At 41.7% G+C, this 72,089-nt stretch overlaps 1 protein-coding gene across 1 annotated transcript; it reads left to right on the top strand.

The window, feature by feature from the left end:
• The first annotated feature begins 15,347 nt into the window (after positions 1 to 15,347).
• Positions 15,348 to 68,121, top strand: ALG14 (ALG14 UDP-N-acetylglucosaminyltransferase subunit). The gene is given in 7 exon segments (XM_032218921.1): positions 15,348 to 15,480; positions 15,482 to 15,530; positions 18,839 to 18,890; positions 18,892 to 18,939; positions 18,941 to 18,986; positions 32,921 to 33,052; positions 67,712 to 68,121. Coding segments are annotated over 7 exon segments (648 nt in total). The 5' UTR covers positions 15,348 to 15,390; the 3' UTR covers positions 67,943 to 68,121.
• The last annotated feature ends 3,968 nt before the right edge of the window (positions 68,122 to 72,089 follow it).

The following is a 72,089-nucleotide window of genomic DNA, read 5'->3' as shown; positions in this document are numbered from 1 at the left end:
TTGTTTTAGCAGACAGCCCATCAAAGGTGCTGATAAATAAAAAAGACATTTACACAAAACCGCTCTCTCAACTTCTAAAAAAAAAAAAAAGGACACAAATTTGGAGTGTCTGCTGAAGAACAACGCATTTTTCAGAACTTGAAAACCCTTCTCCCCTCCTAGCCAATGCTCAGGTGTGCAAACCCCTCTTGTTTTGCAAATGGGTAACTTGTCCTTGGGAGGTTAAAAAGAGTGAAAGGCTTGCCTTGTGCATTTCATTTCAGACTTTCTCTCCCAGCTGAAAGGAGCTAGAACCATTTTATGCAGCACAGTTGTGTAATAAAAGTTCTAGAAGCATCTCCAAACACTCATTATATTCTAATTTTTTTCCTAACCTCTCTTGCTCACCATTTAGTACCTCAACAGACATATGTAGGTTTACACCCAGCATGAAGCTTCATCTTCATTAAAAATGGTAGTATATATACAGCTGGAATTCCATATTAATTTTACATGTTTATGTTCTCCGTTTCCCCTATTATTTATATTCTACAAACACTGTAATTGTATCCCAATTCTTCAGTCATTTAATGTAACTTCAACATACCAAATATAAACAACAATTAATGAAAAAATCTAAAATACCTTGTTTTTTTTTAAAAAAAGTGTCCTTCTGATTCTGTAGTAGCATGAGTACATTACAATTAAAAACTACCCACAACTTTGTAAAACAAATGAAAAAGCTCCCTATCTTGTGACATCAGAATAGCTGAAATTATTATCTATTATGTGAGTTTAAGAAAACGTTAAATGAAGCAAACAATGGAAAAATCAGCATGGTTTGCATAGTTAAAGGAATATATTGCCTACCAGAGATAAAACTACTATAAAATCTATTTACAACCTATAGAAAGATGATGTTTGTTAAGTCTGGCTGGAGAAATGAGAACTTCAAATTTCAATTTTAAAAAAGCCAAGTACGGTAGGTAGAAAATTTTACAACAATGATAATAATGATGATAATGTCATATCATTTTTCAATAATTCATGAATAATTTTTCAAGACATGCTAAACTAAAATAACTTAATACGCTGAAGTGGTTGAGCAGTATTTCAACAGTCATGTTCAGAATGTGTTATAGAAAAATTCATCTAAGAAACACCATCAACTGGAAAGGATCTAATTGATTTTATTTTCCAAAGCTATTTTCCAAACCCATTACACAGTGACTAACTGCATTCTTGAAGGAAGACAACTCAAGAACAATAGGATTATGTTACCTAAGACACATATAAAATGTTGATTGTGGACAGACTGAGCATGTCTATTTGGGAATAGAAAACTCCATTAGGAAAAAAAAATGCTTTACAACTGCTAAGGAAAGAAGATAACTACGAAAGCAGACATGGGTATCTGTTCTGTTCCCCCCCCTCCTCCGCTCGTTAAACAGATGACAGGCAAACAACTTAAAAGGAACTCTCTTTATCAGTTCTCGGCTCAGACTGGCTGGGAGCCAATAATAACATAAATAAAGTCTCTAACGAGATAACGGAATGAAAAACAAATCTTTCTTACGGCAACACAAGTTGAACAAAACGAAAGCAAAGCACTTCTTCCAAAGTCTCTAAGAATCAGGGTTATAGAAATCAAAGCACTTCTCCAAGTGTATCTTACATAAAGCACGATTGAGGATCCATCAATGTTGAACGAACCAAGGAACGTTGACTCCTGCAACTAGGGCGTGGCACCATCCGTCCTTTTATCACCCAAAGACCCACTAACGAGCCCCAGCTGCATTGTGAAACTTGCATCCTGAAAAGACTCACAGAAGACTGCTGCTGAGTCACAAAAGGTATCCTTCACATTATACAGGTAGTCCTCAACTTAAAACCTATTTGGTTAGTGGCCATTCAAAGTTACAATGGACTCCTCCAAAGGTAAATTACAACTCAATGTCAAAGTTATGATGGCCATACATACCTTGTAGCCCCACAATTGTATTTTGGATGCTTGGCACCTGGCTCACCTTTACAGCATCCTGCAGTGGCATGACTGTGATTTTTGATGTTTCTTTGAACTTTCTGGCATTTATTTCTAGCTTCTAGCAAAAAAGGCCCATTGGCTGAGGTGATATTCAGCCAGTTCTCTCCAGTTCGGGCGAACTGGTAGCAGTGGCTGCGGGAGGCTCCGCCCACATGCCCCAACGTAATGTGTGAACACTGCACATTTGCAGAAGGCAGTGAGCATGCGCAGACAAGGTGTGTGGAGCGAAGTGCACTCACATTTGCTAACCGGTAGGGAACATAACTGAATCCCACCTCTGCCCATTGGATAAAATTGATTTGATAATGTGTGATATTCATTGAATGACTGCTGTGAAAAATTAGGCGTGATCATGTGGTGACCCACAGAACAACTGCAAGGATTTATGACCATAATTCTGGGCTCAGTTACGGCCAAATGTCAAGAATTATCCACAAAAAGCATTATATTTCCATTCCTTGAAAGGCAACATACTGTAGTAGATAAGATAAGCAGAGATAAGATATAGAACTTATACCAAGGCTTTGTGTGTTACTCCCAAAAATAATCCCTGTATGGGAAGAGGCAGGGAAAATATTATTCCTATTGCCAAGACAGTCTTTCTTTCTGAATGTAAATAAAGATATGAAACAATTTATTATGATTATGGAAAAGCAGTGGAAAAAGAGTAAATTTCATCCTCCTCAGTCATAATACCTTCCATTCCTCAAAAGAAAAAAGTGACAAGTTACACTTTAAAAAAAAACAAACTACATCATGTGTGTCTCTAGAATACAGGTCCCCAAATTCTTCAGCTCATCAACCCTATCAAGAAGCTTCAGACTGTTCATTGACTCCCAGACATTCATTGTAGGAAAATATTTGATAAATACTACGTTAATTCATAGAATTATTATTAATCATCGCACAGTCAGCCAGATGTTCAGCCTGGGCTTGGCATTTTTGTCTTCTTATCGAGTCCTTAACAAGGACCTGGGATAGGCAAATTTGGATGTTTGACGGTGTTACAGATACCATCGCAGGATGGAAGCAGTAGTTCTAAGTATAGCTTGCCTTCTGCAATTGACTAATGGCAAATTTGTCAATGCCTATGGTGTTCAAGTGGTGCTCCAGTTGTTTTGAGACTGCACCCAAGGCACCTATTACTATTGATACTATCCTTGCTTGCCTTTGCCATAGTCATTCTATTTCTATTTGTAGGTCTTTGTATTTTGTTATCTTCTCCACTTCTTTTATCTTCCATTCTGTTGTCTGAAGGCACTGCCACATCCACTATCCAGACTTTTTTCTCTTTCTATCGACAACTGTTAAGTTTAAATGCCTGTCTGTCTGGATGATGATTATTACAACACAATTGTATCACAGCGGCCAGTTGTTTCGCCGGATTTGGCATTGATCACTAGTCGGGCCCCACCCAGGGGCCTAGGACGTCGTAATATGCGTGCAGATCCAAGCAGTGCGGCTTTTTGCATTTGACTGATGGTGATTTTGTCAATTTTTAACTGTTTTAAATGTAATCCCAGTGCTTTTGGAATAGCACCCAGTGTGCCAATTACCACTGGAATTACCACTGCTGGTTTGTGCCATAGTCGTTGAATTTCGATTTTTAAGTCCTGGTATTTTGCGATTTTTTCATGTTCCTTCTCGGCGACCCTGCTATCACCTGGTATTGCAATGTCTATGATTGTGAGCTTATTTTTCTCAACCAGTGTGATGTCTGGTGTATTATGGGCCAGTGTTTTGTCCGTTTGTATACAGAAATCCCACAAGATCTTGACCATCTGATTTTCGGTGACTTTTTCAGGCTGATGTTCCCACCAGTTTGTTGCTGTTTTAATATTATAATTTTTGCACAAATTCCAATGGATCATTTGCGCTACTGAATTGTGCCGCAATTTATAATCAGTCTGTGCGATTTTTTTACAGCAGCTGAGTATGTGATCAACAGTTTCATCAGCTTCTTTGCAAAGTCTGCATTTGGCATCATCAGAGGATTTTTTCGATTTTGGCCTTAATGGCATTTGTGCGGATAGCTTGTTCTTGCGCAGCCAGGATTAGTGACTCTGTTTCTTTCTTTAATGTACCTGTTGTTAACCATAACCAAGTTTGTTCACTGTCCACTTTATCTTTTATTTTTTCCAGAAATTGGCCATGCAGTGCTTTGTTCTGCCAACTCTCCATTCTTGATTTTATCACATCTTTTCTGTATTCTTGTTTCGTCTGTTGTTCGTCTGTTATTATTATTGTTGTTGTTGTGATGATGATGATGATGATGATGTTAAACATTGGTGAGATTCACAGCCTTTGGGGCTGGTTGGTAGCTCAACAGCTCGAGTCCTAACCAAAGACCTAGGAATTATTATTTATTATCATTATCATTATCATTAGATTGTCCAATCAATCAACTCTTGCTGGTCCAATCACTTTGGAGAACCCTGCTCAAGATAGAAGAGGAAAGGCCATTGGAAGTTGCGAGGACAGCTTAAAGTTGGAAACAGAAAAGAATGAAGAAAAAGAAACACTCCAGTCGCATGAAATTGAAACAGCCTGAGTGTGATTACTGTACTTGCCTTGTGATATCCACTGTGATAATACTGTATATTTTAGAAATCCCGTACATTTGCTTGCAAAAGGCTCGCCCTGAATATTTATAAGTTTGCTGGGAGGATTGGCTATATAGGCACAAACCTCCCAGTCAAGCAAAGAGACAAAGACAACTGATCTACAAACTTCAACTAGAGTCACGCCAGGTTGTCATGCCGTCTGACTACGTTATTCAATCAGCATCGCCAGCCTTGATGCAAAGGCATCCTTCCAGGGACTCTGTGCTTGAGAGTTGACAACAGTCTCAGGCAAGAGTTGTTGCAAGGCTGAGATCTGAAAAGGGGAAAGGAGATATTGATCCAGCAGCTCACAGCCAGGAATGGAAAATGTTTGAACCTAAGATCTTAAGAACCCAGCCCAGAGGTAAACCTGCAGGACATTTTGGGGGGCTTTTGAAAGATCATATACTACGTAAGGAAGGCAATAACACACAAGAAGACTTTTCTTACAGTTTGGGAATACTGATTTTGGCTTTTTATAAACAAAAAAATCTGAACGTAATCGAGCTTGTAGATGCTATGCTTTTAGGGCTGAACTCAGCTTCCTCCCTGGAATCAAAAGAGACCAAGGCTTATCTTGTCTTGAGAAGACAACTTTGCAGCTTTGGGATCTCAGCCCAGAAGGGGTTCCTAGGAGCAAAAAAAATAATAACAATTCCAGAGATCTCCAAATATTCCAGAAAGGACAGTGTGACCAGTAGTCAGGATTTTTTTTAAAAAAGTAAAAACTAAAGGACAGGTTATAGCAAGGTTATAGCAAGGTTGAGAGATCAGGAACTTACAGTATAAGAAAAATGGATGTGAGAATATGCCAGCACTCAGAAAAGTATTTTCTGATGTAGGAAGTTATCACCCAGCCCTCTCCCAGAAAAGTGAAATATCCTAGGAAATATTGAAAAGGCAGAATATTTCTCTGGATGTGAAAAGAAAGAAACATGTTTTGAAAGACAGAATAGCTGCCTGTAGCATCCTGCCCATCCCCACTTTGTCAATGGACCATTAAGAAGGCCAAGCTAGTCCACTTTACATAATAAAGACTTCTCCACTTAAGCTCCAGGGGGGTATGGGATTAAAACATGATAATATTGGCCTCAACTGACCACATGGCATCTGAGAACTCAACCAAACCTGGATTCAAAACACAGCCTAGAAAGTTGCCCCTGCATGGCCCTATGGGAGTTCGACAACCAATCAGAATACATTTCTTACACAGGAACAGGAAACAGAGAGGTGGGACTGAACGGGTTATAAAAAGCCTAGCAAGCCCCTCCCTCAGCCCTTCTCTTCTTCTCCACCAACATTGAAGCCTGTGATCACAGATGCCATGTAGTGAAAGAGGTAAAGGGCCAATATTACCATGTCTTAATCCCATCACTCTGGAGCTGAAGGGGAAAACTCTTTGTTATGTAGAATAGACTGGCTTGGTATTTTAATGGGCCATTGAGGAAAGGGGGGGACTATTAAGAGTGAGTCTGTTTCCAGCCTAAAAACATGTTTCTCCATTTCTGTTCCAGGGAAATATAATATTCTGCCTTTTCAATATTTCCCAGGATATTTCAGTTTTCTAGCAGAGGGGTGGGTTTTAACTTCCTACAGACAAAGCCGGAAGCCAGAATCATTTAACAACTATATTATTAACTTAACAGCTGCAATGATTCACTTAACAACTGTGGCCAGAAAAGTTGTAAAACAGGGACAAAAAAACCACACTCTTAACTATTGTCTTGCTTAGCAACATTATTTTGGGCTTAACTGTGGTCGTAAGTCAAGCACTGCTTATACTATTTTTCCTGAACATTATTTTGGATTAGACTAGATCAGTGTTTCTGAAACTTGACAACTTTAAGATAGGTGGATTTCAGTGCTCAGAATTCCCTAGCCAAGATGATCCTTATGGGGCCCTTTTGGTCCAAAATTCCATGCTCCTATGCATTTTGGTCCACAATTCCGTGCTCGTGGGGATGCGGTGGCTAAGATGCTGAGCTTGTCGATTAGAAAGGTTGGCAGTTTGACGGTTCAAATCCCTAGTGCCACGTAACGGAGTGAGCTCCCGTTACTTGTCCCAGCTTCTGCCAGCCTAGCAGTTCGAAAACACGTAAAAAATGTTAAGTAGAAAAATAGGAACCACCTTTGATGGGAAGGTAACTGCGTTCCATGCGTCTTCGGTGTTTAGTCATGCGGCCACATGACCACGGAGATGTCTTCGGACAGCGCTGGCTCTTGGGCTTTGAAAGCAAGATGAGCACCGCTCCCTAGAGTCAGGAACGACTAGCACATATGTGCGAGGGGATCCTTTACCTTATGCATCCTTTGATGGAAGCCATCAGTGGTCCCTTTTTGCATCGCCAAGCACATATATACAGCAGCTGGTTTTAAAGCAATACAAAAAATCTGAAGAAGATATACAAAATATAGGCTAATGCCCAAGGTGTTCTGTCCCCCCTTCTCCGCTCGTTAACAGACGACAGGCAGACAAATGTAAAAGGAACTCACTTTATCAGTTCTCGGCTCAGACTGGCTGCGAGCCCCAAAATAAACATAAATAAAGTCTCTAACGAGATAACATAATACCAAACAAAACTCTTACAAAGCAATGCACTTTTCCAAGTGTCTCCTTGAATCAGGGTTACAGAAAACCAATCACTTCTCCAAGTGTCTTTCAAATAAACCACGACCGATGAGCAATGAATGTTGAAACGCACGAATGAATGAACGTTGACTCCTGCAACCAGGGCGTGGCACCATCCGTCCTTTTATCCCCAGAAGATGCCCCTAACGAGCCCCAGCTGCATAGTTAATCTTGCATCCCGAAAAGACTCACAGAAGACTGCTGCCGAGTCACAACACAAGGCATAATTATACTCTGCTGCAAAGCCTTATAACTTACTTTATGGATCACATATTTTGCCAACTCTCATTAAAACAATTGGGGGGAAAAAAACGAGGTCTGGATGTGTGCCTGGGAGACAAAAATCCGAGAACAATAAGGTCCCAGGTTCATGAATGTTAAATGATGTATAATTGGGCTTGATTACTAGGCACAAACATCCTGGTACCGGAAGAAATTAAATCCACCAGGTGGACAATAAGTCAATACGTACACATTTTAATTACCAAAGAGGTTGAAAAAGCCTGGCGCATTTATAACATAGATAAGGAAAGAAGCAGAACAACACAGGCCAGGCGTTAGGTCTGATGTGGAAAAGCAGAGGAGCTGCCTTGAAAGAACAGCCTATTCCTATTTCTCTACGAACAACATGCCAAGTGTGAAGAAACAGATCACTTCAAAGATGAGGCGCATTCTCATCCATCATTTATCAACACTGCTTGCTGTCAGGGAGCTGTGGGTACTGTTAAAGCCCTGTGCTGTTAAAACTACCGTTGCTCTGTCTGCCACAATCCAAAGAAATCTATGGATAGGGATCAAAGTGAATGCAGTGGGCAGGGAGGGGGCTGAATTCAGATTGGGGCCACATTTAGAAGTGTCAATCACATCCTGCATATTCAGTTTGATCAAACATGTTAACTAAGGGAGCTACTGAGGTAGCTTTTAATCAGTTTGAAGGAGGAAAAAGAGACAAGAATCAAAAGAACAAAGCAACCCAAACTGTATATTATAACCTTTTAAATGGAATAACAAAGGTATAAGAATGGTAAATCATGCTGTGAAATAAATTAACGACGATACAATGAAAAATGATATATCTATGAACTGAATACTTTAGAATATTTTTGCTTTAAAAAGGATAAGGATAATAATGATTTTATGTATACTTGATAGAGGATTGGTGATATAATGTATAACGTTAAGAACATATTGCCAATGATATCTTGTTGTTGATAATTTTAATAAGGGAATAATTGAAATTGGTATATATATGTAACGACTATTTAGAATATTTTGTTGAAAAATGAAGGAATAAGATTCTGTTTGAATGTATGATGTACAAGGATAATAATGAACATAAGCATACCTGATACTTGATTGGTGGAACTATGCATAATTGAAAATAGTGATATACAAATATAAATGGTTGGTAAAAAAAAAAATTCCCTATCACATGGGGATCATATAAAGGTCTACTGCTATCAAATAGACAATCAAGAATGTACGAGAATTATGATTTATTGGGGAAAAATAATACTAATTGTAATTGAACATATACTGTAGAATGAAAGTGAAGTATTTACTTATACTAGAAGAAAAATCTGAGATGGTAAATGTTATTCGAGAATATGGATGTTAAAACACCTGTAACCAAACGACATGCTGTATGTGATGATGCTTTTTTGTGTGGGGGGTTTTTCTTTGTGCTTTGCTTTTTTAAATTGTTGTGTGTATGCGTTGTCTACATAATAAAAATAAAAATTTATATTAAAAAAAAAGAATGGCAAAGAAAAGAATAACTATGTGAATGTATACCTATAATTGTATGTAAGAGAATAAATGACAGTAAGGATATAAAGCACAATATAGGTAAACAATATTTTGTTATACATAGCTAAGTATAAATAAATATAGAATTGTACATAAAAATGGATAACAAATAAGGGGACCATGAACGCAAGATAGAAATGTATAGAAGGGAAAACACTAACTGCAAAGAAACTGATACGGAACTGCTGTAAGATATATGATGGAACTTTTTTGTTCCTATGTTGTTTTAAGTCATGTGTTTGTTTTTGTTGATGTGTTGATGTGTTTAAAATAAAACATTTTTTTTAAAAAGAACCCCCAGCTGGTTGTTGGTTTTTCTTTTAATTACATTCTAATTTCCATGGATTATACCATGTCTGAGCATGTACAGACAGCTTTGTGGCAAATCTACCACTATAGGTAGTTGAACTGTTAAACAGATAACAAAATGAAAAAGAAAAGTCAAGATGGTGGATAAATAATAACATTTCCCTATTTCAAGATCTGAAATGTTGTTATTGCCAACATAAAACAATAACAAAACACCTGTAAAACCCAAGGTTATCTTATTATATATAGTTTGCACAAATCTGCAATCCAAAGCATACAATTTATATGGAAGATATCCGAAATGCTCAATGCATATCAAAATGTATATTAACATATTGCATAGGATTTTTTTTTTAATCCTTGTAAATTCAGCATCATCAATGAGTAGGTAACTTTAGAAGTTTAAATTATGAACAAATAATGCAGGTCTCTTCAAAAGGACAAAATAGTTTCCCTAATTTCATGCCCTCTTGTATTACAATGCCCGAAATTCGCACACAAACTGGGTCCATGTTTGGGTTGTGGCCCAGCAGGTGCCGTTGGAGCTGCCACCAGACTCCGACAGCGAGGGGCCCTCTGAGTCAGCTCTGGAGGATGTGGAGGACCCTGGACAGGGTTCCGACTCCGAGCAGGGCGCAGAGAGGTTGGTTGGCCACCAGGAGGCACCTGAGCCTTGGACCAGTGGGGAGGAGACAAGGGAGAGTGAGCCGGAGGCCAGCAGTGAGTTGTTCCTGGATGCACGCCATCAAAGAGCTACTAGGCGTCACGAACAATTGTGCAATTACAGGAGGTGATTGCACTCAGCTGGTGGTCATTAGGCTCTTCTCCAGACTATAAAAAGCTACTTGTGCACATGCCCCTCTTTGCAGAAGTCAACGCAGGATTGAATGTCGGAGGACATTACTGGGAGCTTGGCAAGCTGGATTGCTGCCAAGCCTTATCTGTGTTTATTGCTGCCCGAGTTGTCTGAGTTGTTTTGGTTTCTTGCTATTAAAGTACATTCCAGTTAAGCTTGTCTCGGTAGTCATTACTGGACGGAGGTGGGGGTCAGAACAGTTTGGTAGCCATTACAGAAGTTTTTAATGCAACATATCAGTAGACAACTAGATATGGAAGGGAAAATAATTCAACAATTTCAGTTTGAGGAAAATAATAGAGATAGAAATCCTTGAAAAGAGCCACCCAGAGTTGCCCGAATAGTAAAATGGGTGATATATAGATTTAATAAATGATAACAATAAATAATAACAACGTAAGATCAGAGGTGGGTTGCTCCCGGTTCAGCCTGGATCAGCCGAACGGCAGTGCACTGGCGGCGGGAGGCTCTGCCCACCCACCCAGATGCTTCTGCGCATGTGCAAGCATGAGCGAATCTGTAGCGCTGGGCTTTGAAGCCCACCTCTGACACAGATACCCTGAAACAAATAAATGAAGTATTCTATCCAAACCAAACTCGCCTCTACCTGACATTTATATTTTAAATGCAATTGCATTTTTTTAATTGTATAAAGTTCCAGAAACACTTTATTTAAAAATGGAGCTGTAAATGCTTGTAACATCATACATAATAAGTGTAACAAAATAAATAAGGAGTATGCATCCATACAAATAAGAAAATTGTAAATGCAAATATTACAGAACACAAAATGTGTAAATGTCTGAAAAGAATACACAAAAAGAATTGTGTTAAAGAGTCAAAATCTTTAATTTTTCTATAACTATTTCCTAGTTTCTGATACTTGGATGTTTGTGGTTCTCCCAAGCACTGAAAAGAGGAAGGAATGATGATGGCCAAAATATCACTATTCTCAATATATGTATTTTCATAAATGCAATTGCATTTTAGACAACATTTTAACCGCTTTATATTAATTTTGTGCATAAAACCAATTGACCTTTGTTTACTGGCAAATTTGGCCCTTAAACATAATGAACACAGGCAAAAGTATTCTCTGTTGGAAGCAGCCCTGTTTATGCTACACCAATAGGAATAGGAACTTAAAAGTCATCTTAAAAGCCTACTTCTATCTTTTCTGGTCCCTATTTTTCAAGATTATTGAGAGGAAGTACAAGTTAAACCTCACCCAGTGCTTCAGATTACGTTAAGGATTGGGCAAAGATTTTCTGAGAAGTATAAATTACAGGTTTAAGAAAAAAAAATGCATTTGTTTCTTGAACCAAGGGGTTGCCTGTCCAATATTTCAATGCATAATTACAATAGAATGTATTTAATTTTAATTAATTTAAAAGATTTAATTCTCTCATATTAATAATTCTGTGTTGGGTAACTTAAAAAGAACCATTCAATAGCAAATGTGGGAGAGCTCTGGGGCCGTATCTGAGGCTTTTGAGGGGATCATGTGGCTTCATAGCCTCAAATTATGGGACTCTGATTTAGAGCTTAGAATATTGCAGTAAGACAAAAGTATAGAGTTATGAATCATCCCTTGGCTATAGAAGATACTATAGCATGAGTCTGTCTTATCTATTTATCTATCATCTCTCTGTCTCTGTCTCTCTCCTCCTCCTCCTCCTCCTCCTCCCTCTCTACAGCTCCTCTCACTAACCTAGCTAAGGACAATAAAAACCCAACGTAACACACCAAAAATGTTGATAAAGGCTGCATTTCACGCATATAGTTCCAATTACTTCATTTCAAATGTTCATACGTCTAACCAAGCTTTCATTGATCAGCTATTATAATGCATTCAAATTTCTGTTTTCATATGAGTATATGTTGTGAATTTTTGTGAGGAAGAGATATTGAGTAGAGATATTATGAATACCACAAAGCACTTCCTATTCCAGATAATTCAGATAATTCTGTAATTGCATGCACCGCTGCTGGAAGATTTGGAGTGGGCCATTCCAACGAATATCAGAAAAGGGGGGCGGGAATTCTGGTGTTGGATTGCTTTTTTTTATATACATTCAGAAGAAAGCTGCTCCTTCTTCAATAGATATGAATTATATGGACATTAAAATCTGATTGATTTTAATGTCTAAGCAAAAAGAAGAAAAATATTAACCAGGCCAAATTATGGTCAGACTTTCCACGACGTTGAAAGAAAACCAATTCACGGAGAGGAAGTGAATGCATGAATTCCATCCAGGCTTTTAAGTCAGCTATAGATTTCTCATCAATATGAAGTAATATTTTTAGTCCCAAACAACAGCCTGCAGCAAATCCTAATGGCGCCAGAATTAACACCCCTTTAGTGACATGTGATTCAATTGCTACCTCTGTATTTGCTGTTTTTTTACACAAATCCGTCACCATGGTATTTGTATTGATTTCATGATGAACTTTAATCCCTTGGCCCCTTGGCATTATATTTAAAAAGGAAGAGTCTGCTTTTTTTAAGAGCCCACAATTCATTCCATATACCTTGTAAATTATACTTTTTAAAAAAATATATTTCTTTTCAAAACAAACATACAAATCCTCCTTCTTTACATACTGTAGAAAGTGTATCAGTTGGTTTTTGTGCATCTCTTCTACCGTCATCAAATATAATTCCTATTAATTCTATTATCTTAACTCGGATATTTATTTATTTTATATAATTTCTTTTATTTTATTACATAGACAACACATACACAAAACAATAAAAAAAACCACCCACCCCCCAAAAAACCCCATCACATACAGCATGTCGTTTGGTTACAAGTGTTTTAACATTTATCATTCTCATACATTTATTATTTCATTTAATAGGTTATAATATATACAGTTTGGGTTGCTTTGTTTACCATCCCTTCCTCCTGTTGTAACACCACCTTATTTCCCCTTTCTTTTCTCCCTCCCTCCCTTCTCTACTTTCTTCCTTCCTCCTCTCCTTTCCCTTCGGGTATTATTATATTACCATCATCCTACCTCCACTTTTATTGACTCTGATCATTTAAACATCCTTCATCATAAATATACCAAGATTTAATACATAACCACATACTGGCATTTCATTTACTTATTTATAAAATCCTCCATTAACATTAAATTCTCATATCCTGTTCTAGCTAAACATCCATAATATTTAATACCAACATTTTCTAATCCTCCTTTCCAAATCCCTGCTTACCATTTACATCCAATTCCCTTATATTGTACTCATAGCATGTATATGATTATTATCATTATCCTTTATTTAACTATATCCTATGTCATAACATTTCCCCCCTAATAATTAAAACTTAGCTGTGTCTAATTTTGTTGTTTGTTATTGTTATTAATAACCTTTATATATAGTCCAAAAGTATTTCTAACCTTCCCTTCACGGGTAACATTCAATATTCATATCCAATTATTGCTTATCATAACAGCTCAATTATACTTTTTTAGGATACAAGAATATATGCAGTTTAGTTATTGCCTAGCAAAAAAACAAAACACCAAACACTAGGACAGTTCTTATATCTTTAGTAAACGGACCTTCTTCAATCTTAGGATCCTAATAAGGGTGTTTTGTTTCACTAAACACAGAACACAAAAATGATGACTGTCTGGTGGCGCAATATTGGAAGAAGAAAGATTTGCCTACAATTCAAGAATGGACTTTGAAAGTTATAAACTTAGCCGAAATGGCAAAATTTCAGCATATCTCAAAGAACACTCAAACGAGAGATATAAACGAGACTGGAAAAATGGATTGATTATATACAAAGTAAACATGGGATTAAGAAACTCCAGATAGCTTAATCTTAGCATCAGTAAGAACTCAAACTGTTTAAATTTGGGTAACAGTAAGAAGCTGAGATCAACGTAGAGATATTCTAGGCTGTGATTGTCAAAAAGTTATACCATGCATGGTCTCTGGGAAGTCGGGGGGAGGGAAGGGAGGTGGGGAATCTAGGGGGAGGGGAGAAACATAATATGTGTTAAACTTTAAGGTACATGATTGCACTGTATACTGTGGCTTTTTAATGTTAGTGTCAAACAGAACAAACCGAATATATTGGAAGGTAATAGAAGTATACCGAAGGGAGGAGCTGAGTGAAAGAAGAAGGAGGGTGGAGAGAGTGAGAGAGAGGAGGAGGAGAAGGAAGGGAGGGGAATGGATTAGAGAGGGAGTGAAAGGGTCAGGGTTAGATAGAGGGGGGGGGAAGTAGGCAGTAGAGGGGTATGTGAGAAGGAAGAATGAAGTTGGAGGGGGGTGAAAGAGGTGTATGGTGGGTCAAGGTGGTATATTCGGTTTGTATTGTAGGGGACACTTTCTATATAAGTGAGGGTTGTGGTTATTACTCAATGTTATATGAGCCAAGGTGGCGCAGTGGTTAAATGCAGCACTGCAGGCTGACTGCTAGATCAGCAGTTCAGCGGTTCAAATCTCCACGGCTCAGGGTTGACCTCAGCCTTCCATCCTTCCGAGGTGGGTGACATGAGGACCTAGATTGTTGTTGGGGGCAATATGCTGACTCTGTAACCGCTTAGAGAGGGCTGAAAGCCCTATGAAGCGGTATATAAGTCACTGTTATTGCTATATTATTATATGCCCTGGTTATGCACAGTAAACATGTGATTGTATAGAATGAAACGGAAATAAAAAAATTTATGCAAAAAAATAATAATGATGACTGTCATTCTCACCATAAGCTAATAGGGGGAGAAAAAAGCACATCTGTCCTAAGGGTAAAGGAGTCCCTGCGGATTTTACTCCGCTGGTCGTTGCAGACTATAGGAGTCAGTGCTCATCTGTTTCACCTGCTGTTGTGCACTTAAAACTGTTTCACCTGTTCTGCACTTAAAACAACTCTAGACCGTGCTGTCTCTTTAGCCACTTCGAAAATATTTTCGGTTTTTTGTTTTTTTTAAAAAAACAAGCATTGCAACTATATACAATCAACGGTTGCAACAATCAACGGTTGCAAAAATAACAAGAAGAAGAAGAACCCGGGAGCGGTGACGTCACTTTTGGCGAACGAGCAGCAGAACGTTTTCTGCCGCGTTTTGAACTACTTCGGCTCCCGTAATTCCCCCTCCAAGCTTCTTACAATACTGGGAGAGGTTTGTCGGTCTGGATATGGAATGGTGGTTTTGGGCGAAGCTGGGCGTCTCCGTCTCCTTTTTCCCTTTGCTGGTTCTTTTCGTCCTGCGGTTTGTAAAACGACGACGTCCCCGCTCCTGAGGCTGATGTCAAACTCCTGGTGGTTGCCGGCTCTGGTAAGACGAAAAGCTAGAGAAAAACCAGGGTTGCTGTAGCCATCCGGACTACATTACCCAGAAAGCCAAGCAAGCCTCTACGGCAAGGATGCTGATTGCTGTGCTTGCTAGATAGGCTGGGCATTGTAGTTTATTGGAAGGAGTTTTTTGCTCGGAATTGGGTGATGTGTATTTAGAGAGGAATCGGGGGTTCTCCGGCTAATGTTGTAGAGCAGTGTCTTCTCAACGTTGGCCACTTGAAGATGTCCGGACTTCAACTCCCAGAATTCCCCAGCCAGCATTCGCTTCGGATTTATTATATTACCATCATCCTACCTCCACTTTTATTTGACTATGATCATTTAAACGTCCTTCATCATAAAATATACCAAGATTGAATACATAACCACATACTGGCATTTCGTTTACTTATTTATAAAATCCTCCATTAACATTAAATCCTCATATCCTGTTCTAGCTAAACATCCATAATATTTAATACCAACATTTTCTGATCCTCCTTTCCAAATCCCTGCTTACCATTTACATCCAATTCCCTTATATTGTACTCATAGCATGTATATGTTATTATCATTATCCTTTATTTAACTATATCCTATGTCATAACATTTTCCCCCTAATAATTAAAACTTAGCTGTGTCTAATTTTGTTGTTTGTTATTGTTATTAATAACCTTTATATATAGTCCAAAAGTATTTCTACCCTTCACGGGTAACATTCAATATTCATATCCAATTATTACTTATCATAACAGCTCAATTATACTTTTTTAAGATACAAGAATATATGCAGTTTAGTTATTGCCTAGCAAAAAACAAAACACCAAACACTAGGACAGTCTTATATCTTTAGTAAACGGACCTTCTTCAATCTTAAGTTCCTAATAAGGGTGTTTACCCTAAACTGGATCCCCCAATATCCCCATCCCGTGTTTGCAGATGATGGGGCAGGAATATCATCAGCCACAATATCGGGGATGGTGAGCCTTGTTTTAGGGCAGTGTGTCTCAACCTTGGCTACTTGAAGATGTCCGGACTTCAACTCCCAGAATTCCCCAGCCAGCATTCGCTGGCTGGGGAATTCTGGGAGTTGAAGTCCGGACATCTTCAAGTGGCCAACGTTGAGAAGACACTGTTGTAGAGGCAGAATATCACGGCTCCATTCGTGATTTTAATTCTTCATCCCAATTGCTTAATTCTTCCTTGACAATAGTTGTTGAAAGCATGAGATTCGTGTGAGCCAGGGGTATCTGGACCTGGATGTCCCCCCTGTTTTAGACCAAGCTTCTGGCTATACCAACCCTGGTTCTTTGGCTTAGTCTGATGCAATATTACAGTGGTGTCTTAGTAGAAATATCTTTACCTACTTAAGTGTTGGAAAAAGAATGTTTAATACTCAACAACAGTTCGTTTAGTGAGAGTTCCAAGTTATAACAGCATGATCTACGGCCACTTTTCACACTTACGACCATTGCAGCATCCCGTGATAGTGCGATCAAAATTCAGATGCTTGGCAACTGACTCATATTTATGACCTTTGCTTTGTTTCCGGGTTGGGTGATCCCCTTTTGCGACCTTCTGACAAGCAAAGCCACTGGGGGAAGCCAGACTCACTTAACAACGGCGGCAGGAAAGTGGTAAAATGGGGCAAAACTCAACAATATGTCGCTTAACAGAAATGTTGGGCTCGGTTGTGGTCGTAAGTCAAGGACTATCTGTACAGCCACTTTAGAATTCCAGAGAGAGTTCTAAAGTCTGCAGCCAAAATTATAAAACAAGAAAGCTCCTTCCCCCTCCCATTGCCTTTCTCTTGAGTTTGGGAACCAGGAAAACCCATAAGAGAGCCGAGGTGGCCCAGTGGAGAGCCGAGGTGGCCCAGTGGTTAGAGTGCAGCACTGCAGGCTACTTCAGCTGACTGCAGTTCTGCAGTTCGGCTGTTTAAATCTCACCGGCTCAGGGTTGACTCAGCCTTCCATCCTTCCGAGGTGGGTGAAATGAGGACCCGGATTGTTGTTGGGGGCAAGATGCTGACTCTGTAAACCGCTTAGAGAGGGCTGAAAGCCCTATGAAGTGGTATATAAGTCGAACTGCTATTGCTATTGCTATAAGGAAAAGACACCTACCTCAATCAATTTCGTTGTATACATGATGTGCATGTACACATGATTTGAAGAGCCGAGGTGGCGCAGTGGTTAGAGTGCAGTACTGCAGGGCACTTCAGCTGACTGCTAAGCTGCAGTTCGGCGGTTCAAATCTCACCGGCTCAAGGTTGACTCAGCCTTCCATCCTTCCGAGGTGGGTGAAATGAGGACCCAGACTGTGGGGGCGATATGCTGACTCCGTAAATCGCTTAGAGAGGGCTGAAAGCCCTATGAAGCGGTATATAAGTCTAACTGCTATTGCTATGACAATAAGGCTATACTATAATCTGCTCTCTTGCACTGAGACAGGGAGAATTTTCCACTTAGAAGCAGTGTTCTGACTGGTATTTCATCCTCTTTTCTTGCTGGGGAGGGGAAAAAAAGCAGCTAGCTCTTTTATACTTGCTGGTAAAGTTCACACATCATATCAAATATGGTTGGTTGGTTTGATTTTGATTCAGCATACCTAAATTCAGAATTTGCCTTTTGTAAACCATGGTTTATGGGTTAGTTTGGTCACGCTAGGCCAATATAATGTACTGAAACTGGTTAAACTAATCACAGCTTAGCACTACAACGGCATTCACTTGCACTGTCTCTCTGGAAAACAAATTACAGCTTAGTACTACATGGGCATTCACATGCCCTGTCTCTTTGAATTGGCTAGTTTCCACACCAACTAGAAGTTGATGGTGAGCAGAGAGAAATCTGCTTTGCCCCCTCTTGCTTTCTCTTCCTTCCTCTCCCTCCCATACAGTGAAATAAAACTGGTAATTTTTCCATTTCCTTTGGTGCAGACATTCTTGGTCATTCTATTCCATTAGCCCAAGACAATATGTTAGCAAACAGAATTGGATTGGAAATGTGAGTAGCTGGCGACAGTGGTAACTCTTACTTGCCTGGTCTTGTTGTCCTAGATATCGTAGTGAACCACAAACTAACCAACTACATAGTTTAGCTTGTTGAACAAGCCCTTGTGGTTAGTTTACCGTTCAGTGGTCAAGGAAAGAAGAGATTGGGTTAATCAAGGAAACTGTATTTAAGTTAACTGTGGATAAGTATGGTTTGTAAAACTCAGCCAACAAAATTCCTATTCAAATCAACAGCATGAGTAAAATCCTTACTCTAAGTCTGTGGGACTGACAGAATTTAACTCTGTGTATTTCAGGAGGACATACTACAGAAATCTTGAGGCTGCTTAACAGCCTCTCAAAGAAATACTCCCAGGCATTACGTTTTGGCTGATTCAGATAAGATGAGCGAAGAAAAATCCGTTTTTTGAACAAAAGAGAGCTGCAAAATACCCCGATTCCTCGGTGAGTTTTTATACCTATTTTTCTGATTGTTCATGTTTTATTAAATAGCAATGTCACATTTCCTATTAAAATGCTGTAGCTTTCTTCAGTTTGCCCTGAAGTTCCCACCCTAAATTTTTCACTTTTCTCATTAACTTGGGGTGGGGTGTCTTCCATGCAGGCCAGAGAATGCTTCACTAAGCACCTAAACTCCAGAGGAAGGGAGCTGGCTTTGAGATAATCTTGAAGCATCTACATCCTCCAAATATAAAACAACATAGAAGAGGTAGAAAGAGCTGTCTTTCTAGAAAAGGGTTGTCCAACTTTAAGACTTGTAGATGGTGGGTTCCCCCATGGCTGATTGGGGAATTCTGGAGTTGAAGACAGCAGGTCTTTTAAGTTACCAATGTTGAACATTTTTGTTCCAGAAATTTTGGCTCTGCCTTATACATCTAATCCGTACTGTGTATTGAAATGGGATATGTTTGATCTCTAGGCCAAATGGAGTGAGGTTTCCTATTTCTTCCCAAGTAGGGAGCATTTTCTTGAGAAGGTTGCTGCTGGGCGACATAAATCCTTTTCTTAATTTGGGATCCCCTTTATGCTTCCACCTTTCACTGTGCAGTGAAGCTTTCAATACACGTGGTGGATATTTAAAATATTCTCTGAAGCCTAGAAGGTTGGGACATTTTAAAACGACCTAAGGGTGAAACTTCAAATGAATAGAATAGAATAGAATAGAATTCTTTATTGGCCAAGTCTGATTGAATACACAAGGAATTTGTCTTTGGTGCATATCCTCTCAGTGTACAAAAGAAAAGATACATTTGTAATGAATCATAAGGTACAACACTTAATGATAGTCATAGGGTACAAATAAGCAATCAAATCATACTAGGAAACTATCAATATAATATATTGATAGTTATATTTATATCAATAAATCATAAGGATACAAGCCACAAAGTTACAGTCATCCAGCGGGAGGAAATGGGTGATAGGAACAATGAGAAGATTAATAGTCATACAGACTTAGTGAATAGTTTGACCGTGTTGAGGGATTATTTGTTTAGCAGAGTGATGGCATTCGGAAAAGAACTGTTCTTTCGTCTAGTTGTTCTGGTGTGCAGTGCTCTAGAGCATCGTTTTGAAGAAAGGAGTTGAAACAATTGATGTCCAGGATGTGAGGGATCTGTAACTATTTCCACAGCCCTGTTTTGACTCGTGCAGTAAGCAGGTCTCAGTGGAAGGCAGGTTGGTAGCAACTGTTTTTTTCTGCAGTTCTAATTACCCTCTGCCCTGTTTAGAAAATACATCTCCCTATTAATTATACTACTGAAACGAAGGGAAAAATAGTAAAAAAGTTGGGTTCTGTAAGGAGAAATCCTCAGTTCCTTCAGTCCAGTTATTTAAAATAATTCCTTGGGCTTAATACGCTATAGTTCAAGGGTATATCTTTTTTTATCAAACTGCTTGATGAATCCTGGGTCCTCATTAAAAAAAAAGATTTCACAAGCCCGAGATCTGCTTGCCTTTATTCTGGCAATACAAAAAAATATGTTAAAAGTGGTATATAGCCTAAAGCATCAGAACAGATTGGCTAAGCATTGGGGGTTTGCAATGTCTTCTTACATTGTTGAACTGGCTCATGAATGATTTCCATTAATTCTCATTACGCATTTGTCACTGTGTATTTAAGATCTAGATAATCCATTAAATATATTCAGATATTTTTTTCCCTTAAAATGTCCAGACCAAAGTGAACACTTGGCAGGCTTAAATTGCTCCGGTTAGATTTGGAGGGGAACAGGATGAGGATACGTAGCCATAATCTTTTATTGCTTCAATTTGTTTCCCAGTTATATTCATTATTCATGGGGAAGGAAAGTGAACTACTGGAAGTATTCCAAACCACAAGGTTGCAATCCTATATACATTATCTTGAAATGTCCCTTTGAACTCAGTGAATCCAAGTAGACTATGTGGGATTATTATCTGGCTCATTCAACATTCTATTTATTCTATTTCTATTTATTGATTTATAGGCCGCCCAATCCCAGAGGACTCCGGCGCTTACAAATAAAAATTTAAATTAAAACAAACAAAACACAGCAAATTAAAAGAACCAACAGACACACCCGTCTAAGTGCTAAGGCTGGACCTCAATCAAGAGGTCACAGCCCCAGGCCTGCCGAAAAGCCAGGTTTTGATAGCTTTTTGGAAGGCCATGAGAGTGGTAGGGTCCGGATTCTCGGGGGTAGCTCGTTCCATAGGGCCGGAGCGGCAACAGAGAGGCCCTACTCCGAGGCGTCGCCAGCCGTCATGTCCAGCTGATGGCACCTGGAGAGGCCCATCCTGTGCGATCTTATCGGTCTTAGGAGATATGCGCAGAAGACGGGTCTCAAGATATCCGGTCCTAGGCAATGTAGGCTGTTAAAGTGATAGCCAGCACCTTGAATCGTGCTCGGGAGACCAATGGGCAGCCAGTGCAGCTTGCGGAGGATAGGTTGTGTGGTGTGTACCTTGGTACACCCAGTATCGCTCGCTGCGGACTGCATTCTAGGAATAATTGTAGTCTCCGAACACTTTTCAGGCAGCCTGAAACATCATGATTCACAAGATAAATAGCATAATGTGGAAATCAAGAAGCCCAGATCACGAGAACAGGGGAAACATTTCCAATCCAAGCATCCTCACATTTGGGTTCGGGCTCCCACTATCCTGTTCAACCATAGCTCTATAACAGAAAACCATGGGCTACATCATGTGAACTCTCTCTCTCGGACTGCTTTATATAGAGATAAGATTCTACATGCTTTCCCAAAGAATGCTTTCTAGCTCTTGCAACTTCATTGGTTTTTGTTCGTTTTGGATTACTCACCCTGGAGATCGGTGGGGGTTCTAATCCCATTCCAACCCGTTCGGTTGGAACGGGGCCGTGGCGTCCTCGTGCACGTGCGCAGTTCACGCATGCGTCTTAGCGGCCTGCGCGATGCTCCAGCTGCTCATCGGAGAATCGCCCAGGCGCTGTATGTGAGCCAATGGTGGCCGGGGGTTAATGCAGCACTGCAGGCTACTGCTAGATCAGCAGGTCAGGCGGTTCAAATCTCACCGTCTCAGGTTGACTCAGCTTCCTCCTTCCGAGGTGGGTAAAATGAGGACCCAGATTGTTGGGGGCAATATGCTGACTCTCTGTAAACCGCTTAGAGAGGCCTGAAAGGCCTATGAAGCGGTATAATTAGTCTACTGCTATTGCTATATATAGCTATTGCTATTGTATGTGCCATCCAGTGCTCACGGAGAATCGCGCAGGCGCTGTATGTGCCATGCGCCTGCTGGAAGCGCAGAAGCCTTCAAAGACTGGAAGGACCGCGGGCGGGCGTGGGCCCTTCGCCGTTCCTGGAAGTTACTTACTTCCGGGTTCGCCGACCAACCGGTTTGCAGGGACCCGCCGCGAACCGTTGAAAACCCCCCCTGGATACATAGAATATGCCTGCAGCTTAAGCAGAAATCACATTTGTGTCCTGCATCATGATGCTTTTCCACTAGCAAGATTGGTAGCCACATTTCAAAATTTATGTTCTCCAGCCTGACGCTTCATAGAAGCGCTAGACACCTATAATCCACCAGCATACTATTAGCAGATGTTTAGGCCAGACTTCTGTAATCTGATGAGTTCCAGATGAATTGAACTCCCAACTGCTATAATCCTCTAGGCAGTACAGCCTTTGGCCGTGCTGGCTGAAGACTACATAAACCGATCCAACCCTTTTGAAGAGCGAAAGATTGAGGAACTCCTGTTAATTATCTAGCAGGCTGCTGGAATAGGATGGTACACACGCATTTCTAGTTTCGTACCTTGTTCAACTCTTTTCCAAACTTTTTCTCCTTACAGCTTTGCCCGCACTTCTTTCTTACTTGAATTCATATGGGACGTAGCTAATTCCCAGTTCTGCTTCTACAATGAAGATAAACTGGGAGGCTTGGAGTTTGGCGAACTGAAGTTCCATCAAAAAAATTTTTTTAAAAAAGTCTCACTGCAGAATTATAAAAAACATACTCTTTTCATTTCTTTCTTTTTATTTTTTTTAACTCTCTTAAGACTAGCGGGATAGGTGGCAAATAAATTTGACATATAAATAAAACATCAGGAAGAAGAATAGTGTTTACCTGATAGCTTATGTATATATTATTCCGTTTTAAGTTCGAGGTATCAAGAGGGCAAGAACATGAAAGCTACAGTATGTTTCTATGGGACTAACTTCTAAAGTTTGCATTTTTACTGAAACATTTTTGTGTTTGCTTCCTGTTGAGCAGCATTGTCTCTGACAATTGTCTTCTGTAGGATTTTTGTACCGCCCCTAAGTTTGAGTCTCGGTGTCGCAGCACCCTCTACTGATCAGGAAATAAGTTAGCTGCTGTGGATAATGTGTACACATTCTGATTTTAAATCAGTGGGAGCTGTGAATGTGTGTGGAAAGCGGGGAAATGAAGGTGAAAAATTCTTGATTCATACTTGATCACATGTGCATGTAGGTTCTTGAGGGTTTCACACAGGGGTGGGTTTCAACCGGTCCGCGGCGGTCCGCGCGGACCGGTTGGTCGGTGAACCTGGAAGTAAGTAACTTCCGGGAACGCCAAAGGGTCCACTCATCCGCACTCCTTACCGGTCTTTGAAGCCTTCTGCCCTTCCACGCAGGTGCATGGCACATGCAGCGCCCGTGCGATTCTCCGCGAGCAGCTGGAGCATCGCGCAGGCGCTAAGACGCATGCATGAACTGCGCGCGTGCACGAGGACGCCGTCGGCGGGTTGGAACGGGATGAGCAACCCACCACTGGTTTCACAGGTGGATAGTTTTCTTAAGGGAGTAGTAAAGAACTAGTTTGCCACTACATTCTCCTGAAATGTTTTTTTTTTCAACTTCCCTATCTAGTCTTCAGTGCTGGCAATTTACCAGTCCAAGTAGCAACTAAATCTAATCCTGTTTCGCATTTTCACTCAACTGTAGTTGGATACATGCTGCCAACCTGCAGTAAGTTGGGGAAAAATAAATTATTTCTGAAATTATTTTTAAAACCCAAACAGAAGTGGAGTAGTATAACATGTGAAAACTACTTCATAATATGAATGTAAAGGTGTCCGTGTGAGGAATGTGTGAATTGTTTAATTTTTTTAAAATTTAAACGATTGGGGTTTTTTTTGGCCTAAATCCAGAGCTGTCAAACTCCTGGCCCCTGGGCCGGATGTGTCACGCACTGGCCACGCCCACGCCCGGTTTAGCGATACATCACATGACGCCGCTATGATGACGTGAGTGTGATACTCCTGGCCTAAAGCCACTCAGTTTTGAGCGTAGCCCTTGGACTGCCCCAAACGCTAACACAGCCTCTTTTCCATGGGAATCAATATTTAAAGCAATTAATGACAAATAGTTGAAATAGAATTGTATAACTATAAATGCACATTCGTTGAGACAGTTTGACTTATTACTGGTCACTTAGTGACGTTCAAAGTTATGAAGGACCCCTGTAAAAGCTACTTACGACTCAGTTCTGAACTTTCTCATAGTCACATGACTGCATTCTGGGGGCCTCAGCAACTGGTTCATGTTTACAACTGTGTACAGCGGTCTCCAGTCATGTGGTTTCCATTTATGACACTTTTCCAGAAGTTGTGTTTCCTTCTGATTTCGGGGGGGGGGGGGGGAAATGCCCACAAGTGAACAATGGGTTTGTTTAACAATCATGTTTGCTTTAAGACCATCACATTTGCTTACAACACTACTAAAAAGGTTGTAAATTTGATTTACAAATATTATTAGAAGTAGCATAGCAATAGCAATAGCAGTTAGACTTATGTACCGCTTCATAGGGCTTTCAGCCCTCTCAAGCGGTTTACAGAGTCAGCATATCGCCCCCACAGTCTGGGTCCTCATTTCGCCCACCTCGGAAGGATGGAAGGCTTGAGTCAACCTTGAGCCAGTGAGATTTGAACCGCTGAACTGCAGATAACAGTCAGCTGAAGTGGCCTGCAGTACTGCACTCTACCCACTGTGTCACCTCGGCTCAAGTAACATTAGAAGAAAAAAAGTTAAAGGTTGCATGATGGCGTGGGCCAAAAATTTTGGTTACAACATAGATCTAGCGGATTGACTTGTAGATGGTGGGTTCCCGCATGGCTGATTGGGGAATTCTGGAGTTGAAGACAGGAGGTCTTTAAGTTACCAATGTTGAACATTTTTGTTCCAGAAATTTGGCTCTGCCTTATACATCTAATCCGTACTGTGTATTGAAATGGGATATGGTTGATCTCTAGGCCAAATGGAATGAGGTTTCCTATTTCTTCCCAAGTTCGTGAGTAGGGCGCATTTTCTTGAGAAGGTTGCTGCTGGGCGATATAAATCCTTTTCTCAAGTTGGGATAGCAATAGCAATAGCAGTTAGACTTATATACCGCTTCATAGGGCTTTCAGCCCTCTCTAAGCAGTTTACAGAGTCAGCATATCGCCCCCAACAATCTGGGTCCTCATTTCACCCACCTCGGAAGGATGGAAGGCTGAGTCAACCTTGAGCCGGTGAGATTAGAACTGCAGATAACTCAGCTGAAGTGGCCTGCAGTACTGCACCCTAACCACTGCGCCACCTCGGATCCCCTTTATGCTTCCACCTTTCACTGTGCAGTGAAGCTTTCAATACACATGGTGGATATTTAAAATATTCTCTGAAGCCTAGAAGATTGGGACATTTTAGAACGACCTAAGGGTGAAACTTTAAATGAATAGAATAGAACAGATTCATAACGAAAATTTACAAATATTTTTAGAAGTAACATTAGAAGAAGAAAAGTTAAAGATTGCATGATAGCGTGGGCCAAAAACTTTGGTTACAACATAGATCTAGTGGATTGGGAAAGAATTTGGAACACAAATTATAAACTAACACGATCAGCAGCACTTAAAGAAAATATACAAAATGTTTTACCATTGGCATTTATCACCACAAGATTGGCTAAAAGTACCCAAACATGAAGCCGACCTGCTGGAAGTGTAAAAAAGTACAAGGGACCTATTATCACATATGGCGGACCTGCCCGGAAACACAAAAATATTGGACAAAAATTTGGAAATGGGTGCAAGAAATTACAGGAGACAGATAAAATAAAACCCGAAATCTTTCTACTGGGAATAATCAAAGGGAAATATACAAAGAAAATTAAGTACATATTAACACATCTGCTAACTACAGCTAGAATAGCATTTGCCCAATGCTGGAACAAAATAAACCCCATTGGACGAATTAGTGATTAAAAAAAAACTTTGGATTGTGCAGAGATGGACAAATTAACTGAAATTAAAGATAAAGAAGAGTCGGAATATTATGAAATTTGGAACAATTGGTACAAATGGCTGCAAAACAAGAATAAAATTAATTAAGCCAAAAAAACAATACACAATATATATAGAACTGTGTGTAAAGGTGTGTAAATATAGAAGAGAAATATATTACATGTACAGTATGATGACATAACAATGTTGATGTAATGACTGTAAGGTGTTGTAGAAGGAAAAAATAAAAAAATCTGCTAAAATAAAATAAAAAGGTGGTAAATTTGAGTCTGGTCATGTGACGACTGAGTTTATAACCATCACAACTTATGACAGTAATTGCCAGTCTCATTTATGCTTGGAACTAATAGGGTTATGTGTGTTACCTCTGAAAAGAACAAAAACACAACAATCCCCAAAAAGGTACATTTATGCAAGGCGCTGTCTCCAGCAAGCTCTGAATGTTGATGGTCTCCAAGTAACCTTCTGCAGGAAGGACATCTTAATGAGCATGGAGCATGGTGCACCAGTCACATTTTCTTCTGATCAGCTGGAATGGTGTAGACAGAAGACCAGATACCTGTCTCATGGGCTGTCCGCTTGTGATAGTTCTTCGTTTTCCGTAGGAACTTCCCTAGGCGAGATCTTGAGTAATAAAAGATGGTTCTCGCTAGTGGTGGAGGCAGCATCCAGACTGGGTTAACCTTCATCCACTCATCTCAAGGACTGAGTCTGATAACGTTTAACCACGCCCCCGGCTAGGTAGACCAGCTTTAGACTCATCCCTCATGAGGGCGCTGCGTCATCGCTTCCTCTCCGGTCTTTAAAAACCAACTTGGATGGGGATTGAAAAGAGTTTAGGTTCAATTAAGGCGTTTCTGAGTAATAGGGATGCCAGAAAGTGTCCCCAATATCAAGCCCTCGTGGGACAGTGAATTTGAGGGTCTGAGCCTCAAACCCGTCAGGATAGCATGGTGGGATTCAATAATTTTTTTGAACCTACTCTGGGGTGTGGCCTCCTTTGTGGGAGTGGCTTGCTAGCCATGTGACCTGGTGGAGTGGCTTGCGCGGCCATGTATTCTCTCTCTCTCTCCTCCATCTCTCCTCTCCTCTCTCTCTCTCTTCTCTTTCCTCCTTTTGTCTCTCTGCCCCTTTTCCTTTTTTTCTTTCCCTCTCTCTCTCTTTCTTTTTTTTTCCTTTTCTTCTCTCTCTTCTTTCCTTCTTTTTCTCTTTTTTTCTCTTTCTTCCTTTTCTCTTTCTCTTCTTCTTTCTTTCTTTTTTCTTTCTCTTTTTTCTCTCTCTCTCTCTCTCTGTGAGTCTGTTCTGTCTGTCTCTCTCTCTCTCTCTCTCTGTGTGTGTCAGTGGTGGTTTCAAAAAATTTTGAACCTACTCTGTGGGTGTGGCCTCCTTTGTGGGAGTGGCTTGCCAGCCATGTGACCTGGTGGGAGTGGCTTGCCGGCCATGTGTTTTCTCCCTCTCTCCCTCTCTCTGTCTCCTTGTCTCTTTCTTTTTCTATCTTTCCTTCCTTTTGTCTCTCTGCTCCTTTTCTTTTTTTCCTTCATCTCTCTCTCACTTTTTCTTTCTTTTTTTTTCTTTCTTTCTTTCTTTCTTCTTTCTTCTTTCTTTCTTTCTTTCTTTCTTTCTTTCTCTTTCTCTCTCTGTGTGAGTCTGTCTGCTGTCTGTCTGTCTCTCTCTCTCTGTCTGTGTGTGGTGTCAGTGGTGGGTTTCAAAAGTTTTTGGAACCTCTTCTGTAGGTGTGGCCTGCTTTCCGGGTCCACTGGTGGAACCTCTTCTAACAGTTCGGTGGATTGAACCGGTTCTACCGAATAGGTGCGAACTGGTAGGAACCACCTCTGCAGGGTAGGTAGGCTGTCGCTTGGGCAAAAGCGATTCAAACGGCGTTAATCAGCTTCCCGCGGTTTGTACAGCGCACTGGCTGTCAGTTTCGCCTTCCCTATTTAAACGCTTATCTTCAGAAAAGAAACTATTTGGCTCCCTATGGTTTTGTGGTTTCATCTGACAGCTATTTTGTATGTTTTGAGTCGTTTTAGGTCTGATTGCAAAGATACAGAATGTGTTTTGATACAGTTCTTGTTTTGTGGAATCTACCTGAAACAAATCTAAGATTAAACAATAATGCCAAGTAATATTCAAAGTGTGGCAGGTACTTCTTAAGAGGATATGAACTCAGAAGATGTAATTTCATATTGGTAACCCAGAAATGGACTGAGAGATGCGGTGGCCTAGAGGTGAAGATGCTCTAACACCATCAGGAGGCTGAGAGTTCAACCCTAGGCAACGACAGATGTTTCTCTATCAGGGCACAAACTGCGAACTTCATATAGGTGTTAGGAAGGGCATCCTGCCAGTAAATGCACAGCTCCAATCGCCTGACTCCACCCCAATAAAAGGATTATAGGGTCATAAAAAAACCCTAAGTGGGCTAAAGGTAGATCAGAATCTACAGACAGTTATTTGTAATAGCTAAAGAAGATCTAAACTCCCATTTTACAATAAATACTCCTAGAGTTAGATGGGTAGATGCACAAACAGACATGAATGTCCGTGTCTAGGGGGAGGGAGAGGAGAGGCTACTGAAATGAAGAAAATTCACGGTAACCCACCTTAGAATTTTTTTTTTCCTGAAGGACTGGACAGTTCTGAAGACAAAGTCTTAAGCTCAGTGTCTGCTCGGAGATAACCAAATGCCTTGATTTTAAGTGTTGTCTCTTTGGATGATTTGAGGATTATAAGAGGAAAACCTGGAGTCTCACTAACAGTTGTCCACCAGTGGCGCACTTGATCTAGTGCTGTGTGAGACATCTATGCCAACCTTCTCAAAACCTCTCAAAAGTGACTTGGTTTTAAACTACCATCACAGGAGGAAACTATTCGGAAAATAATGGAATGTGCCGAAATGAGTAAGCTTACATTTGAAATTAGAGAACGAGAGGACGAGCAATATTATAAAGTATGGGTCTTGTTTTACCTATGACTAGATAAAAAGAATCTGGGAATGACACTGTTACTTATATAGTAATAGAAAGGTTATAGTTATTGTTACAAAGTTTTTTTCCCTCCTGGTTATGATATAGAGCACTATTCATATGATATATAAGGACATAATGATCTTAATGTATAAGAGTGGATGATTTGAACACTTTGGTATAATTGTATTAGTGAACATTTTATATTAGAAAGATCTTTGTATATTAAACAGACCAATGATGATGTAATGAACAATGGATATACTATATTTGACACTACTTAACCACTATATGGATTAATAGTTAATAATGGAAAACTACTTCTTCGAACTCTGGATGATAGGTGGCATTATGGTCAATTGAAAATATGAATGTATATTATAAATTAGTGGGAATTCTTTGTTCTAATCTCTGCTTTTCTCCGGTTCCACACAAAACCGCGGATGACAAAATCGCACTCTCGACGAAAGCGCGTACGTGACGTCATCACAGCGCGACGAAAACATCGCGCTGTGATCGATAATGTAAAAATAAAGCGAAAACCTTACCCTAACCCCCCCAAACCTAACCCTTAACCTAACCCTAAACCTAACCCTAAACCTAACCCTAAACCTAACCCTAAACCTAACCCTTAACCTAACGCTAAACCTTACCTAACGCTAAAACGTAATCCTAACGCTCTAAACCTAACCCTAACCCTTAACCTAACCCTAACCCTAACCCTAACCCTTACCTTTATGTGAATCGGCTTGCTTTAATTTTATTTTTATTTCAATTTTTAATTTTTTTCGTTGCGCTGTGATGACGTCAAATGCGCACTTTCGTCGAGCGCGCTTTTGTGGACCGCGGTTTTGGACGGGTCACGTTTTCCTCCTTGGAGATAGGTGATATTATAATACTTTAAAGACTTATTGTTACTTGATAGATAATTATGAACTCAAGGAAATAAGGATTGTTACAATGAAAGAATATTAATGGTAATTTGAACACATAATGCTCAACGACAGCGAAATATTCAGTTAGGTTTAATGCAAAACCAGTGATGGTTATTCTTAATCTTAAGAATTGATGCACAAAAACTTGTAACCAAACGACATGCTTGATGAATAGAGGAAAGAGGTGTTTTTTTTCCTCGCTCTTGTTTTGTATGTGTGGTTTTGTTTTTTAAGAAAAAGAATAAAATATATACTTTTTAAAAAAAGTGACTTGTTTTTAGTAACCTGGGGAGGCTGGTTGCATTCTAGCTACAGGAAAGGTCACAGCCTCCGTGGCCCTACAGAAAATGAAATAGTCTACCAGAAAAAATAAACATAGTTTCCTGCCAAGGAAGCTGTGGGAGTTATTGTAATAAGGTTTCTGAGAAACAGAATCATAGAGTTGGAAGGGACTTTGGTGCAGGATAATTTTTTTTTTAACCTGTGGAAATTAAGCAAACAGCAGGATATACCAGCCTGGTCACTCCTTGTAGAAATCATACTTGTAGTTGCAAATGAGTTATTAACTATAAGATTGGTCTACTCTAGACTGCCTAGCTCAGTGGTAGTCACCTGGTCCCTACCGCCCACTAGTGGGCGTTCCAGCTTTCATGGTGGGCGTAGGGGTTTGCTGTAACTCTGCTTTATAAATTTATAAAGTAAAGTTATTTAGCAGTTAGCAATAGCAGTTAGACTTATATACCGCTTCGTAGGGCTTTCAGCCCTCTCTAAGCGTTTACAGGGTCAGCATATCGCCCCCCACAGTCTGGGTCCTCATTTCACCCACCTCGGAAGGATGGAAGGCTGCGTCAACCTTGAGCCGGTGAGATTAGAACCGCTGAACTGCAGATCACAGTCAGTTGAAGTGGCCTGCACTACTGCACCCTAACCACTGCGCCACCCTCGGCTCTACTTCCCTACTTTATAAATCACCATTAATACGGAACCGGTGGGCGGTTAGAAAATTTGACTACTAACAGAGATACGAAAGTGGGCGGTAGGTATAAAAAGGTTGACTACCCCTGGCCTAGCTCTATATTCTCAAGGTCTTAACCAAAAGATTTTTCCTGTATGCTGTTTTGAAGAAAAGAAAGAAAAAAAGTCTTGGCCACAAGAAATTCAGCACGGATTATTATTTTAGTTACCTGAAAGGAAGATATGTTTCTTTTTCAAAGAATTTACCTTCGAATTGGAAAAGTTGCCTTCAGTTAGCTGAGATTCTTGCCATGTTTTTTGGGGAGGGTGAGGACCTTAAATGTGGATTCCTTCTCCTTTGATTTTTTTTTTGCAGAATTTGTTGTGGCTTGCCAGCAGCCAGTGGAGCAGATTTGGATAGTGAGGAGGTTGGGAGGAAACATGGGCCAGTCCTGGAGTCTGGGGAAGGCTCTGATGAGGGGAGCCAGGGCCGTATGCCAGCTCACGCCCTCGTGACCTCAAGACTGGACTACTGCAATGCGCTCTACATGGGGCAGCCCTTGAAAAGCAGTCGGAGACTTCAACTTGTCCAGAATGCAGCCCGCGCGAGCGATTGTGGGTGTACCTCGATACACCCACGTTACACCTATCCTCCGCGAGCTGCACTGGCTTCCAATCGGTCTCCGGATACGCTTCAAGGTGCTAGTTATTACTTATAAAGCCCTTCATGGTATTGGACCTGGGTACTTGAGAGACCGCCTGCTGCCAATTACCTCCCAAAGACCCATTAGATCGCACAGGGTCGGCCTCCTCCGGGTTCCATCCACCAGCCATTGCCATCTGGCTACGACCCGGGGGAGGGCCTTCTCTGTTGCAGCTATCCGGCCCTTTGGAATGAACTCCCCGCGGAGATTCGGACCCTCACCTCTCTCCCGGCTTTCCGAAAAGCCGTTAAAACCTGGCTGGGGTTGATGAGCTCCCTTCCCCTCTGACAGGTGTGGTTGTTGGTCATTTTAAAATGTCTGTCTTGTATTGTATGTGCCCCTTCCCGTTGAGTTGTTCGCTGCCCTGAGTCCCTTTAGGGAATAGGGCGGCATATAAATAAAATAAAACTTCAAACTTCAAACTTCAAGTTATCAGCTGCCTTCGGAGTCAAACATCAGTGAGGCAGATGAACAGCTGGAGCCTGTTCCCAGTGTGCGCATGCGCAGAGTTGTCAGACGAAAGGAACAGCTAAAGAACAGGGGTCAACTTGGGAGTAAGGCCACAGGTGGACGATGAATGGCCTCTCCCAGAGGAAATAAAGAGGAGCGAAAGGGGAGTGGAGTTTGCAGGAGCAATTAGTTTGGCTTAATTGGTTCGTGACTCTTTGAGACTCCTTGCCAAGTTTTGCAGATATCAGCCTGGCAGCTCTCCAAACCAGATAAGGTCCGTGATTGTAAATCCTCTCTTGAAAGACTTTGCTGGATGTGAATGAGCAGAATTCACAGTAAATTAATAAAAAAAATTTTTTTTTTTTGGTTAGGACAAGGAGTTTGCTTCATGCTCTTGGGAAACCTAGGTCAAAACAGAATGATCTCCAGTGGCTCCTGACAATTGGATGCTAGAATGCAGTGAAAATAAGCAGGAGACTTTTCAAGTTGGATTGTCTTCTTATCTATCGTTGCTTATTTTGCCGCGAGTTTTACAGTACAGGAAATAATGTTTATTAATATCCGAATGATTCTTATCTGCAAATCTCTCGATTCTCCCCAGGAATTACAGTTTGCTCTCCATCGCATTCCCAGAAGTCGAGAAGTCCGTCAGTCCTGGAGCTCTTCACTGCTAACCACCATTCATTCTTTATCTTATTCTCTTCCTTTGGCCTTCAGGCTCAACCCAGATGTGGTACGTAAATCCACTAATGTAATGAAACAGTAAAGAAACTAGCCAGTTTCAAAGATGTAGCTAATTGAAAATAACAGAACTTTGGTACATGTAATCCAGTGGTGGGATTCAGCCAGTTCGCACCTATTTGGGAGAACCGGTTGGTAACTTTCTAAGTAGTTCGGAGAACTGGTTGTTGGAAGAAATCTCCTTTTGTTTTTTCCCACTTTACAGGGCTAATCCTGTAAGGAAGGCAGGAAGGAAACATTCTGGTGTTGTTTCTAGCCTAATTTTGGTTGTCTTGCTTACAGAAACTGCCTCTCCGGTTAACCCTTATTACATTGTAACAGTTAAGGCCGCCAATCGATGTGAGTGACATTGAGTTGGCCACGCCCACCCAGTCACATGACCACCAAGCTCCACCTACCCAGCTAGTCATTAGGGCAGAGAACTGGTTGTTAAATTATTTGAATCCCACCACTGATGTAATCCTCAATTTACGATCACCATTGGGTCCAACATTTATGTTAGGTGAAAAAATTGTTAAGAGAGTTTGGCTTTAACATTTGTTAAGTGAATCACCGCATTTGTTAAATTAACAACATGGTTGTTAAGTGAATCTGAATTCCACATTGTCTTTGCTTGTCAGAAGGTCACGAAAGGCTATTACATGATCCCGGGACACGGCAACAGTCATAAATGTGAGTTAGTTGTCAAGCATTCAAATATAAACCATGGGGATGTTAAAACATTAACATTGGTTAGAGCCAAGGTGGCGCAGTGGTTAGGGTACAGTACTGCAGGCCACTTCAGCTGACTGTTATCTGCAGTTCAGAGGTTCTAATCTCACCGGCTCAAGGTTGACTCAGCCTTCCCTCCTTCCGAGGTGGGTGAAATGAGGACCAGGATTGTTGGGGGCAATATGCTGACTCTGTAAACCGCTTAGAGAGGGCTGAAAGCCCTATGAAGCGGTATAGAAGTCTAACTGCTATTGCTATTGCTAAAACAGTTGTGTGAAAAAGCCACTTTTTTCAGTGATGTTGTAACTTTGAACGGTCACTAAATAAAACTGTTGTAAGTCGAGGACTAACTGTACTTACTGTATATGGCTATATTTAGGACTGGGGGGGGGTGTTGCAGGATTTTTTTTTTGCTATATTCCATTTTACATATTTCCAAATTATAAATTATCGCAGGACCATCTGTCTTCAGGAGGTTCCAGACTTTTTCTCTTGCCCGTAGACATGCTTATTATCCACTATGGAAAAATAGAAGTAAATATACAGAAATAGCCAGAGCTTTGGCCCAAGAGCCGAGGTGGCGCAGTGGTTAGGGTGCAGTACTGCAGGCCACTTCAGCTGACTGTTATCTGCAGTTCAGCGCTTCTAATCTCACCGGCTCAAGGTTGACCTCAGCCTTCCATCCTTCCGAGGTGGGTGAAATGAGGACCCAGACTGTGGGGGGCGATATGCTGACCCTGTAAACCGCTTAGAGAGGGCTGAAAGCCCTATGAAGCGGTATATAAGTCTAACTGCTATTGCTATCTCCAGGTCTCTTCGGAATTGCTTTCTCAACTCAACAACTGCAAAGCAAAGGAATGGTTTTGTGAAACCACCTCTATTCTATCGCTTTCCTCCCTCTATATTGATTTTTTTCCCCTGTTCATTAAAGAGGAAGCAAAATGCCTTAATTCCGATTTAAAAGACACAATATGAGAAAAGTGCATTAGAGCATTGGCTTGTTAGAGAGATGGTTTCTTTTTTTTTTTTTAAATTTTATTTAAACACATAAACACATCAACAAAAACAAACACAGGACTTAAAACAACATGGGAACAAGAAGTTCCATCGTATATCATACAGCAGTTTCCGTATCGGTTTCTTTGCAGTTAGTGTTTTCCCTTCTATACATTTCTATCTTGCGTTCATAATCTCCTTATTCGTTATCCATTTTTATGTGCTATTCTATATTTATTTATACTTAGCTATTTATAACAAAATATTGTTTACCTATATTGTGCTTTATATTCTTACTGTCATTTATTCTCTTACATATAATTATAGATATACATTCACATGGTTATTCTTTTTCTTTGCCATTCTTATACTTTCGTTATTCCATTTAAAAGGTTATAATATACAGTTTGGGTTGCTTTGTTTACCATCCCTACCGCCTGTTGTAACACCACCTTCTTTTCCCTTTCTTTTCTCCCTCCCTTCCTTCTCTACTTCCTTCCTTCCTCCTCTCCTTCCCCTTCCTTCTTCCCTTACCTCTCCCCTACTCCTACCCCTCTCTCTTCCCCTCCCTGCCCTCTTTCCTTCTCTTTCTCTCCCTTCCACCCTCCTCTCCTTCTCTTTCTCTCCCACCCACCTCTCCTTACCTCTTTCTTCTTCCCTTGCCTCTCCTCCACTCTTCCTCCTCCTCCCCTCCTACTATCTCTCCTTCTCTTTCTCTCCCTTCCACCCTCCTCTCCTTCCCCTTCCTTCTGCCCTTACCTCTCCCCTACTCCTACCCTCTCTCTTCCCCTTCCTGCCCTCTCTCTTCTCTTTCTCTCCCTTCCAACCCTCCTCTCCTTCTCTTTTTCTCCCTTCCATCCACCTCTCCTTACCTCTTTCTTCTTCCCTTGCCTCTCCTGCACTCTTTCTCTTCCCTTCCTACTATCTCTCCTTCTTTCTCTCCTTTCCACCCTCCTCTCCTTTCCCTTCCTTCTTCCCTCCCTTCCCTACTTCCTTCCTCCTCTCCTTCTCCTTCCTTCTTCCCTTACCTCTCCCCTACTCCTACCCTCTCTCTTTCCCTTCCTGCCCTCGTTAAAGAGATGGTTTCATTTAGTTCCTATTGATTCTATCGAGTTTTCATCGTAGGAGAAATTGTCTGGAAAAATCAAACAGCAAGCATCACTGAGCTAGGCGGAAAAGTTTAAAGAGAAGTAATTTAACACTTTCTTAAAACAATATTTCGCTTAGAGGAGAATACTCTTGTGACAGATGCAAGGAATAGTGACAAAAGTTTGCTCTCTGGTAACAGTTTAACTTTTATGCATCTTTTTTTTTCATTTGAAATAACAGTGCCAAAAAAGAAAACCTCTCCCAACCTCAGAACAGTTTGCCAAATGTGACATGAACTTTGCACTGAAATTTATTTTATGATTTTAAGAGGTATATTAGCCACACAGTAAATCTGCATCTGTCGTTGTGGTAAATCACAGGTTTATCAAATTATTGACACTTCAGTTAGTGAGTCAATCACACTCGGGACCTAGATTTAAACAGATAGGGCACTGGTTTGTGAGTTGAATATGCTAGAAGTCAGCTTGAGCTGCAGTTCATAAGCCATAATTAATTTCCTCTTCAACTATACCAGTGTTTCTCAACCTTGGCAACTTTAAGTCCTGTGGTCTTCAACTCCCAGAATCCCCCAGCCAGCTATGCTGGCTGGGGATTCTGGGAGTTGACGTCCACAGGACTTAAAGTCGTCAAGGTTGAGAAACACTGAACTATACTCTTTCAGGAATGGGGAACCGATAGTTCTCCAGATGTTCTGGCACTGTTGTTTCTAATATCCGTCACTAATAGTCAAGTTGTATGAGACTGCTAAGAGTTGCAGTGGAGGCAAATCAGGAGAATGCAGGCTGGCTACTCATCGAACCACTCCATAGTTTAGATTAGGGGTATCAAACTCTATTTCATTGAGGGCCGCATCAGGATTGTGTTTGACCTTGGGGGGGGGGAGGTGGACATGGGCAGGATGGGCGTGGCCAGCTCACCGTCACTCGTGTTGAGGCTCGGATCGCATGCTGCCCTCCCGAATTCCGTTTTCACTGGCGGAGGGTTGCAGGAGGCCGTCACAGCCTCCCGAGAACCTGTTTTGCTGGCAGAGACACCACAGGCTGGTCCTTCGCTGTTTCCAGGGTGGGCCAGATCTAAGCACCCAGCGGGCCGGATTGGGCTCACGGGCCTTGAGTTTGATACCTGTGGTTTAGATGGTAATTGTTGAGAGATGAGAAGAGAAACAGTGAGCAGAATCCGAACACATTTGCTTCATTCATACTTCCCAGTTTAAGGGCAAGGGTTGACTTCTGAACGAAGCTGAAGCTACTTTCTGTCTTCTCCAGAAATGTATTTATGATTGCAAGACAGCCAGAGTTACCCAAAGATAAGATGAGAGGCCAATAAAATTTGTAAATAAATAGATAATATTTATTTCCTAGGAGCAATAGAATAGCAATAGCAATAGCAGTTAGACTTATATACCGCTTCATAGGGCTTTCAGCCCTCTCTAAGCGGTTTACAGAGTCAGCATATTGCCCCCAACAACAATCCGGGTCCTCATTTCACCCACCTCGGAAGGATGGAAGGCTGAGTCAACCTTGAGCCGGTGAGATTAGAACCGCCGAACTGCAGGTAACAGTCAGCTGAAGTGGCCTGCAGTACTGCACCCTAACCACTGCGCCACCTCGGCTCTGTGTTCCCCAACATTTCCAGATCCCGCAGACTGGCGGGAAGGGGATGGTCCCACGCGAGCAGTGCGCCCACCACTTCCGCAGCCCCCTTCCAAATGGCTCCTTTGGATTTAAAATTAACCCAAAGGACTTTAATGTAGCCCAAGAAACATCCATCTTGACGTGCCCATCCCCACAGGCAGCGCAGTGGTTAAATGCAGCACTGCAGGCTACTTCAGCTGACTGCAGTTCTGCAGTTCGGCGGTTCAAATCTCACCGGCTCAAGGTTGACTCAGCCTTCCATCCTTCCGAGGTGGGGTGAAATGAGGACCCAGACTGTGGGGGTGATATGCTGACTCTGTAAACCGCTTAGAGAGGGCTGAAAGCCCTATGAAGCGGTATATAAGTCTAACTGCTATTGCTATTGCTAATTTCTCCTTTGCTTTCTCTTTCGCCTCTTGCCGCTAGATTAGGAAATCAGTGCCTCTGTTCCAGGAGGCCATATCCTTCAGCTAACGATTGTTGATTAAAAAGAAATCATTAATTTGAAAGGTCAACTGATTTGCCTCATGAGAGACATGAGCTACTTCCTTTGAATCAAGTCCCTCTGGAGACAAGCCTCATAATAATGGAAGGGGAGAATTGTGCAACATTTGATCATACTTTCCCCAAACAATTTGCTTCGTTAACTGTGCTTTCTTTAATCTCATTATCATATAGTTTATCAGAATCGGACCAGAGGACTAGCTTTGATCTCAAAACAGCCCCCACGGCCTCATATATTAATCTGCCTTTGGGTGAGAGTGTGTTTACAGAGCCACTAAGCACCACATTCTTGGCAGACCACCAGATCCCGTAGGTTTGTAAGAGAGAAACAAAAAAAAGTCAGTGCTGAGTTGACAACATTTGTCAGAGATGCCTGCCAGGGAATTCAACAATTAAATGTTTAAAATAGGAAGTGCTCAGAAAACCGACAGACATCCCAAAATTACATAGCTGCCATGATGGAATTTATGGAGCGTTTCTGGCATTAATCAGCGTAGGCAGAGTCATTTCCCTGTCCATGTTTCTACAATATTGTTAATAAACAACAATGTAGGATTTTTGGAATGCTTTTAAGGAGTTCCTTGTATAGATTAACAACTGATCTTGCAAATTCTTGGGTCCTCCCAAACTGCTTTTTTAACTGCAGCTGAGAAACCCTAGGAACCCGAGAAATGTTAGAGGGAGATAATAATTAAAATTTTCATTGCTTTCACCTTTTAAGGACTGGGGGCAGAAAGCAGAGGCCATCAGTTTGAGCTTTGCTGGTGGGCTAAGATAATTATCTAAAGATAACAGCTAAAAATAGGCTGTTGCGCCACCATATTTGCGTTCCAACCACAATATATTAGCTATATTTAATGCTGTAAAGAAGATTGGTAGGCCTAGTATTTATTTGTGCTTAATTTTCATTGTTTTAAGCCAAAACTTACAATCACATTATGACTTGGTTGGTACAACATATGAGCCCTTCCAACAATTGCCCCCAAATTATCTTTGTATTGCAACATGGTGGCCCAGGTCTTTATAAGGTAGTTGCTTGTTCTTTCTTAAGTCAACAAAGTAACCAGTCAAACGAGAGTGCAAAAGTGATAATGCCAACCTGTTTTACTAGCCTGGGTTCTCCCTTGCTCCATCCTTAACCATTTGTAGTTTAATAAAAAGGAGGAGGCGGGAAAGAAAGGGGGAGATCCTTTGAGAGGTGCGTGCAATGAAATTTCATTTTAATGTATGCCAATTTTCGTACATTCAAAGGTGACAGTAAAGTTATTCTAAGTTCTAAGTTTAAGAAAGAAGATAAAGGCGAAAACAGAGGTGGGTTCCTACCAGTTCGCACCAGTTCGGTAGAACCGGTTCGTCAAATCTACCGAACTGGTTAGAAGAGGTTCCACCAGTGGACCCGGAAAGCAGGCCACACCTACAGAAGAGGTTCCAAAAAATTTTGAAACCCACCACTGACACATACACACACACACACACACAGACTCACACAGAGAGAGAAAGAGAAAGAAAGGAAGAAAGAAATAAAGAAAAAAAGAAAGAAAAAGTGAGAGATGAAAGAAAAAAAGGAAAAAGGGACAGAGAGACAAAAGGAAGGAAAGAGAGAGAGAGAGAGAGAGAGAGAGAGAACACATGGCCGGCAAGCCACTCCCACCAGGTCACATGGCCAGCAAGCCACTCCCACAAAGGAGGCCACACCCACAGAGTAGGTTCGAAATTTTTTTGAAACCCACTACTTGACAAAAACATTTGTGTTTTGATGCCTGATGATCAAGAGACCAATCCTTTTCAAACTGTCTCAGTAATTGGGATCTATTTGGCACAGAAAGTAGATCTCAGGAGGTTTTTTTTTTTTTTTTTTTTTTTTTAAAAAAACCCTAGAAAAATCTCATCAGGATTATACCGGAAATAAGATTGGATTTACTTTTAAAATTCATTTCCTGGGTAGCCAAAGGTTCTTTTCTCTTAATTTCAGGAGGCACCAGGATGAAATCTACACTCCTCAGGTGCTCCTATAATTACAAAGAGGTTTTTTTGTTTTAAGCTTAAAAAGATTTTTAAAATCCTCCCCCCAGCCACTTTAGAAATGTTAGAAAAGAAATGCCATCTCCATCTGTTTCTGCCGTATTTTTGTTTCCTGGGAAGGGCAAATGCTAGCTAGGTGGATTTCATTTTGACTTAAGTGTTCCTCCTGCCATGGATGTGCTAGCAGCAAACGTCCCAGTTCTCTTCAGACATGATTTGGTGCATAATTACTTTTAAACTTTTTTTTTTTCTGGAGCCAGTCAAAGGCTCCAGAAAGTGAAGCAAGAAGCGGAACAACCAGTGCTGTATGAAAAGTTGTGTGCTTAATATTTTGGCTGTCTAGGTCCTTTGATGACATTTTTAATCATCTCAAGGGATCAATCCTACTTCTTCTGTTTTCTTTTGTCTAATTCTTCCTGTTCCATTGCTATGCCTGAGTAACAAGTTAGGCATGCATGGTGAGAGACAGAAATGGCCCAGAAGCCAGGATGATGGTGATATGATGATGGTGATGATATAATCCTTATACTTAACATTTAACATATTTTAAAAGGAACCCTAAATATTGAATCAACGATGTTATGACAGCTTTGGCAGCTAGGCCAAACTGTAATTGCACAAACTAGTTGAATTCGGGCGACACTGTCAGAGAAAAAGGTACTTGGTTCTAGGCCTCCACAGAGGTTTCTAACTTAGACAAAATTTAACTTTAGGGCTTTCTATCTCTTAGTCTTTGGGTGCTTAATGTTTTTAAAATAATTTAAAAGAAATTCCTTCCATTTGGGAAATGCCTCCCCCCTCCCCTCCACATACACAGAATACTTCATGTCTAGAGGTGGGTTCCTACCGGTTCGCACCAGTTCGGTAGAACCGGTTCGTCAAATCTACCGAACCGGTTAGAAGAGGTTCCACCACTGGACCCGGAAGGCAGGCCACACCTACAGAAGAGGTTCCAAAATTTTTTGAAACCCACCACTGCTCATGTCCCTTTTTCTTCAAAAGAGCTTTTTAAATAACACGTGTATATTTGCCTTTTCTTGCTAAAATGCAAGAAAAGGTTTGTCTACGTGATTCTAATTTTCAGAGTTTCTCTTAGAAAAAAGTTTCAAAGTTTCTCACAACTCCCTTCAGAGTTTTCCCACCTCATGTATCAGAAAAAGTCTGGTAACATCTTTTCAGAATCGTGACCCGTCAAAACCGCGGTCCACAAAAGCGCGCTCGATGAAAGCGCGCATTTGACATCATCACAGCGCGACGAAAAAAATTAAAAATTGAAATAAAAATAAAATTAAACCAAGCCGATTCACATAAAGGTAAGGGTTAGGGTTAGGGTTAGGGTTAGGGTTAGGGTTAGGGTTAGAGCGTTAGGGTTACGTTTAGCGTTAGGTTAAGGGTTAGCGTTAGGTTTAGCGTTAGATTAACGGTTAGGTTTAGGGTTATGTTTAGGGTTAGGTTAAGGGTTAGGTTTAGGTTTTCGCTTTATTTTTACATTTATCGATCACAGCGCGATGTTTTCGTCGCGCTGTGATGACGTCACGTACGCGCTTTCGTCGAGCGCGCTTTTGTCTACCGCGGTTTTGTGGTGGAACCTTTCAGAATAACACAGTTATGTTTTTTTTTAATCAAATGGGTTAGTCTGAATAGGTGCTATCAGATTCCTTCTAATTTTGGCTACTATAGACTAACACACTCTCCTCCTACAATGTCTGCCGTCAGTAAGTGAAAGAGTAATAAAGTAAAGATTACATTTTGTCCTCTAAATGGGTTTCAGGCTTGTTTACAACCAGATGGGTAGAAATAGCCAGGTGACTTAAGTCTGACAGCAATAACGATGATAAAGGATGCAGCCATGTCCTTCAGGCCACATGATTACTATATATCTTTAAAAACATCAGATTAGGTATTATAAATGGAAAGTTGAAGGAGGCATCCCCGTATTTTTACATCCTACTTTTGGAGGTAAGTAAGCTACATGCCAAATTAATGTGCTTACAATCACTGTTAACAGCTACCTTTTGTTGCAGAAACATTCAGACAGCAGAACTATATTAAAAGAGGCCTTTATTTCACTTAGCTAAGACTTTCCGTTCTCTCTCCAGCTTTCAAAATGTCTTAAGTTCATTGCACTTCAGTAGCGTGCTAGAACAGATAATGTGGCATTGTTCCTTTCTATTACAATTCACATCAGACGGTCCCTTTCTTTTTAGTAAGACCAGTATGATGACTTATATTCCAATATATTTTCACATTCTTGTGTCACATTTCTTTTTTTTTTCTTTTTACGTAGATAACTTAGATAGGTTGTGGGTTTTTTTTCAACTGAAAAAGCACAAATAACTTAAGACTTACATACCGTTTCACAGTAGCAATAGCAATAGCAGTTAAACTTATATACCGCTTCATAGGGCTTTCAGCCCTCTCTAAGCGGTTTACAGAGTCAGCATATTGCCCCCCACAGTCTGGGTCCTCATTTCACCCACCTCGGAAGGATGGAAGGCTGAGTCAACCTTGAGCCGGTGAGATTAGAACCGCTGAACTGCAGATAACAGTCAGCTGTAGTGGCCTTCAGTACTGCACCCTAACCACTGCACCACCTCGGCTTTCACAGTGCTTTAAAGCCCTCTCTGAGCGGTTTTTACAGTCAGCATATTGCCCCCAACAGTCTGGGTCCTCATTTTACCGACCTTGGAAGGATGGAAGGCTGAATCAACCTTAGTTGGCACAGTGGTTAGAATGCAGTTTTTGCAGGCTACTTCTGCTGATCACCCGCTGCCAGCAGTTTGGCAGATCGAACCTCACCAGGCTCAAGGTTGACTCAGCCTTCCATCCTTCCGAGGTGGGTAAAATGAGGACCCAGATTGTTGGGGGCCATAGGCTGACTCTGTGAACCGCTTAGAGAGGATTGTAAAACCGTGTGAAGCGATATGTAAGTCTATTGTTATTGCTATTAGGCCTGTGAGGATTGAACTGCCGAACTGCTGAAGTAGTATGCAGTACTGCATTCTAACCACTGCACCACCCCAGCTCTTGATTATATTTATTAGAGGGAATGCCTAGTGTGAGATTCTTCCCAGAACATCTGGGCAATACTTACATTTTATAGAGCCGAGGTGGCACAGTGGTTAGGGTGCAGTACTGCAGGCCACTTCAGCTGACTGTTATCTGCAGTTCAGCGGTTCTAATCTCACCGGCTCAAAGTTGACTCAGCCTTCCATCTTTCCGAGGTGGGTGAAATGAGGACCCAGACTGCGGGGGGCGATATGCTGACTCTGTAAACCGCTTAGAGAGGGCTGAACGCCCTATGAAGCGGTATATAAGTCTAACTGCTATTGCTATTATACTTCTTTTTCTAGACGGAGCAGGAGCAAGTTGTACTTTTTTGGGGAGAATACACATTTGATATGTACAGTCAAATAATTTTGCATTTATAAATCTTGTAACTGTAATTTTAATCATATTTTTATCTAATGCATGGATTTTCTCTGACGTGCTTGATTTTTTTCTCCTCAGCAGGAAAAAAAATAATCTATTTTTACTAACGCGCAAACATTTTGGCAGTAGTAGCCCAAGACGTAAAGGAAAGTCATCTGCCATTTCCTCCTGTTTCTTCTCCCTCTGACCTTTGGCAGACCCATCCCTATTATGCCTGGGTCAGGTCAGCCAGCTGATCCCCTTATCGTGTCACTGGAGAATATCCTCAAAATAACTCATTGTGAGGTTGCCGTAGTCTGCACAAAGTGGATTGTGACCTTCTAATGATTGTTAACTCTTACGTTCTTCTCACAGTGGCACATATTGTGTAATCTGCTGTAGTAGCAAGCCACTCAGGAGTTTTCCACATGTTAGGAACAAAAGCATCCCTTCCAGATGTCTTCAGGAACTTAACAATTTCAGTTTTGGCTGGAATCCAACACCTGGCTTCTTCCATTGCCTGAAATTGGGAGTCTATTAAATTGATTGCCAGGACTCTACTATGAGACAATAGCCTATAACAAAATGAGAAATAACTACGAGAGGGCTTCATTCCACCTAATTATAGAAATGATCCTGTTTTTCTAAGCAACTTTTGACCATTGAATTGCATAGTTCAGAAAGTAAAGACAATTACCAGGAACACAGTTGTTTGGGTTTCCATATTGACTTGAGAAACACAGATTAAATAAGCCTGCATTAAAACGCTAAGCAAACACATTCCTAATGCCGAAGGCGCACAGAACACTGTTACCTTCCCACCAAACGTGGTTCCTATTTTTTCTACTTGCATTTTTGAAGGTTCCGGAGGGCAAAAAACGACACTATGGGTGTTGAGGACTTGAAAAGTCCTTGACATATAACCTGACGGCCGGCAACAGACCAGGCTGCGCCCTGATTGGCTGAGGCGCAGCATAGCCTGTTGCTAGCCGCTAGAGGTGCCCGGATTGGCTAGGGTGCAGCGTCATCAGTTGCCAGACGCCTGGAGCGCACCCATTGGTCCCCCTGCTTTGACAGCCTGTTTAAATAGATGTCAAGCGGGGGATACTTTTGAATCGCTGTACAATTGTTGCTTGGGAAATAAACCTGAGTTCGTGAACGTCCTGGCTCTCGCCTCTTCCTTTCCTTCGATCCACAAAAATGAGCAACCCGGAAGTGACTTCCGGTTTGCTCGTAGGGTGGTTTTTTTGCCCTCCGGAGCCTTCAGGGAAGCCTCCTGTGGGCTGCTGAATGTTCCGGGGGGGCTAAAACCGGCCCTACGAGCAAACCGGAAGTCTGTTCCTGAACTTCCGATTTGCCCATAAGGCTGGTTTTTCGTGCTCTGGAGGCTTCAGGGAAGCTCCTGAAGCCTCCGGAGGGCGAAAAATGCCCTCAAAAGAAGGCATGCGCTGACCAGCTGACAGGGCAAGCCTCGCGTGCCCTGACAAATGGCTCCGCATGCCACCTGTGGCACCGTGCCATAGCTTCGCCATCACGGGTCTATGAGATCATTAAGATTTAACTCTGACTTGGTAGCAATCAAAATAATCTCTCTCTCTCTCTCTCTCTCTCTCTCCCTCCCTCCCTCCCTCCCTCCCTCCCTCCCTCCCTCCCTCCCTCCCTCCCTCCCTCCCTCCGTCCCCCCCTCTCATGAAGCTCAGATATTTAATGTTGAAAGATGCAACCAGTTCACAGTCATCCTCATATCTTATTCAGGTTATGAGTAATAATAATTATGTAGTGTTTCCATTTTGGCAGGGACCACGATTGAATTTTTATTTGACTGTATTTTAATGCTGAACTTCTTCTGAACCATTTAACCCAGTGCTACCATTTCAGGCATCCCTGTAGCAAACACAAACATGGCCTAACTGCAGTTCTCTGTGTGGTTTTGGCTCATTACCTCCCAGTATTTCCCTGCCGTCCCATGCTGTTTCAACTGGTTTTGTACAGTGCTCTCCTGAAGGACCGAGAAGGGAAGGCAATGATACAATCTCCAGAATTCAGAAAGTACACAATGTGGCTAGCAATTTTCTAAGCAAGGATATCTGATCGTTTAAGAGAGAGAGCTGTGTGTTCTTTGTTTTGTCAATAATGGAGAGCGCATTCTTTTGAATGTTTGCTTTGGAAATATTTAGGCTTCCTTTGGCTAGATATTTTTTTAAGGGGAGGAGGGAGCAAGCGATATTTAATTTCTCTGGTCGTAGTGCACCCAGCAATTGTGAATTGATTAGCCAAACAAAGCAGGGTGATAACTTGTTTAGTAGTAAGCAGGGGTGAAATCCAGCAGTTCTGGAGAACCGGTAGCGGAAATTTTGACTAGTTCAGAGAACTACTGTAAAGAGGAGTTCTGCAAATACCACATTTGACCAGGGCCGGATTTAGATGAAAAGAGGCCCTAGGCTATTCCACTTATGAGGCCCTTTCACCTCCCATTTTTAAGTTTGTAAATTACATGAGAGACAATAAAATACATCATTACTGTGATATATATCAATATATATCAATATATATAGCTGGCCTCCCGACGGAGGGCGGCTCTGCTCTGCGGCAAAGGCAGCGAGGCCAGCCGCCTCCCCTGCTGCGCTCAGCTGCCCGGCTCGGCCCCCTCGCCCTCACCTGCCTGGCCGCTGGTGGGCTCCGTGTCGACGGGGCGGCTACTGGGAGCGGCCGCGCCTCTCGCCCGACTGCCGGTGCCGGGAACGTGGGCGGGCTCCCCAACTGCCGCGGCGCTGGAACGATTTTAACCAATACATTTTTATGTTTGTTTATTAGTCATCTGCGTAGAATTTCTCCTTATTTTCGGTTCAATGTTTTAGTGTTCACTGTTTTTAGAATAGTGTAATTTTAATTTTGCTAACAATTTGAATGTAGGCCCCTCTTGATCTTGAGGCCCTAGGCTGAAGCCTAGTTAGCCTACAGGAAAATCCGGCCCTGGCTCTGACAGGCCCCAGAGTGGGGTGGGAATGGAGATTTTGCAATATCCTTTCCCCTGCCACGGCCACAGAACCATTAGTAAAAAAAAAAATTTGAATTTCACCACTGGTAGTAAGGTGCCTTTCTGTCTCCACAGTGCTCCCTTGGGGACTGGCACAGTGCATTCTGCCTAGTATTCTGATGTGTAACGGAAAGGAATATTCCTCTTACAATGGTTAAAATCCAGCCAGTCTCCCCTCTTAGTCTTGTTCCAAGTTCTTCTCCTCGTCTGTTGAGTGTGAACTTTTAGAGGGGGACACTGTGAGTAGCATGTTTTTTTGGCTTCAGGTACCTCAGGCTTGGCAATGGTAATGTGCACGACTGAAAAGAAAATATTAGATTAAAAGGGCCCTTAATTTGATACATTTGACCATACTCCAGGGGTGGGTTCCTGCCAGTTCTAAGCTCTTCTATAGAAGAGGTTCCACAAATCTACAGTGCCATTTAGAACCGGTTCCAGCTTCCTCCCGCTGCCCGTCCTCACATCATCAAGATGAAGAGCGAGAGGAGGAATTCTGGGAGTTGAAGTCCACAAGTCTTAAAGCTGTCAAGTTTGAACACCCCTGGAGGGGTTTTTTCTAAAAGGTTAGGGATGCAAGGGTCTTGTAACTTGACAGCTTTAAGACTTGCGTGCTTCAAATGCCAGAGTTTCTGAGCCAACATTTTGATTGCTAAGCAAGAGCGTTTTTAAGTGAGTATCACCACATTTTACAAGTTGGCCACGCCCACCCAGTCACATGGCCGGCTTTGTGGGACTGGCTTGCCAGCCATGTGACTGGGTGGGAGTGGCCAACTTGCAAAATGTGGTGAAACTCACTTAACAATGCTCTTGCTTAGCAACCAAAATGTTGTCTCAGGAACTCTGGCTTTGAAGTGTGCAAGTCTTAAAGCTGTCAAGTTACAAGACCCTTGCACCCCTAACCCTTTAGAAAAAACCCCCCAGGGGTGTTCAAACTTGACAGCTTTAAGACTTGTGGACTTCAACTCCCAGAATTCCTCCTCTCGCTCTTCATCTTGATGATGTGCGGACGGGCGGCGGGAGGGAGCTGGAACCGGTTCTAAATGGCACTGTAAATTTGTGGAACCTCTTCTATAGAAGAGGTTAGAACTGGCAGGAACCCACCCCTGATCCAGACTTACCACCATGTGATTTGCTTAAACACCATGTGATTTGCTTAATGACCGCACGATTCACTTAACAACTGCAGGGATTCACTTAACTGTCATAAAATCAAGCCTGGTCAGTGATTCAACTTATAATTGCAACAACCTATAATTGCGATAACTTACAACTAAAATTCTGCACAAAGTTGAGAACTACTTGTATGTATACAGTATTTATGATGTCTGGAATATTTATTCAGAACTTTTTTTCTAACATATTTGCCTGTTCATTAAGACCAATGTAGAAAATGTAACATTCATTGTGACTTGCCTTGAACACTGTCACTTTTAACAATCTGTATGTTTCCTGTTTGTTTCATATATAGGTAGTCCTCAGCCTAACAACAGTCCATTTAGTGACCAGTTGAAGTTACAATGGCATTGAGAAAAGTGACTTATGAACCATTTTTCACTCCACTGCGGTATCCCCATGGTCACGTGATCAAAATTCCGATGCTTGGCAACGGACTCATATTTGAGAGGCCCCTGGTGCTCACTGAGCTTGCTTGTTTTCTTGAGGTGGCTCCCGCCACCTTGAGTCCAGAAGCAGTTCCATAGGTGGAAGGTGTAGACATTTTGCTGAGGTACCGACATTTAGTACTGTAAGGAGTCCCAGACCACTCCTAAGTGAAGGAGTGGAATGTCTGCCAGTTTGAACCGAGGTAACGGAATGTGAGTCAACTGGCAGTTAGAACAGAGTCCTTTTCAGATGGGGAGGGGGAGTAGAACGTCTAACTCCTTAGCATCAGAGCGTGTTAATATAAGGCAACCTGGCAGTTGGAACGGAGTTATTTTCAGGTGGGGAGTGGGAGTAGAACTCCTTAGCATCAGAGCGTGTTAATTAATCTATAGGAAATACTAACAATCTGATTGTCATTTCGAAAAATCCTTTCCTGGCAAGCACCTAGGAGCCAAGGGGAACATATTGCCAAATTTCAAGTTTGCAGGCTTTACGGTTCTGGAGATTTCATGATGAGTGAATGGTATATCTCCAAAAATTATCCCATGGAGATTGTAATGAAATTTAATCCCCTGATATTCAAAGATGTTTCATTACGTAGCACTGATGATGTAACCTAGTGGGTAATGCAAACTGCAAGGGAACAAGCAAGCTCAGAGAGCATGAAGGATCCCTCACGTCAGCTGCAAATATTCTCCTTTATTAGAGACTCATATTTATGACAGTTGCAGTGTCCTGGGGTCATGTGATCACCTTTTATGACCTTCTGACAGGCAAAGTCAATGGGGAAACCAGATCCACTTAACGACCATGTTACTAACTTAACAACTGCAGTCATTCCTTTAACAACTGTGGAAATAAATGCCGTGAAATGGGACAAAATCCACTTAACAAAATGTTTTGCTTAGCAACATAAACGTTGGGCTCAATTGTGGTCGTAAGTCGAGGACTACCTGTAAAGTTTCCCACAAACTCAACTTTAGGTGTCTTTCATTAAAAAAATAATATAAGAAAATAAAACTGTCCCCTTAGAAAAGGCAGGATATCTACATAGACCTAATATTTTTGTTGCTCCTTCAATTACTCTCAAAGTGGGCCATAATTTGGATGCTATTAATATGGGATTATAGTTTGCAATTGCAGAGAAGTCCTTGAGGAATCTAAACACTTGAGTGGCATCTTAATTTCCTAATCTTCCAGAATTCCCGACTTCCTCTGTATGACCCTTTTCTCTTTTGTTTTTGAAGAGATAAGTTATAATTGTGTGGTTTGGTTCCTCCATTTCAAGGTAGCTCTAGCTTGTTTATACAAAGCACAGAAAGAGTACAGAACTGTAAACCAAAGAAATTAAAAGCATGAAATGGGGGAAAAAAAAGGAACAGAAACAGAGTTAAAACTGGTTTACACCAACATCGTTCACTCTTTGAATCCGCTTAAATCTACTTCTGTCACATCCATACACTGATTCATATATTGCCTTTGGTTCATTAAACTTCTCTTTTCCATGAACTCGTCAACTTCATCCAGTGACAGTTTTGGACTTTCCCTTTCTTTCAACCATTCACTCTTCACGTATTTCTTTGCACTTTGAGACACGTATAATACATCATCACATGTACCAGAAGTATCGTATTTTTCGGAGTGTAAAATGCACCTTTTTCCCTCAAAAAAGAGGCTGAAAATCTGGGTGCATCTTATACACTGAATACAGCATTTTTTGCCTCTTGAAAGCCTGCCCCTTCACCAAAATGGCTGTGCATAGCTTGTAGAAGGTTTTCAGGGAGCTCCTGGGGGCTGGGGAGGGCAGAAATGAGCAAATAATAGGCCGTTATTTGCTCATTTTTGGGGGCCCCCCGGAACACTCTATAAGCCTCCTAAGGGCTACTCATGCCCCTTTTGGGGGGGGGGCGTTTTGGGAGGTTTGCAGAGTGCAAAAACTTTTTTTTTTTAATTTGCCTCTTCAAAACCTTGGTGCGTCTTATACTCAGGTGCGTCTTATATTCCGAAAATTACGGTAATTCTTGAATTACTACCATAATTGAGCCCTGCAATTAACAATGGTAAATTGTGATGTGGCTTACCATGTAACTGGATCTGATTTTAATTCCCTTTTTCAGCATGGTTGTTAAGTGAAAACCCCAATCATTAAATGAATGCCATGGTTGTTAAACAAAGTCATTGTTCTCTATGGGTCAGTTTTTGCTGGAGACCGGGGGAAAAAATGCCAGTTTCTAGCAAATCCATCATAAATCAGTCACATGCCTGTGGGGTGCTACAAATAAGCCATAAATGTGGGCCATTGACAAGTACCCAAAATGCAGTCACATGACTATAGAGAAACTCCAAGAAAGGATCTTCAAAGCAAATTGTAACTAGCTTTTTTTTGGGGGGAGGGGTGTCTGTCATAACTTTGAACTGTTGCTAAGTGATCTGTCATAAGTTGAGGACTACCTGTATGCACTCATTTCTCCATACGTACATTAGGCAGCCATTACATAGCCTTATCTTACTTTCTGCTCAACATTGAAGCATTTCATGGAGCATTTCGTGCATATTTTATTTCCATCTTATTCTGCTCTCACATTCAGCAGCTGATCTCCCAAACTCTTTTGTCTCACAATGTTTCCATAATATACAACCATTCATTTTGCCACATGCTTTCTCACCTGACATACAGTAATGTTTCTTTCTCAATTAACACAACTCTCAGTAACCTTCCCAAAATAGGAATCCGATGTACACATCCACATATCCTCCATAAAAGTTGCATTGCAGTTACCAAATTTTGCTCATTGCCATCTCTTGTTCCCTTACAACTAGGATTCTACCAACCATAGAAAACTACAAACCGTTTTCTCCTAGGTTTCACCTTCCCCACTAACTCTAAATTGGAGTTTGGAGTTGGAGTTTATTCAATTTGTAGGCCGCCCTATTCTCCGAAGGGACTCAGGGCGGCTGAACAAAAGCCAAGGGAGGGGAAATTACAAAAAGTAAGACAAAAACAATCAGACAATATGAACAATTTAAAAGCACAACAGACACAGCAAATTCGAATAGGGGGGGGGGGGGGGACTCAACCCCAGGCTTCCTGGGACAGCCAGGTCTTCACGGCCGTCCGGAAGTCCCGAAGGGTGGAGAGGGTCTGAATCTCCATGGAGAGCTCGTTCCAAAGGGCCGGAGCAGCCACAGAGAAGGCCCTCCTCCGAGTAGTCGCCAGCCGACATTGGCTGGCAGATGGAATACGGAGGAGGCCTAATCTGTGGGATCGAATGGGTCTGTGGGAGGTAATCGGCAGAAGGCAGTCTCTCAAGTACCCAGGTCCAATACCATGTAGGGCTTTATAAGTAATAACTAGCACCCTGAAGCGTATCCGGAGACCAATAGGTAGCCAGTGCAGCTCGCCGTGACCCGACAAATGCGCACACGACAAAAGTGTGCCGACAAAACTGCGGCAAGAAAACCGTGACGTCGAAATCGCGCCAACAGCGCGCCCACAACAGCGCGCCGACAAAAGCGTGATTAGGGTTAAGGTAAGGGTTAGGGTTAGGGTTAGGTTCAGGGTTAGGGTTAGGGTTAGGTTTAGGGTTGTTACGTTGTTTTCGCGTTGTTTGTTGAAGGCGCGCTTTTGTCGGTGAACTCTAAATGGCAGCCTAATCCTAAACATTTATTTTGAGCTAAATTTCCTTTAAAATACATGGAATTCATTTGTATTGAGTTTAGAATTTTAATGCCATCAGCTACCGCAAACGTAACCCTGAAATTCGACCCATTCTTTTGACTTGAGGTTACTTTGTTGTAGGCCCAATGCCACTCTTACCTGTAATAAGCTTTAATTTGCCCAGTAGGACTTGTTTTTCAAGTAATCCTATTTGTAATTGAGCTCTGTGTATCAGTCAGGGCAAAAAAAAAATATTCGTTTCCATTTAGTATTTATCTTTCAAAGAAAAAGAAAGAAAGAAAGAAAGAAAGAAAGAAAGAAAGAAAGAAAGAAAGAAAGAAAGAAAGAAAGAAAGAAAGAGGAAGGAAGGTAGGGAAGAAAGAAAGAAAGAAAGAAAGAAAGAAAGAAAGAAAGAAAGAAAGAAAGAAAGAAAGAAAGAAAGAAAGCATTTCTTTTCTGAAGAATAGCAGATATGTCAACTGTTTCTTTGTTTTTCAGAAGATCTGCATTTAAAGATATGAAATTAAAGAACTCATTTTAATTTGTAAACTTTTTTTTTTAAAAAAGAATAGTCCACAGATGTGCAGGCAAGTTTGCTATTAAAACTGTGGATTGACATCCACTATCAGATTATTTTTCCAGGTTTGGATTAGAAATTGTTATTTTACATTCATACCAGGAGAAAAACTACAGAAATAACTTTAAAAAATGTAAATCATTTCTTAAATTCTGCTATCTTCCAGGGGAAGGAAAAGAATTTGCAGTCTTTAAAAATTAGCAAAGGAACAAAAAAAAATATTTAAACAGCAATCCCACCCAGAGTACAGTGCAAGCATAATTAAAATTAACAAGTTAAAAATTATCAATAATTAAAATTAGAGATAAAGCAATAAAGTCGGTTATAACATGATACATTTACAGTTACAGTATTAATATCATTTATAAAATATAGAAGTACCAACTAATATTAATATTGATCTTTATGGCTGTATTTGTTGAGACTATTGAGAGCCAGTTTGGTCTGGTGCTTAAGGCCCCAGGTTAGAAACCAGGAGACAGGAAGTTCTAGTCCTATCTTCAGCATGAAAGCTGGCTGGGTGACTTTGGGCTAGTCACACACACTCTCAGCCCAATTCACCTCACAGGATTGTTGCTGAGGAAAAAAACAATAGGATTAAATAGCATTAGATATGTCTACCACCTTAAGTTATTTATAAAAATAATAAGCACAGAATGGAAAAGTATATCAGCTATGGCTTAATGAATTCAGTCTAATTGCCTGGCTTTACTTCTTCATTATTGGTCACTATTCACATGGGATGTGTTCATATACAATACTAGATGAAAATAGGATTGGGTAGTTGGTTGCTGAGCCAAAATGCAATGAATAAAAGAGATTAATATGTGCTTTCCTCTCTGCAAGCCATTTTGCAAATTTATCTGCTATGGCAAATAAGCAATCTTCATCTCCTTAAATAGATTATCTTTCTGCTGTTAAGGATGCCACCTTGGTGGGTGGTGGTGATGTTTCTACCTTTGCACTGTTCCACAAATGTAAGTGACAGATTTGTTCTTGGAGACAAAGAAAGGAGGGCCTTCTCTGTGGCTGCTCCGGCCCTCTGGAACGATCTCCCTGTGGAGATTCGGACTCTCACCACCCTTCTGGCTTTCCGCAAAGCTGTCAAGACCTGGCTATTCTGGCAGGCCTGGGGCTGATGAGTTCCCAGCCCCACTTGAATTGCTGTGACTGTTGTGTTGTTTTTAATCTGTTTTGTGTATCTTGTTTTTGTCTTGTTTGTTTTTTGTACTTCCCCCTTCCCCACTTGTTTGTTACCCACCCTGAGTCCCTCGGGAATAGGGCGGCATACAAGTATAATAAACAAACAAACAAACAAACAAATAAAATTTTGGAGCCACTCAATCTGTGGCCTCTGCCTTATTTGATAGTCCCTAAAATTACGCACCCTCTAGGCCAGGGGTCTCCAAAGTCAGCAAAGTCGGCTGAGGAACTCTGGGAATTGAAGTCCACAAGTCTTAAAATTGCCAAGGTTGAAGACCTCTGCTCTAGGCCACTTTTGTTTTCTACACGTAAAAATTAAAACAATACTGCCTAGACAGGTTGCAGTGAATCTGGTCTAAATGATCAGAATTGGTGAGGGTGGAATTGAGAGGGTAGGTGCATAGCTCTCCTAATTTCCCATTTTTCCTTGTGCCTAGAACATTTAGATACCTTGGTGTGGTTCTCCACTCGCTAGGGACATGGAAGGCACACCTGGATCACACATTGCAAGCGTGACCCATCAAAACCGCGCTCGACTAAACCGCACCCGATTAAACCGCGTCACTGACGTCATCAACAGGGCGACAACAGCCAGCGCGGAGAAAGAAGGGCGCTTTAAATAGCGCTTTGAAAGCAAGTCGATTCAACTTAAGGTAAGGGTTAGGTTTAGGGTTAGCTTTAGGGTTAGGTTAAGGGTTAGGGTTAGGTTTAGGGTTAGCTTTAGGGTTAGGGTTAGGTTAAGGGTTAGGATTAGGATTAGGTTTAGGGTTAGGTTAAGGGTTAGGATTAGTTTTAGGGTTAGGTTTAGGGTTAGGTTTAGGGTTAGGTTAAGGGTTAGGGTTGGGTTTAGGATTAGGTTTAGGGGGGTTAGGTTTAGGGGTTAATTTTAGGTTTAGGGTTTACAGCGTGCTTCTGTCTCCGCGCTGTTGTCGCCCTGTTGATGACGTCAGCGACGCAGTTTAGTCGGGCGCGGTTTCGTCGAGCGCGGTTTTGTGGTGGAACCCATTGCAAGTAGCCATTAGGTCCTCAAATGCAATCAAACATTTCTTTTATACAGGTGGAAGTCAGTTAGTGCCTGCTGCCTTAAAACTTTTTGAGGCCAAAACATTGGCACAAATTCTTTACGGGGCACAAGCAGGAATCCTTGCAAAGAGAGACTTGCTAGGAACCATACAAACTAAATTCCTGCGAGCCATCTTAGCCGCACCCAATGGAACTCTAAATGCCCAGTTAAGAATTGAGACAGGCATGCCTCAAATTCAGGTAAGAGCCTGGAAGATGATGATCATGTATTGGCTTAAAATGCCTTTCTTTCCAGAGGGACTGTCCCCACTAGTGTTGACTGACAATTTCCCCTCCCCCTGGAAACAGGCAATTGATCACAAGCTAGGTTCTTATGGGCTCTCACCATTATTCTTAATGTCCCTAGGCTTTGAGCAAGCAAAGCAAGTAGTAATTAATAGAATGAAGGACATGGAGTTCCAAGAAGAACTAAATAGGTTGCCTCTCCACTGTAGGGACAGAATCAAACAGGGTATGTGGGAATCAGCAAGATATCTAAATGACCTGATCTCCCCAAAACAACGAATAGCTTTCTTCAGAGCCAGGTTTAACCTTCTTCCTTCAGCACTCCTCCAGGGCAAGTATAAGAGAACACCTATAGCAGAACGGGTTTGTATATGTGGTAAAGGAGAAGTGGAAGATAATTCACATGTTCTTGTGCCTGCAAAGTCATTTATGCATTTAGTATCTACCTTTATTATTTTTATAAACAACTCAGGGCGGTGAACATATATAATACTCCTCCCTCCTCCTGTTTTCCCCACAACAACAACAATCCTGTGAGGTCAGTTGGGCTGAGAGAGTGACTGGCCCAAAGCCATCCAGCCAGCTTTCATGGCTAAGGTGGGACTAGAACTCAGAGGCTCTCTGTCTCTAGCCAGGCGCCTTGAAGATTAGATCAAATTGACTCTCCAGTTTGGGGACATGGACAATTAGTAGTCTCACTTTTGCTCTGGGATATCCACGTCCTCCCCACCATTCCACACGTTATCAAGACAATCTAGGTAGGACATTTGGATTGCGTAAAACTGTAGGTATCCTTAAGGACATTTCAGAGTGGCTGGTCACACAGTTTGGGAAACGTTTTTCAGTGACCTTAGCATAGCCAACAGCAATGGGTGACTGCAGCTGTTTGCACACCCTGTTTACAATGGAAATAGGATTTGACCACTAAGCCATGAGCAAAGAGACTGATTCTGCTACTTTCAGTTTTTTTAGTCCTCTTTAGCGCAAGGATCAGATGTTAAATGAACGCTTATTGCTCAACGTAGTTGGCGGGTTAGTCACAACATTTTGCAGCGCAAAGCAGGTTTTTTATGAGTCTCATCTGCCTCCCAAGTATCTTCGCACTTCCCTTAAAATATAAAAAATACCTGTCTGCCTATCTGCTGGGGCATCTTTGCAAGGCTGCTAGAAAAACTTGTTTTTCTGCATCACCAAAGAGGGTGAGAACTTTTGATTTCTCCAGGGTTGCTAGGATACCCCTTGTTATGATAAATTGATTACCTTGGTGTTGTCACTGGTGTGGCGGCAATAGAAGCAGACATCCTGTCCGTCTCCTTGTTCTTGAAGTTGCCAAACTCATCAGGGTTTAGAAGAGGGCACAGCAAAAACTAGCAGGCAACTGGGAAAAAGAGAATATAAGGCAGTCGGGTTTAAGTACAGTAGAGAAACCCAGTTAAGTTATTGGTGCTCAGGTTACTCAGTATTTTATTTTATTTATTTATTATATTTTTGTCCTGCCTTCATTATGTTATAAGTTACCCAAGGCGGTGAACATACATATTATTCCTTCCTCCTCCTATGTTTCCCCACAACAACAACTCTGTGAGGTGGGTTGTGCGAAGAGAGTATGACTGGCCCAAAGTCACCAGCCAGTGAGCAATAGCAATAGCAGTTAGACTTATATACCGCTTCATAGGGCTTTCATCCCTCTCTAAGCGGTTTACAGAGTCAGCATATTGCCCCCAACAACAATCCGGGTCCTCATTTTACCCACCTCGGAAGGATGGAAGGCTGAGTCAACCCTGAGCCGGTGAGATTTGAACAGCCGAACTGCCGAACTAGCAGTCAGCTGAAATATCCTGCAGTACAGCACTCTAACCACTGCACCACCTCAGCTGGTATAGGATAGGGCCGTGATGGCAAACCTATGGCATTTGTGCCACAGGTGGCACACAGAGCCCTCTCTGTTGTCACACCAGCCGTTGCCCCAGCTCATCCCCACCGCGCATTCGCATGCACCGCCCACCAGCCAGCTGGTCTTCAGGTCTCTGCCAGGCATGCACAGGGGAGGGGCGGGAATGCATGCACGCGGGGCGCTCGCATTGCATTTTGGGGCCTTGCACAGTATCCCCGCGCCCCGTTTTGGCTTCCAGGTTGGTGCAGGAGACCTTCAAGACCCAAAATGGGAAATTGGGGGAAGGGGCATTTTGGGCCTGAAAAGCCTTCTGCACCAACCTGGAAGCCAAAAATGAGCAAGGGGGGAGGGCCGCATGCGCAGGGCGGAGCATGGGGGGGGTCACGCATGTTTCATTATGGGTGCAGGTGTGGTTTGGTTTATGGTTTATTGGATTTATATGCCGCCCTTCTCCCAAGGACTCAGGGCGGTGTACAACATTAAAAAAAAAACCCACATATTACAAAAGTTAAAACAAAATTAAGTAGAATATCCCAAACAAACCCAATTAGGATTAACAATAACATTTTTTTAAAAAAAAAATCGATTAAAATTAACAATGATCAATAATTTATTTTGTTTCGTTCAGGCCAGGCTGGCTTGCTGGAAAAGCCAACTTTCCAGCACATGACGACGAAAAGGTTATTACTGAGATAGGGTGAAGGGAACAGGCACCGTATACTAATTATTCTGACTTCTAGTCACATCAGAAGTTCAGTGTGGCTAAACGATGAGTTTGTACTCTCCCATCTTATTTTCTGATTTTTTTTTCCTTAATGAGTTGGTTTTTCTTGATGAGTTATTGCATCAGCTCATTGTCTGTCTCACATCCAGCAATTTTGTGCGTTATCTTATTACTGTCTGTATGTTCTTTTTTTAAAAAAAAAAAAAAATCTTGTTATGGGCAGTTTGGCCTCCACCCAACCACAGGTGTGTTATAGACAAAGCACATCTCTCAACATAGTATTGTGTCTAGTCAAAGTGGCCTACAGTCACTGACAACATCTATCCAGAGCTTTTTGCTGATTAAAAAAAAAATGCATTGGGGAGGTGTGGAGGTACAACTAAAGCACGGATTTGTTAAAACATCCAGGGTTTTCCCCAGGATTGCACAGCTGCCTTGTTAGTCCAGAACAAGAGGCATTTCCAGACAGGTGTGACACACATTTCCGTATGCATTCCAAAGCACTCCCCCCCTCTTCTTCAAATTTGCATTTATATTCAATTTGCATATCCTTAGAAATATGTTATGTTTATGTTCAATATGTCTCAAGAACAATTTTAATTAACAGGGCGAAAACACACACATATACACATACCGGAACATCTTCATAGAACCAGTTTGGTCTAGTGGTTAAGGCACCAGGCTAGAAAGTAGGAGACCAGGAGTTCTAGTCCCGCCTTAGCCATGAAAGCCAGTTGGGTGATCTTCGGCCAGTCACTCTCTCTCTCAGCCCCATTCGCCTCACAAGGCTACTGTTATGAGGAAAATTGGAGGAGGAGGAGGATAGGTTGGATGTGTTCCACAGGTGGGTTCCTACCAGTTCGCACCTGTTCGGTAGAACCGGTTTGTCAAATCTACCGAACCGGTTAGAAGAGGTTCCACCAGTGGACCCGGAAAGCAGGCCACACCTACAGAAGAGGTTCCAAAATTTTTGAAACCCACCACTGGTCCTTGGATATGATTATTCTACTCTATCATGCTCATATTTATAAAACTCAGTGCCTCTGTGAAAGGTAAGGATGACTACTGCGTTTGTGGTGCAATCAGAACATTGCATGCGTTGAAGTTGTTTTAACGCAAACCAAAGATGCCTTTTAAAAAACAAGTTTACGTCATATTGTTATGCATGCCAGTGCTGTGTGTGAGGTAATTTAAGGTGGTTCTGACAAGTGTTGTCGGCATCTTCATATCCGGTCACATGGGCGGCAAGCCACTCCCATCCAGTCACATGGGCGGCAAGCCACTCCCATCCAGTCACATGGGCAGCAAGCCACTCCCACAAAGGAGGCCACACCCACAGAGTAGGTTCAAACAATTTTTGAAACCCACCACTGATGTGTTCGCTGCCTTAACTGATTTGTAAAAATAATACGGGTGGGATTCAAATAAATAAATAAAATTGAAAGCTACTGAGGATTCTGAGCATAGCCAAAATATCAAAAAACAGAAAACCACTCAGCGGAAAGTCGCCGACAATGAAACATTCTCTACCGAAAATATTAGACCTGTGTTTACTAAATGGGGATTAAGGCCAGTGGTGATTTTGCTTTTACACTCGGATACTTGATTTGATACTTGATTAGAACTACCGTTTTGGTGAGAAGGTAACAGTGTTCCGTGCGCCTTAGGCGTTTAATCATGCCGGCCACGTGACCACGGAGACGTCTTCAGACAGCGCTGGCTCTTTGGATTTGAAACGGAAATGAGCACCGCCCCCTATAGTTGGGAACGACTAGCACATATGTGCGAGGAGAACCTTTACCTTCACCTTACTTGATTCTTGCCTTGGTATTGATTTAAATGCACACTATAGCACATTTAAATGTACAACTTGCTTAATACAACTTGAGCTGCTGTAATGGACTTTTAGAAAACATTAAAACAAACACAGAACACATAACAAGCATACCCCTTTCCTAAAGTCTGAGAAAAGTTTGGCCAGACTTGTATAAATATCCTAAGACCCATTGAAACTGGACATGCCTAACTAATAACAGGTCTACATTTTAAGCAACCTAACTGCATACAAACACCCAGCATTGTAGTTATTCTGCCACGCTGATTCCTTTTTGGGAGGGGGGGGAACCCCTTGTAAATTGAGCTGTGTCCTTTGGCAAAGAGGGAAATACAGAGATGTTTGTTAGGTGCCTTTGTGACACGCTGCCAGAATTCAGGCAGTTACTGAGCTACAAAGAGTCTCTGGCACCGAATGTGGAAATAGATTGTTGCGCTACCAGGATTTTGCTCACAAAGACCAGCTTCACTAATAGGCCTCCGCTCCAATGAAGACCTCAAGGCTTCCTTCAGCAAAATGACAGGGCATTCAAGATAAGTCTTTGCTGGAAGGATTTGGGAATAATGTCATTTTCCCGTTTCATTTCACTTGGGAACATCTAGAGATCTTCAATTTGTAATTAAAACGCACTGGGGTTTTTTTTTTCTCCCCCCCCCCCCCCCTCATCACCACGATGTGTCTGAAAACTGATGTTTTCTTCCACGTTTCGGCTGCTTGGCTGACATTTAATCCCTGCGAGGCTGGAAGTTCTGTTTTTTTCACTGGAACCAGTAAATGTCAGTTGAATACACTTGCTATATTCAGTAGACTGAAGCCGCTTTCATCTGGAGAGAGTTGGAAGTTTAGAATCTGCCATGGTTGGGGGCAAGGAATGAGGAAGGAAAAAAAAATGATTTCTGGTACTTTTCTCCGGTCTTCCAGGGCAAGGATTAATATATGGTACATTAAAGAGCTGTTTTTGTCTCTTGGTTTTTAGGAAGCACGTTAGATGTTCCTTTATTTGTACGAAATTCTGCTTAAGGAGGTTGCGTAATTAATTATTTTTGGAACTTTGGATGGCTCAACTCTTGTGCGTGTTTTTTTCTCAGATAAGTTCCTTGGATTTACTAAGGCTTACCCCCTGAAGTTTTGGATTGCAATTTTAAATGCTCACCCATGTGGTCAATGCTGTGCATCGCAAAGAACACAGGGCTTCAAGAGAAGACATGCGGATGATGTGTAATGCTCTGTATGTAGAGCAGTGTTTCTCAACCTTGGCGACTTTAAGTCCTGGGGACTTCAACTCCCAGAATCCCCCAGCCAGCACAGCTGTGCTGGCTGGGGGATTCTGGGAGTTGAAGTCCCCAGGACTTAAAGTCGCCAAGGTTGAGAAACACTGCTTTAACTATTTCATAAATACTGTAAAGCATTTCATGCTTATTTAATTGATAAGCATAAACGGAACACCACAATACTTGCTTAATTTTACTGGGTTTAAGCATGCCAAAATGGTTTTTAATTTTTGATTTCTATAGCTGCCATCTCAAGAAGTGACAGTATTATTACTTATCTCATATGCAATATTATGTATATAATCATTGGCTTCCCCTTTTGGTGAATTTAGTTGTGTTTTTCCAAAAGAACCATTTTAGATGTTCAAACTGGGAATGATGAGCTACTACTTATCTAATAGTGAAGCACATATTTAATTGTTATGTTCCAGCTTTAACAACAAGTCTTTTTGGATCAGACTTCCATTTAGATGGTACAACAGACAAGTTAAATTATTATTTCAATTTCCTTAAATGATTCCAGAGACTTTCTCACCTACTCACTGCAGAACTAACCATTATTTGAATCACAGTTATTTATAGACCTTGCATTACTTTAGAGGTATAGGCACATATTTCTATTTTCAAAGGAAACGGATGCTGTTAGTTTCTGATATTCCTCAGTCACACGCAGGGTTTTAACTGTTCAAGAAACAGTAACATGAAAACTTCAACCATTCTGGGAGTTGAAGTCCCCAGGACTTAAAGTCCCCAAGGTTGAGAAACACTGATGTAGAGGTTTTCACAATTTGTGCATCCTCCTTGGATACTTACTCAGCAGCATGTGCCTTAAAAATGCATTTTAGAAAATCGGGATCTGAAATTCAGAATTAGGATCTGGATATGGTCAACGCTGTTACCAAAAGTCAAGCTGAGCTGGAGGGAGAGTTACCATGTGCATAGAAGTTTTATTAAAAAAAATAGGAACATTGCCTGGTAGATTTAATTAGTTTAAATTTGCATCAATCTCCAGACTAGTCTTTCTGAAGATCAAAGGATAGTCTTTTGTATTTATACACTCCCTGGACCTGTCCCTACAGGTGAGTGTTACAAGAAAGATTCCTTTTGGTGTGAGAGCGAGAATACGTTTTCCCAGGTAGTCCTTCCACCTGCAATTTCTACATCTATGTTTACAGAGTGTCGCTTTTTTTATTTGGGGTGCCCCCTTGGTCTATTTAAAAGATTTTTAGCTTTGAAAAGAAGAAAATACTAGTCATTTGGAAAAAAAATATTTGGACAAGGTCTTGGAAAGTGGCAGTGGACCGAAGATGGGGTAGGAATAGTTGGTATATTTGCAGAGAAAGGTCTGTCTCATGTTTTGTGAGATTCAGTCAGAGGTGGGTTCCTACCAGTTCGCCCCTATTCGGTAGAACCGGTTCGTCAAATCTCCCGAACCGGTTAGAAGAGGTTCCACCAGTGGACCCGGAAAGCAGGCCACGCCTACAGAAGAGGTTCCTAACTGTTTTGAAACCCACCACTGGTCCTTGGATATGATTATTCTACACTATCAAGCTCATATTTATAAAACTCAATGCCTCTGGGAAAGGTAAGGATGACTACTGCGTTTGTGGTGCAATCAGAACATTGCGTGTGTTGATGTTGTTTTAACGCAAACCAAAGATGCCTTTTAAAAAAAACAAGTTTACATCCTATTCTTATGCATGCCAGTGCTGTGTGTGAGGTAATTTAAGGTGGTTCTGACAAGTGTCGTCAGCATCTTCATATCCGGTCCCATGGGCGGCAAGCCACTCCCATCCGGTCACATGGGCAGCAAGCCACTCCCACAAAGGAGGCCACACCCACAGAGTAGGTTCGAACAATTTTTGAAACCCACCACTGGATTCAGTCCAGGTGTTGCCAGTTTCTGTTTCTCAGGGTAGATTGTGAAAGTCATTCGTACTAAGTTATATTTAGGAGAAAATGAAATATAGAAAGAATAAATAGCACAAAGAATCCCGAGATAATGCTCCGTTGAGTTAAAAATAATTCTCAACTGAGCCTACGGAATAATAATATTGTAGAATTCAAGAACTGTTCCCATTTATTGCCATTAGAGACTGTTAATACAAGAGACTAAGGAAGACTTAAACCAGAACCACTGCTGTTTTTCTTTCTAGCTATTGTATCTCCCCCATGACCTATGAATGTAATTTTCTAAGGCCAAATTATAACAAATTCATGGATGACTCATGCTAACCACATTCTCAATTCCTCTTCTTCCCACAGAAATCTTGGATGGTCCCAATGCACCCTGAGCTTTCCTCTGCTTTTCTCTGAAAACATTGTAGGAGGAGAGAAGTGTTAGACTGTGGTGGAAAAAAAATATCAGGCATCTGGGAATATTTTCCCCCAACTAAAAAGGATCTATTAAAAGGCATAAGCTTTTTGTGAGCTGCATCATCAGATGGAAAAAAAACAATGGCAGCTCATAAGAGCCGAGGTGGCGCAGTGGTTAGGGTGCAGTACTGCAGGCCAGTTCAGCTGACTGTTATCTGCAGTTCAGCGGTTCTAATCCCACCGGCTCAAGGTCGACTCAGCCTTACATCCTTCCGAGGTGGGTGAAATGAGGACCCAGACTGTGGGGGCGATATGCTGACTCAATTTGCTAAAAATCTGTAAACCGCTTAGAGAGGGCTGAAAGCCCTATGAAGCGGTGTATAAGTCTAATTAATAAAATAAATAAATAAATAAATAAATAAATAAAAGCTTATGCTTTTCAATACAGTTTGTTAGTTAATGTCGTCAAGCAACCATATCCACTCATGAAAGGTTCAAATCAGCAATGTTATTGTGTTATGTCTATATTACAAGGAATCTTCCCTGGGCTGTTTGCCTTCCCTTGAGAACCGTGACCTGACAAATGTGCGCCCGACAAAACCACGGCGATAAAACCACGACGTTGACAGCGCACCCACAAAGGTGCGCCAACAAAACCGCGCCCACAAAAGCGCAATTAGGGTTAAGGTAAGGGTAAGAGTTAGGCTTTAGGGTTCTTATGCTCTTTTCGCGTTGTTTCTTGATGGCGTGCTTTTGTCGGCGCTCTTTTGTCGGCGCGCCTATGTGGGCGCGATTTCGACATTGCGGTTTTCTCGCCGCGGTTTTGTCGGCACACTTTTGTCGTGCGCGCATTTGTCAGTGCATCCTTGAGAACAACCAAACAAGCTATGCCCAGGCGTGAAATCCGCTTACCTTCGCTACCAGTTCGGACCGGGAGCGCTCGCACGTGGCGCTTCTGTGCATGCGCAGTGTCCATGATGACATCTGGGCAGGTGGGCGGAGCCTCCCACAGCCTCCACTACCGGTTCACCTGAACCGGGGCAAACCGGCAGAATACCACCTCTGGTTATGCCATTCGTAGCTGCGCAAGGACTCAAGGCTAGTTCCCCGCTTGACCCCTCCTCCCTGCCTGGCTGGGATTTCACAACAGTTGGAAAAGGGGCTACCAGACTCCTTCGGAAGTTCTGTTTTTCCTGATTTTTTTTTTCAGAAATTCACATGTGCTAGGCTCTTATTGAGGGATAATTCTTCTTATGTGTAAACAGTTTTAGGAAGGCCTAGGTTTTTTTTATAAAAAAAAAAGCGGGGAAACATGCCGTTCATCAATTCTTCAGAATTTATGAGAGAACCTGAATTGCATATTAAGGGAAGGGGATCTAAGAGCAGACATCGCATTCCCTTTTTAATCTGTTCACCGCCCCCCTCCCCCAAAAAACTCTTCATTGAGTACATAATAACTTTGACCATCTGCCACAAAATCATGCGGTGTGATTAGAAAAGATTGGCCGCAGCCTTGTTGTTTATCTTTCTACAGCTCTTAATAGTGATTTTCTTAGTTTTATTGTGTGCCCCCCACCAGTGTTGGGTTTCAAATAATTTAACAACCGGTACTCTGCCCTAAAAACCAGCTGGGTAGGCCTGGCTTGGTGGTCATGTGACTGGGTGGGTGTGGCCCACTCAATGTCACTCACGTCGATGGGCGCTTCGCCTTAGCTGTTAACAATGTAATAAGAGTTAACGGGAGAGGCGGTTTCTGTAAGCAAGGCAATAAAAATGAGGCTAGAAACAATTCCAGAATGTTTCCTTCCTGCCTTCCCTACACGATTAGCCCTGTAAAGTGGAAAAAACGAAATGAGATTTCTTCCAACAACCGGTTCTCTGAATTGCTTAGAAAGTTAACTACCGGTTCTCCCGAATAGGTGCGAACTGGCTGAATCCCACCACTGGCCCTCACCCACTTATCTTTTTCCACATACAGTACCTTCCTCCTTTCAGCTAAGTTCGCATTGTCTGTCTTTCTATAAGGGGACGGAACAGGATTTCTTTGCCTATCCCAAATTCCTTACAGTATATCACCCTATGTTTTTTTTCGGTAAAGAAGGGCAGCTTCCTTTTAAATCTTTCTTTTATGGGGGTGTATAAAAGTACTCTTCAATTTCCAACCCCAATTGGGAATCAGAATTTGATTGCTTGCTAAGCAAGGAGGTTATCAAGTGATTTTATGATTGATTTTACGACTTTTGGGGCATAGTTTCTAAGTGAATTACCGCAGTTGCTAAGTGAATCACGCAGTCTTTAAGTGAATTGGCTTCCTCCATTGACTTTGCTTGTCAGGAACAAGCTGGGAAGGTTGCAAAGGGCAATTCCATGGCCCCAAGAGGCTGCAACCATTGTGAATACATGCCAGTTGCCAAGCACCCGAATTTTGACCATGGGCATTCTGTGACAGTTGTAATTGTGAGGACTGGTCACTTTTTTCAGCGAGGTTGTGACTTTGAACTGTCACTTGCAAGTCGAGGACTTCCTGTACTCAGAAGCTGTTCACCAGGGATCGGAATGCAACTGAAATATTTTAATTAAAAGGGATTTAAACACAACATGTCTCAGAGCAGGGGTGTCAAACTGGTGTCCTGCTGGCCGGATGTGTCACACGCAGACAGTGGTGGGTTTCAAAAAATTTTGGAACCTCTTCTGTAGGTGTGGCCTGCTTTCCGGGCCCACTGGTGGAGCCTCTTCTAACCAGTTCGGTAGATTTGACGAACCGGTTCTACCGAATAGGTGCGAACTGGTAGGAACCCACCTCTGCACACACGCCACACCCTCCCCAGCTTCGCGAATGGAAAAAATGCCGTGAAACGTCACAAGGGCAACGTGACGCGGCGAGTTTGACACCCGTATCTTAGAGTAAAAACGGACCACAGAAATAGCAACCATATATCTCCTCAGAAAGGAGATTTGAATTTACTGAGGGAGAAAACCATCCCATGAAAAACATTAGTGGAGAACTCAGCAGGTGGCAAAGAGCAATAAAAGGAGAGGTAACATTCATTGGGGAACTATTTACTGAGGTAAATGGCATTGAAAGGAAGCAGTATTGGGGGGACAATACCATGAAACTATGAAAACATTCACAAAGCGCTCAGTCGGGGAACTAACTGTCAGTGGGAAATAGCATTGAAAGGAACACACAGCTTTCATTGGAAAATAGCATTTAAAACAATAAGCAGTATTGAGGGGTGGAAGTGGACAGCCCTGGGGTGTGTGTGTGTAACAGTGGAACAGCATGTACGGTGCACTTTTAATAGGAAGGGAGAGTTCAATACATGTTCTGTATTGCGGTAGAGCGGGAAGGAGAGAGCCAAGTGTGGTTTTTGGAGAAGCCAGAGAAAGGAGAGCTACAAATATCTTAAATGTGGTGATTGGGGGGTTCAGAAGAAAGAGGGGGGGAATGGGGACCGAGGACCTTATGTTATGTAACAGATCAGGGGTAGTGGAAGAAGACAACCATAAGTTAGGACAGATAATCAATTGGAAAGGAGGAAGGAAGCGAAAAGACAGATGTTCCTTTTATGGTGTAAAGATGGAGAATTAGTGATGAATATGGCCTCCAGACACTCGCAAGAGGAGAAGAAGGAGGTCTTATAGAGTACTTATCTCTTCATTTGAATCAGCCTAGGACTCTCCTTGCCTTCCTGAACTCACAGAATCTAGGAGTTTGGATTAGTTCGGGGAGTAGATATTGGTATGTTGCTCCTTAAAAGCCGAGGTGGTGCAGTGGTTAGGGTGCAGTACTGAAGGCTACAGCTGACTGTTATCTGCAGTTCAGCGGTTCTAATCTCACCGGCTCAAGGTTAACTCAGCCTTCCATCCTTCCGAGGTAGGTGAAATGAGGACCCAGACTGTGGGGGCGATATGCTGACTCTGTAAACCGCTTAGAGAGGGCTGAAAGCCCTATGAAGCGGTATATAAGTCTAACTGCTATTGCTATTGCTATCCTTTGTCTAATCTGGATCCAACTGATGAGGCAAAACCAGCTACTTCTTCCAGGCTGTGAAGTCCAATGAAGCTACACCTGCCCTAGGAACCGGGATATGTTCTACGTCTGAAGCATAGGAAGGAGGAAATTAAAGTGGGAGGGCTCCGATGACCATCTTGAAGATGAAACTGATTATCCAACTCATTGGGAAATCAGAGCGGGCCTCTGCCTGTAGTGACCAACCTCATGTCCACGCAATTAATGTTGATTTTGAATGTTGATTTTATTTATATGCTGCCCTTTTCCCCCGAAGGGGACTTAAGGAGCGTGAACCTCAGGCTGCTCAGAGGGTAGGAATAAATCAAGTTCTCAAGGAGGAAATAAACTCAAGACCTTGCCTCCCAGCTTCTACATTTATCTCAAGTAACTTCAACTAAAGCAGGAGGTTTCTCTCTTCCTGGTTGTCCAAAAAGTTGTTGTTTTTTTTAAACTGCATTTCCCAATGTGAGTTATTCAGAAGGGCAGTGAATCATCTCCTCGCTTAAGCCAAAGTACATACAAGGCATCCCGGTTCTGATTGGCTGACAAATCTGCTTTGGCCTTCTTATTCGAGATGATGAACATTGATTAAATCTTTGATCCAGGCCCCTTTTTCAACTTAATGCTAAAGTGCGTCTTTCCAATGTTTAAGCGTTACTCATATGTCAACATTGCCTTTTTTTCTTTCCTTTTCTTTGTATTTTGTGTTAGATCTGGATTCATTTCGAATGTACTGTGCATATCTACTATACCTACTTGTTGCTAATATATTTTTAAAGATTTCTGAAAGGTTTGATGAGCCCCCCCTTTTTTTTCCTTTTTAGGTGCTGTGCAATGGCCCAGGAACTTGTGTCCCCATCTGTCTATCTGCTTTTTTACTCAAAATACTGGGACTAAAGAAAATAACCATTGTGTATGTTGAGAGCATCTGCCGTGTTGAAAACCTATCTCTATCAGGAAAAATTCTTTACTACTTTTCAGATTACTTCTTTGTTCAGTGGCCTGCTCTAAAAGAAAAATACCCCAACTCTCTGTATTTTGGGAGAATAGTGTGACATGTTACGGACAAATACAACTAGTGCCAGTACGACTACTAAACATTCTTTGGACTCTGAATTTCTTGAATTTATTTCAAGCTAGACCTGATGGTAAATCAAGCGATTTGATTTGATTTGATTTATTGCATTTCTATGCCGCCCTATTCCCAAAGGGACTCAGGGCAGCTCACAAACCAAGTAAGGGGGGGGGAATACAAACAGGAGGGGAAAAAAACAACGAACAAACAACTACAACAATTTAAAAACACTCAACAACCACACAATTCGAGCGGGGGCGGGGAACTCGTCAGCCCCAGGCCTGTCGGAACAACCAGGTTTTAAGGGCTTTGCGGAAAGCCTGAAGGGTGGTGAGGGTCCGAATCTCCATGGGGAGCTCGTTCCAGAGGGCCGGAGCAGCCACAGAGAAGGCCCTCCTCCTCCGGGTGGTAGCCAGTCGGCATTGGCCAGTAGATGGAATTCGGAGGAGGCCTAATCTGTGGGATCTAATAGGTCTGTTGGAGGTGATTGGCAGCAGGCGGTCTCTCAAGTACAAAGCGGACTGTATCAGAGGTGTTATTCTACCGGTTCAGACCAGATCACCTGAACCAGTAGTAGAAATCGCAGGTGGCTCCATCCAAACACACCTGCCTCTATTGCATCCCATTTAGGCCCTTTTTTGCCCAAAGTGCATGTGCGGAAGGATCTGCGCATGTGCAGAGGTGATACATGTGAGCAAAGCGAGCGTGCGTGCACGCTCACATTTGTGAACCGTTTGTTCATGCTGTGTGGGCGTTTTTCTATCTCGATGGCTTCTCTGATTATTCTGTTGTTAAAGTGTTCAGCTTTGGCGATAGTTTTGGTCTTTTTAAAGTCAATTTCATGTCCTGGGGCTTTAAGCATTTACACAGCATGAAAAAAACGAGATGATATCACCTGCCTACCAGCCATTTGGAAACCCGCCCTTGTCGACAAACGAGTCCCTAACACGAGGAATAACACCAGACCCACACTCACGAGAGCCACACAGGATGTCACCACCACACACCCACGCAGAAAGCAGACTCAAACCCACACGGATGATGAGGCACGACCAAGGACCAGAAGCCAGACCGCAACTGCATCATTAGCCACTTTAAACCCCTCCGATCCATACATGAAGCAGATTGACACCCGCCATGAAGAGCTGGCACGGCCACAAACACGAAGCCAAACAACAGCAACGCAGCTCACCAGCTCAAATCCCCCGGCAACTCAGACTAAGCCAAGCACAAAACTCCCAACCATTCAGAACACACCTCCACCCAATCAGAACACAGCCAAGCTCCCACCCAATCAGCTCAAACCCCCACTGGCAGTTAAAAAGAAAGAAACAGCTGCGATCTCACATTGCTCCTAGAAGCACGAAGCCGAGTAAACCAACCTGAAGAGACTTCGTCAAAACGTCGCCAAGACACTTCCAATTTTACGCAGGAGAAAACCCGAATAACCAAAGACCTACATACAAACACCCGCGAAAACCTCAGCAAACATATGTGTGTGTATATGTATGTGTTATTTGTGTACTCTATTATAATTACTTTTATTTTTTTTTACTACTGCCATCCAGAGTCACTTGTCTGAGATGGGCAGCTGTAGAAATTAAATAAATAAGGATGATTCAATTAATATGACACCAGTACTGATGTGTTGTGATATGGCATTAAAATATTAAAACAAAGCTTGGTATGTGATGTGAACTGAACTAGCATCTCAGAATTTAGAAGTTACTGCTAGGTTCCCATTTCTTACTCTTGACTAAACTTTTTTTCCACAAAGTTTGCAAAGTTTTGACGACAATAGTTAAGAATAGCAATAGCAGTTAGACTTATATACTGCTTCATAGGGCTTTCAGCCCTCTCTAAGCGGTTTACAGAGTCAGCATATTGCCCCCAACAACAATCCGGGTCCTCATTTTACCCACCTCGGAAGGGTGGAAGGCTGAGTCAACCTTGAGCCTGATGAGATTAGAACCGCCGAACTGCAGAACTGCAGTCAGCTGAAGTGGCCTGCAGTGCTGCACTCTAACCACTGCGCCATCTTGGCTCTGTAGAAGAAGACAGTATACAGTCCCATTGAGCTTTCTTTATATGGAAAAACTCAATTGAGAAGATGTTAGTTGGAGCAAATAGAGATTCTTCCTGCCAATTATCCCTTATTCCCTCCAGAAGACTACTGTGTTTTAAGATACAGATCATACAACCTCATTTCAGAGGTCAATGATATAGATGTGTGTGAGAGAGATTCTTGCTCTGGTGTAACAATGCTTGTTTCTTGTACTCAAGCAATAAAATATAGTAGTCGTATAAAGTTCATTTAGTTACCTGTTCTGTCCCCTCTTCTTCGCTCGTTAACAGACGACAGGCAGACAAACTTAAAAGGAAGGAACTTTATCAGTCCTCGGCTCAGACTGGCTGCGAGCCCAAAAATAAACATAAATAAAGTCTCTGACAAGAAGATAACAGAATGCAAAACAAAACTCTTACAAAGCAATTCACTTCTCCAAGTGTCTCCTTGAATCAGGGTTACAGAAAGCAAATCACTTCTCCAAGTGTCTCTCACAAACAAACCATGAATGATGAACGTTGACTCCTGCAACCAGGGCGTGGCACCATCCGTTCTTTTATCACCAGAAGACGCCACTAACGAGCCCCAGCTGCATTGTTAATCTTGCATCCCGACTCAACTCACAGCAAACTTCTGCTGAATCACAACAGTTACCGTTCAAAGTTACAACGGCACTGAAAAAAGTGACTTACGGCCATTTTTCACATTTACTAGCATTGCAGCATCCCCATGGTCATGTAATTCCCATTCGAATGCTTGACAACTGACTCACATTTATGGCGGTTGCAGTGTCCCAAAGTCACATGATCCCCTTTTGCAACCTTCCGACAAGCAAAGTCAATGGGGAAGACAGATGCACTTAATAATCGTGTTAACTAATTTAAGAAATGGAAGGGATTCACTTAACAAATGCGGCAAGAAATGTCGTAAAATGGGGCAAAACCCACAGCAAATTTCTCACTTAGGCAACATAAATTTTGGGCTCAATTGTAAGTTGAGGACTACTGTACCTGTTGGCTATTTTAAGCAGAAAGGAAACAAATTAACTTGGCCCCACAACAGTTTTCACTCTGCTGCTCCTTTTCCCAAACTCAAAACAATCTGCTATCCTTTTCTTTTTAACATTTGGCGCAAGAGTGGTCCTGGGATTTTAAAGTGCAATTCTTAAAGCCTCGTGTTGAATTGTTAAGAAATAAAAGAAGTACTGGATAATACAAACAGAAGCATCATTTGTTCTCAAGAAAGGCAGATTTTTCCAAACTAAGCATTACATCTTTTTAACCGTGTTAAATTTCAAATGATACTTTCATTAGACAAGCGACAAGATTTTTTTTTTTAAGTATTCTTGGTAGCTCCATGTGTAAATACTTAAATGATGGTTAACAATGCCAAAAGTGGAGTGGGAATGAGAGAGAAATTCAAGAAAAATACTACTTTGTCAGCAAAGATGAGTTTTGTGTATTTAGGTTTTGTTTGTTTAATACTTCCAGACATGTGGGTTAGTACTTGAAATCCTTTTCCTTAAATCAGAAATGGCATTAAATATCAAACATTATTGAGAATAATAGATTTCAGGGGAAACTGGATTTTCTGAAATGTAGTTGTCTGAGATTGTCAGGCAAATTCTACTCCAATATTATTCTGTGTGTATAGCACACTAAAAACCCACCATTCTATGTATAAAGCACTGAAAACACATCAGTTATCGGTATACAGCATTACGTAAGTGGACAGATTTAGCAGAAAGACAAACATTGGAGAAAATAACAAAGAAAAACAAATGTGTTACGTGATCCATCTGTGGAGCCAAACAATAGTTAGTCTGTATCTACACAAATTTGCTACTCTTATTTCCTTCTCTGATTCTTTTGATTGAGCTAGAAAGACAGTTTCAAACAGCGTCTGCGCTTTACCCGTGTGATAAAATAAAGATGTGTACTTGAAAAAAAATATGCATTTCTAGTATGCCAGCTTGATGCTGTCAGATGTTTTTGTGAAATTGGCGGGAGAAAGAACATTTTCTGAACGCTTTCCTTAGCTTGATTGCAAAGTAAGTTTAATA

The sequence above is a fragment of the Thamnophis elegans genome, chromosome 5 (assembly GCF_009769535.1).
Source record: "Thamnophis elegans isolate rThaEle1 chromosome 5, rThaEle1.pri, whole genome shotgun sequence".
Taxonomy (NCBI): domain Eukaryota; kingdom Metazoa; phylum Chordata; class Lepidosauria; order Squamata; family Colubridae; genus Thamnophis; species Thamnophis elegans.
The sequence above is the reverse complement of the archived record's forward strand: the minus strand, read 5'-3'. Positions and strand labels throughout refer to the sequence as shown.